At 42.5% G+C, this 72,089-nt stretch overlaps 1 protein-coding gene across 2 annotated transcripts; it reads left to right on the top strand.

Moving 5' to 3' along the window:
* Positions 1-34,007: 34,007 nt before the first annotated feature.
* Positions 34,008-57,728, top strand: smfn (small fragment nuclease). 2 transcript variants are annotated; one of them, XR_014614301.1, is made up of 8 exons: positions 34,008-34,414; positions 35,204-35,287; positions 35,496-35,573; positions 43,731-43,842; positions 44,422-44,530; positions 45,591-45,644; positions 57,047-57,226; positions 57,284-57,728. XR_014614301.1 is itself a non-coding variant. In XM_084178062.1 (7 exons), exons 1-7 carry the CDS (start codon positions 34,109-34,111, stop codon positions 57,171-57,173), a joined length of 870 nt encoding a protein of 289 aa, XP_084034188.1. In that variant the 5' UTR covers positions 34,008-34,108; the 3' UTR covers positions 57,174-57,728. The 2 variants fall into 2 exon arrangements, 1 of the variants encoding a protein (XP_084034188.1); XM_084178062.1 differs by having other exon boundaries at positions 57,047-57,728.
* The last annotated feature ends 14,361 nt before the right edge of the window (positions 57,729-72,089 follow it).

Raw genomic sequence — 72,089 nt, 5'->3', positions numbered from 1 at the left:
GTCTAGCATCCCGCTTGGGGCTAACAACTCCTCTCCTCTGGTGTCTAGCATCCCCCTCGGGGCTAACAACTCATCTCCTCTGGTGTCTAGCATCCCCCTCGGGGCTAACAACTCATCTCCTCTGGTGTCTCAGGGTTAACGGCCCGTCTCCTCTGGTGTCTCGGGGCTAACGGCTCGTCTCCTCTGGTGTCTCGGGGCTAACGGCTCGTCTCCTCTGGTGTCTAACATTCCCCTTTGGGGCTAACGGCTCGTATCCTCTGGTGTCTCGGAGCTAATGGCTTGTCTGATCTGATATCTAGCATCCCTCTCTGTTGGTGAAGTGTTGACTTCATCACTAGTTACTTAAAAAACGTTTTCCCTCTCTCTCTCTCTTGCACTCCTTTTCTCTCTCTCTCCGGGACTGTAGATTCTCAGCTCGAGGCGAGCAGCGTGTTGTTTCCATGGGGACGGGAGACTCCTGCTGGCGTGAGCTAATAGGCATGCTTCCTTCCTTTCTTCCTTCCTTCTCCCTGGAATGTTGTACAGAGCTACAGGCCATGTCCGAATACCCATACTTGCATCCTAAATAGTAAGCAGTTGAGTATGTGCATTTCTTTTTGTTTTATAGTATGTAAAATGGGGGTGCGCTCTACAAAAATGAAAGAATGGCGGGGAAGAAGCAAGATTGCGCATTCAAATATGGCAGTATGGATGGGTAGTACATGTATGATGATATTTGTTGCTTACTGCATATGTTTGTACATTTACATTTTAGTCATTTAGCAGACGCTCTTATCCAGAGCGACTTACAGTTATTGAATATTTTGTATTTATACTGGCCCCCCGTGGGAAACAAACCCACAACCCTGGCGTTGCAAACGACATGCTCTATCAACTGAGCTACATCCCTGCCGGCCATTCCCTCCCCTACCCTGGACGACGCTGGGCCAATTGTGCGCCGCCCATGAGTCTCCCGGTCGCGGCCGGCTGCGACAGAGCCTGGATTCGAACCAGGATCTCTAGTGGCACAGTTAGCACTGCGATGCAGTGCCTTAGACCACTGCGCCACTTATATTTGTACTAAACAGTACGTGTGTGTGTGTGTGTGTGTGTGTGTGTGTGTGTGTGTGTGTGTGTGTGTGTGTGTGTGTGTGTGTGTGTGTGTGTGTGTGTGTGTGTGTGTGTGTGTGTGTGTGTGTGTGTGTGTGTGTGTGTGTGTGTGTGTGTGTGTGTGTGTGTGTGTGTGTGTGTGTGTGTGTGTGTGTGTGTGTGTGTGTGTGTGTGTGTGTGTGTGTGTGTGTGTGTGTGTGTGTGTGTGTGTGTGTGTGTGTGTGTGTGTGTGTGTGTGTGTGTGTGTGTGTGTGTGTGTGTGTGTGTGTGTGTGTGTGTGTGTGTGTGTGTGTGTGTGTGTGTGTGTGTGTGTCAGGGTTTCCGTTAGCCGTTAATAGCTGGCTTTTGGCCGTTAGCATTTTTTTTTTTTACAACAATACATTTCTATCCCATTGCTAAATAATTATTTTTAACCTATTCATTTATGGAAATACCATTTGATGGAAATACATTTGACTGGTCATGCTTATAGGTCTGTGGGTTAATCTGCATAATTTAGTGGAATTAAATTGGCACTTGTGTATATTCTTTATGTATCTTATTTATCACACGCACACATCATAGGGCCTACAGATATAAAGCCTTTGACCGTAAAATCTGTCAGAGAGTGCTTTTATAAGCCCAATCACTGTGCAACAATTCTATATGCAATCCTGTGTTAAAAATAGCTATTTATTTTTCATCATTCAAATGCATAGGCAACAGAAGGCAGGCTTCATCAGCGCATTATACACCACTTTGCAATGAGCTGGAGGCTCATTTGAAAACATATAGCTACTTAATTGTTTGAAACCTGAACGTTTTACAACATACTATGAGGCATGTTTTACCTTGCTTCAAAGTACCTTATCCGGAGGCAATTATTTTATAAAGACTTCCACATACCATTGGCCTGGGTAGGCCGTCATTGTAAATAAGAATTTGTTCTTAACTGACTTGCCTAGTTAAATAAAGGTTAAATAAAAAAATGGATTACATTTTTTTTTAAACCAGTAGCCTATTTGTCTCATGTTCTGTTGGTGTTCAACTTTCTTTCATTGTCTGGTAGCCAAACACACATTCATGGTAGTCTACTGCCTTGTTCACATTGCTGCTCTAATAATGTTCAGAAATAATAGTTTATCAACATTTTAAGCTAAACATTCTGATCTGTTGCATCAGATTAATTGATTTTTAACATTTGTTTATATAGCCTAGGCCTACTGGTTGTATGAATTTTGGATCTATCGTCCCACAACTGTCCCAGAGTCTGTTTGGGCTATTTCTTTCGCGACAAGCTAGGTCAACTTTTCTACTATGGGCATGGTAGATTGACATAAGTAAATTTGATTAAATTGCTAAAATTAGATAGCCTAATTGGCCTACTGTCTATACAGAAACAAATTATATCATTCAAAATAGTCTACTAAAGCATGATTTGGCCACAGACAATCATTAGCTTCCCCTAACCTTAAAAAAATAATAAATTGTGGATTGTTTTAAATTGCATTGTCTACAATCAGAATACATTTGGGCAGCACACACAGCAAATACCAAATAGATGATTGTTGAGTTGCGACTGTCAGTGAAAAGTAGAGGCCCAGCCAGGCATATCACAATATTTCTAAATTAAATCGCGGGAAAACAGTTTGGAAATCAAATGGCTATTGCTGTAAAGAAAAGACTCTAATATGTATTTTAGTTATCAAAATTCTCAACTGAATTGAGCAAACAACAGTAAGCCTATAGCCTATCTTATTAGCACCAGAAGAGAGCATCGACCATATCCCCGGTGAGTGCGCACTGCGCACATTCACTCTATCATTGTTGGGTCAGTGCCACTTAAAAGTTTGTTTTTGGACAATAATTTCCTCCTCCAGTTAAGATGGACATCATATTTTATTCGTGGACAGTTATTCTAACATCTTGAAAGTGCGCGGAAAGGACACACGTCATTGCATCCTTGACTTGCATGTTCTGTTAAGATTCATTACCATAATCTAAATGTGATTTCTGTCATTCTGAGCACCGTGGTTGGATGCCCTAATCAGGTTACGCACACAATGCATATGGGTCCGGTAAATTTCTCAAATGTGGGGTAAATTAAAATGCTGCCAGTCAAATGTCTTACAGGGGGCCCCCATTGATTTTGTTATAAAGTTTGATTCACTCAGATAGTGTATGAACACGGCATACGCTGTGGCAAAATGTATTGCAGGAATTGCTGAAAATGTTTCTAAATTGAGTATGAGAGAATACAACAACAACAAATTACATTGAAGTGATGTCACAGTATATTTGAATGTTTTACCAAGAAATGACCAATAATAGATGCTAATATGACCAATAGGTTCTAGAACAGGGCTCACCAACCATGTTCCTGGAAATCTAGCCTCCTGTAGGTTTTCACTCCAACCCCAGTTGTAACTAACCTGATTCATCTTATCAACCAGCTAAGTATTAGAATCAAATGGGCTAGATTAGGGTTGGAGTGAAAATCTACAGGACAGTAGCTCTCTAGGAACAGGGTTGGAAAGCCCTGTGATAATGTAATGGTGTTGTTTATGGTTAACATGTAATAGAACATATTTACTAGCATGCTTTTATAAAATTTTGCCAGTACTCATGCATATAGTTCAACTTTACCCAACTTTGCACAGAGACACTGAGGAGCCAGACCCAACATGAAACCCTGGGTAGAGGGGGTCTTTGAATGTGGTGTGGAATGTGTGAAGGTGGGTCAGTGTGTCAGACGAGATGCTGTAGAAGGACAGAGCACCAGCCGGCCAGTCCAGATACACTCCTACTCTGTTGGGGCAGGTATGGTAGTGTTCTCATTATTGTGCCAGGCAGAGAAACCTTTCCCATAGCAGTCCAGAATCCAGGAGTGTGTGTATCCAAGCTATGTCCAAGTTCACTGTCATCACCAGGTATACTATCATGATCTTCCATCCTGCAGATTCCTTTATATGTCACTCCTATCTCAGCCACAATCTCATGCAGCTTTGTTTACAAGTTCAAACACTGGAATGTGAGATGTAATCTACACCTCGATTAGGATGATTTAAAAAATCCTCATTATTTAGTTTAATGATTTTTTCATTTTGAGCGTAATTATTTTCATATAGCCTACACTTTCTGAACTTTCTGGAGTGGCCTAGCCAGTCTCCAGACCTGAACCCAATAGAAAATATTTGGAGGGAGCTGAAAGTCCGTATTGCCCAGCGACAGCCCCGAAACCTGAAGGATCTGGAGAAGGTCTGTATGGAGGAGTGGGCCAAAATCCCTGCTGCAGTGTGTGCAAACCTGATCAAGACCTACAGGAAACGTATGATCTCTGTAATTGCAAACAAAGGTTTCTGTACCAAATATTAAGTTCTGCTTTTCTGATGTATCAAATACTTATGTCATGCAATAAAACGCAAATTAATTACTTTAAAATCATACAATGTGATTTTCTGGATTTTTGTTTTAGATTCCGTCTCTCACAGTTGAAGTGTACCTATGATAAAAATTACAGACCTCTACATGCTTTGTAAGTAGGAAAACCTTCAAAATCGGCAGTGTATCAAATACTTGTTCTCCCCACTGTATACTTATTATGGACACAGCATGTCTTACACTAGTTATCTTGTTGTTATTAGTTGTTGTTATTAGTCCCATCCTTCAGCTCCATTCAACACCTCCCATCTATCTCTTAATACCATCCATATTGGATTTCTATTTGCCATATATTTTTCAACTGTACTGTGATGTTTTACAAAAGTTCTGAACCTTTCTATTCTCTATGTTTCTTCAGTTTGTGAATTGAAAATAAACATCTTTACTAAAAGTATTATTATATTATTGATCGATTGACTATGACTTTTCAGATCACGCAGTAGTGCTATCTGCAGGGTCAGCTCCATGCAAATATTGCAATCCTTCAGCCATTCCTGGACCTGTGTCCAGAAACAAGCTACAAATAGACAGTACCAAAACAAATGATCTAATGATTCTGTCTCTTCACAGCCAAATCTGCAGAGCTGGGAAGATTGTATCCCCCATACAAATAACATTCTATTGGTAGCAAGAATTGTATATAATAATTTAAATTGAACAATTCTAAGTTTTGAATCCGGCGTCGTTTTGCGTATCAGTTCATAAACACTATGCAATGGAATCAGTACGTCAAAAATCTCTTCCCAACTATTTTGCAATCTATATGGGACGGCTGTCAATCTTTTGGTCCTTAAATGAAACTAGTACACTTTTTTATTTATCACAATTTTCTTTAACCAATTATGTTCTTTAATGCAAGGCCGACAGACAAGTTCCTTACTTTTTCCTCCTTCCACTTTCCTCTTCCATTTTTGTGGTAAGGCTACAATTATTTGGTTGTAATTTTGGGTAGAGCAGACATTTCCATATGTTTTTGTTAGCTGCATGTGCGACTGAAAATGAGTGGTTGTAATCTGAATAAAGGGAAAAAGGCCATTCTTGAACATTGGGTGAGACAATATTACTAATTTGCTTGAGAACCAGTTCGGATTTAAGTGTAACTTTTGTATGACTGAAGCTTTTAGTGATAGGTCTAATGCTTTAATATTTAATAATTTCTGTCCTCCGAATTCATATTCATTATACAAATAGGCCTGTTTAATTTTGTCTGGCTTGCCGTTCCAAATAAAATTGAATATTTTTTTCTCATATAATTAAAAAAAACTGTTCGCTAGGCGTAGGCAAGACCATAAGCAAATAGGTAAACTGGGATAATACTAAAGAGTTAATCAGTGTGATTTTTCCACAAATTGACAGGTATTTACCTTTCCATGGTAGCAAGATCTTATGTATTTTTGCTAACTTTCTATAAAAATGTTTTGGAGTGAGATCATTTATTTCCTTTGGGATATGTATTCCGAGTATATCCACATCACCATCAGACCATTTTAATGGTAAACTACATGGTAATGTAAAAATTGTATTTTTTAGTGATCCAATACGTAATATAGTACATTTATCATATAATTTGGTTGTAATCCAGAGAAGTTAGAATATGTATCTAGATCCTCTATGAGGCTGTGGAGGGATTCAAGTTGTGGATTTAAAAGAAACATGAATCATCAGCATACAATGACACCTTTGTTTTTAAGCCCTGGATTTCTAATCCCTTGATATTATTGTTGGATCTGATTTTAATAGCTAACATCTCGATGGCAATAATAAATAGATATGCCGATAGTGGACAATCTTGTTTCACTCCTCTTGACAGTTGAAAACTTTCTGAGAAATAGCCATTATTTACTATTTTACACCTAGGGTTACTATACATGATTTTAACCCAATTTATAAGAGATTGTCCGAAATTTAAATGCTCCAGGCATTTATATATAAACCCCAGTCGTACTTTCTCAAATGCCTTTTTGAAGTCTACTATGAATAGTAGGCCTGGTTTCCCAGATTCTTCATAGTGTTCTATTGTTTCCAGTACTTGCCCTATATTATCTCCAATGTATCGCCCATATAAAAAACCTGTCTGATTAGAATGAATAATGTCCGACAATACCTTTTTAATTCTATGCGCTATACATTTTGCTAGAATTTTCGCATCACAACACTGAAGTGTAAGGGGCTGCCAATTTTTTAAATGTACTGGATCTTTATATTTTTCACTTGTATCCTATTTCAGTAATAATGAAATCAGGCCTTCTTCTTGAGTGTCTGATAATCTACCATGTACATAGGAGTGGTTAAAACATGCTAATAACGGTCCTCTGAGTGTATCAAAAAAGGTTTGGTATACCTCGACTGGTATGCCATCCAACCCTGGAGTTTTCTCGGACTTAAAGTCTTTCATTGCATCCAGAAGTTCCTCCTCTGTAATTTCACCTTCACATGACTCTTTCTGTATGGCTGTTAATTTTACATTATCAATAGAAAAACATCTCTTCAATTTGCTTCAGTTAGAGGAGATGGAGGCGACTGAAACGAAAACAAATGCTTAAAGTACTTTGTTTCCTCCTTCAAAATATCATTTGGTGAATCATGGGTGACTCCATCATTTGTAACCAGTTTCAATAAATAATTTTTTGGTAGCATTCCTATGTTGAAGATTAAAAAATAATTTGGTGCATTTTTCCCCATATTCCATCCAGTTTGCTTTATTGTTATAATATATTACACTTGATCTTTCTTGAATAAGTTTCTCCATTTCTTTTTGTTTTTCCTCTAATTTATTCTGAGCATCTATGTTACAGTTTTTATTGCTATCTATCTGTTTTGTTAGACCTTCTATTTCCTTTGTTAGTGTGGACTCTTTTGACCTAAATTGCTTTTGTTTTCGAGATGAGTACTGAATTGCTTGGCCTCTAAAGGCACATTTAAAGGTGTCCCATACAATAAGGGGATTTGCTGTACCTATGTTATGTCGGAAAAAAATCAGTTATAAATTCCTCTCTCCTAGTTAAAAACAAGTTATCATCCAATAGGCTTTGATTAAATTTCCAATATCCTCGCCCACGTGGAAATTCAGTAAGAGTAATATATATGCCAATTATGTGATGTTCCGACCGCATTCTGTCCCTTATCAACACTTTTAAAACTTTTAGTGCCAACGAGAATGACATAAGAAAGTAGTCAAGACGACTAGCTTGATTGAGTCTTCGCCATATTTAAGCCTCCATATATCTACTAGTTCTAATGTATCCATGACATTCACGATTTCCTTAAGAGCATGAGGGTGATTGTTTGTAGTGTGATTTCCTTTACGGTCCATTGAGCTATTTAAAATGGTATTATAATCTCCCACCATAATAATAAAGTCTTGAATTGCTTGCAAAGTTGTTCATTTATTATATATATTTTCAAAGAAGTGGATCATCATTATTTGGTCTGTAAAGGTTAATGAGACATATTTGTTTATGGTCCAATAACATATTTCAAATAATCCATCTAACTTGCGTATCTGTTTGGACAATTTGCACATTTGGATCGAAATTACTGTTAATTAATATCATCACCCCTTTTGAGTTTCTTAGCCCATGGGAGAAGTATATTTCGCCCCCCCCCCCATTCCTTTTTCCACGCAACTTCATCTAGAATTGTTGAATGGGTTTCCTGTAAACAATAGATATTATATTCCTTCTCTTTGAGCCATGTAAATATTGTTCTTCTTTTGTTATTATCTGCTAAGCCATTACAATTATAACTGGCTATACTTATTTCACCACATACCATAAAGAGATACAAGTTTCAAATATATTTGTCATTATATATGTTTGTAAATGTACCATAGTGATTGAGTGTCCATATAGCTATACCATGATATTTGCAATGTTACTAAATAACCCTCCAATTGTTCTCCACTAATTCCCCTGCTAAAACCCCTCCCCATCCCAAGTTGGGCCGTCATCCCAGTGATCAGCATACCACCCCTGTCCCCCCGGATCCCTATGCCCCCGAGGGGCGGTAGGCGAAGTCAGGCGCAGGACACAGAGCTAATCAAAAGGCGTACTTTACTCATAGGTAAAAGAATGAACAACAACCGCCACGCAGGGAGGGAACAAACCTGCACACTAACGACAACCAAAACATGAACAAACACGCACAACACACAGTGTGAGACAGAGGGTTAAATAGGGAAGACATAACTACATAATGGGAAACAGGTGTGACCAATTAAGACAAAACAAGTCGAACATAGATACATGGATCGGTAGCAGCTAGTACTCCGGTGACGACGAATGCCGAAGCCTACCCGAGCAAGGAGGAGGGGCAGCCTCGGCTGAATCCGTGACAGTACCCACCCCCCCCCCTTGACCCGACCCCGGCCTCGGGGACGGCCAGGAGGACGCGGAGCAGGGCGGGTCGGAGGACTCTGGTGGAAATCCCTCAACATGGAGGGATCGAGGATGTCCCTCCTAGGGACCCAGCACCGTTCCTCCGGACCGTACCCCTCCCACTCCACGAGATACTGCAGGCCCCCCACCCGACGCCTCGAATCCAAGATGGAACGGACTGAGTACGCCGGAGCCCCCTCGATGTCCAGTGGGGGAGGAGGAACCTCCCGTACCTCAGACTCCTGGAGTGGACCAGCTACTACCGGCCTGAGGAGAGACACATGGAACGAGGGGTTAATACGGTAATTAATAGGAAGTTGTAACCTATAACAAACCTCGTTCAATTTCCTCAGGACTTTAAATGGCCCCACAAACCGCCGACCCAGCTTCTGGCAGGGCAGGCGAAGGGGCAGGTTTCGGGTCGAGAGCCAGACCCGGTCCCCCGGTGCATACACCGGGGCCTCACTGCGGTGGCGATCGCCGCTCGCCCTTTGTCGCCTGATTTCCCGCTGCAGGTGTACTTGAGCAGCATTCCAGGTCTCTTCCGAGCGCCGAAACCACTCATCCACCGCAGGAGCCTCGATCTGGCTCTGATGCCAAGGTGCCAGGACCGTCTGATAACCTAACACACACTGGAAAGGCGTAAGGTTAGTAGAGGAGTGGCGGAGTGAGTTTTGGGCTATCTCTGCCCAGGGGATATAACCTGACCACTCCCCCTGCTGGTCCTGGCAATAGGACCTCAGAAACCTACCCACATCCTGGTTAACTCTCTCCACCTGCCCATTACTCTCGGGGTGAAAACCTGAGGTAAGGTTAATCGAGACCCCCAGACGTTCCATGAACGCCCTCCAGACCCTTGAGGTGAACTGGGGACGCCGATCCGACACAATATCCTCAGGTACCCCGTAGTGCCGGAAGACGTGTGTAAACAGGGCCTCAGCAGTTTGTAGGGCTGTAGGGAGACCTGGCATAGGAATGAGACGGCAGGACTTGGAGAACCGATCCACAACGACCAGGATCGTGGTGTTCCCTTGTGAGGGGGGAAGGTCCGTCACAAAATCCACCGATAGGTGGGACCACGGCCGTTGTGGAACGGGTAGGGGTTGTAATTTCCCTCTGGGCAGGTGTCTAGGTGCCTTATATTGGGCGCACACCGAGCAGGAGGAAACATAAACTCTCACATCCTTGGCTAAAGTGGGCCACCAGTACTTCCCACTAAGACAGTGCACTGTCCGACCGATGCCAGGATGACCAGAGGAGGGTGACGTGTGAGCCCAATAGATCAATCGATCACGAACCTCGAGCGGCACATACATCCGACCCTCTGGACACTGGGGGGGAGTGGGCTCGGTACGTAATGCCCACGTCAACCTCCCACACCCCCGGTGCCACCAGACACAACGCTGGGAGTATGAGAGTGGGCTCAATGGACCTCTCCTCTGTGTCTTACAGTCGGGACAGGGCGTCTGCCTTAGCGTTCTGGGAACCTGGTCTGTAAGTGAGAGTAAACACAAAATGAGTGAAGAACATGGCCCACCTTGCCTGACAAGGGTTCAGCCTCCTCGCCGCCCGGATGTACTCCAGATTACGATGGTCAGTCAAAATGAGAAAAGGGTGTTTAGCCCCCTCAAGCCAATGCCTCCACACTTTCAGAGCTTGAACCACAGCTAACAGCTCCCGGTCCCCCACATCATAATTGCGCTCCGCCGGACTGAGCTTCTTAGAAAAGAAAGCACAGGGGCGGAGTTTTGGTGGCGTACCCGAGCGCTGAGACAGTACAGCTCCAATCCCAGCCTCGGACGCATCCACCTTAACCTGGAATGCCAAGGAAGGATCCGGATGAGCCAGCACCGGAGCCGAAGTAAACAGGTCCTTCAGATGCCCAAAAGCCCTGTCCGCCTCAGCTGACCACTGTAGACGCACCGGTCCTCCCTTTAGCAAGGAGGTAATGGGAGCCGCTACCTGACCAAAGCCCCGGATAAACCTCCGGTAGTAATTGGCAAAACCCAAGAATCGCTGCACCTCCTTCACCGTGGATGGAGTCGGCCAATTACGCACGGTCAAAATGCGGTCAATCTCCATCTCCACATCTGACGCGGACAGGCGGTGCCCTAGAAAGGAGATGGACTCTTGGAAGAACAGACATTTCTCCGCCTTCACATACAGGTCATGCTCCAACAGTCTACCAAGCACCTGACGCACCAAGGACACATGCTCGGCCCGTGTAGCGGAGTATATGAGAATGTCATCAATATACACCACTACACCCTGTCCATGCAGGTCCCTGAAAATCTCATCAACAAAAGATTGGAAGACTGAAGGCGCATTCATCAAAGCGTATGGCATGACGAGGTACTCATAGTGCCCCGAGGTGGTACTAAATGCAGTCTTCCACTCATCTCCCTCCCGGATACGCACCAGGTTGTACGCGCTCCTGAGATCCAATTTCGTGAAGAAGCGCGCCCCGTGCAATGACTCCGTCATACTCGCAATCAGAGGTAATGGATAGCTGTATTTTACAGTGATCTGACTTAGACCACGGTAGTCAATGCACGGGCGTAAGCCACCATCCTTCTTCTTCACAAAAAATAAACTTGATAACACAGGGGAAGTGGACGGCCGAATGTATCCTTGTCTCAGAGATTCAGTGACATATGTTTCCATAGCCGCCGTCTCTTCCTGTGACAGAGGATACACGTGACTCCAGAGAAGCGCAGCGCCTACCTGGAGGTTTATCGCACAATCCCCCTGTCGATGGGGTGGTAATTGAGTCGCCTTCTTTTTACAGTTGGCATTTTCAGGCGGAATGTGCATGGTGGGAACCTGGTTTGGACTTTCCACCGTAGTTGCCCCTACGGAAACACCTACACACCTCCCCAAGCACTGACTTGACCATCCCTTGAGAGCCCTCTGTTGCCATGAAATAGTGGGGTCATGAGAAGTTAACCAGGGAAGCCCCAACACCATTGGAAACGCAGGAGAATCAATCAGATATAGACTAATTATTTCCTCATGCCCCTCCTTCGTCTTCATCCAGAGTGGCGCTGTGACCTCCCTAATCAGACCTGACCCTAAAGGGCGACTATCTAGGGCATGTATAGGGAAGGGCACATCGACTGGCACAATAGGAATCCCTAACCTACGGGTAAACTGACGATCAATAAAGTTCCCAGCTGCGCCTGAATCTACTAGCGCCTTATGCTGGGAATGAGAAGAAAACTCGGGAAATACAACATTAATACACATATGCGAAACAGGGAGCTCTGGGTGAGTTGGGTGCCTACTCACCTGAAACGGTTCACCAGTGCCCTGCCTACTGCCTCGACTCCTTGAAGGCCCTCCCCAGCACCGACCAGCAGTGTGTCCTCTGCGGCCCCAGTTGGTGCAGGGGACGGCCCCTCTACCGGTCTCCCTCATAGCAGCACCTCCGAGCTCCATAGGGGAAGGGTCGGAGATGCTGGGGGATGGAATGGACGGCCCCTGATCCGGATGTCTGCGGGTGGCCAACAGATTATCCAGTCGAATTGACATATCCACCAGTTGGTCCAGTTTTAGGTTGGTGTCCCTGCAGGCCAATTCCCGACGAACGTCCTCCCTTAAGCTGCAACGGTAGTGGTTGATGAGGGCCCTCTCATTCCATCCTGCGCTAGCAGCCAGAGTCCGAAAGTCCAGTGCAAATTCCTGCGCACTACTCTTCCCCTGTCTGAGGTGGAATAGACGCTCACCCACCGCTCTCCCCTCTGGTGGATGATCAAATACCGCCCTAAAGCGGCGGGTAAACTCTGCATAGCTTACAGTTGCAGCGTCTATTCCCCCCCACTCGGCGTTGGCCCACTCCAGCGCTTTACCGGACAGACAGGAGATGAGGGCGGACACGCTCTCGTATCCCGAGGGAGCCGGGTGGATGGTTGCCAGGTAGAGCTCTACCTGGAGCAGAAAACCCTGACACCCGGCAGCTGTACCGTCATAAGCCCTCGGGAGCGAGAACCGAATCCCACTGGACCCAGAGGGTGAAGCGATGGACATCGGTGTAGGTGGTGGTGTAATCGGAGGAGGTATAGGGATACCTCCTCTCTCCCATCGCTCCATAGTATTCACTACTCGTTCCATAGCGGTGCCGAGAGCCTGGATCATGGCCGCTTGTTGTTGGACGCGTTCCTCCATCGATCCGGCTGGCATAGCTGTACCTGCTGACTCCATGTAGATGGTGCTTGTTTCTGTCAAGGCGTCAGTGTAATGCGGTAGGCGAAGTCAGGCGCAGGACACAGAGCTAATCAAAAGGCGTACTTTACTCGTAGGTAAAAGAATGAACAACAACCTCCACGCAGGGAGGGAACAAACTCGCACACTAACGACAACCAAAACATTAACAAACGCGCACAACACACAGTGTGAGACAGAGGGTTAAATAGGGAAGACATAACTACATAATGGGAAACAGGTGTGACCAATTAAGACAAAACAAGTCGAACATAGAGACATGGATCGGTAGCAGCTAGTACTCCGGTGACGACGAACGCCGAAGCATGCCCGAGCAAGGAGGAGGGGCAGCCTCGGCTGAATCCGTGACAAGGACCCATCCATCGAAAACATCACATAGTGCCACCCACAAAACAGAAGCAGGTCAACCGCCAAAAGCATTTCCAATGCTCTCATCTCAATATATTTATATAGCTATTTAAAAAATATATATTCAAATATCTTGCATATCTTATTTTCCATCATTATCAATTAATGTGCGTAATAATGTTGGCATTCATGTGTAGGATTTTAACCTATAACCCGAATTGCCATTGTATTACATTACATTTTTAACAAGCAACTACCACTTCAGCAAACAACCACTGTGATCCAACCCACACCCCCATTAATATTGAGTTGGTCCCCCCTTTGCTGCTGAAACAGCCTCCTTTCTTCTGGGAAGGCTTTCCACTAGATGTTGAAACATTGCTGCGGGGATTTGCTTCCATTCAGCCACAACAGCATTAGTGAGGTCGGGCACTGATGTTGGGCGATTAAGCCTGGCTCGCAGTCGGCGTTCCAATTCATCCCAAAGGTGTTCGATGGGGTTGAGGTCAGGGCTCTGTGCAGGCCAGTCAAATTCTACCACACCGATCTCGACAAACCATTTCTGTACGGACCTCGCTTTGTGCACAGGGGCATCGTCTTGTTGAAACAGGAAAGGGCCTTCCCCAAACTGTTGCCACAAAGTTGGAAGCACAGAATCGTCTAGAATGTCATTGTATGCTGTAGCGTTAAATATTTCCCTTCATTGGAACTAACGGGCCTAGACCGAACCATGAAAAACAGCCCCAGAACATTATTCCTCCTCCACCAAACTCTACAGTTGGCACTATGCATTCGAGCAGGCAGCGTTCTCCTGGCATCCACCAAACCCAGATTAGTCCGTCGGACTGCCAGATGATGAAGTGTGATTCATCACTCCAGAGAACGCGTTTCCACTGCTCCAGAGTCCAATGGCGGCAAACTTTTCCTGCCGACGCTTGGCATTGCTCATGGTGATCTTAGGCTTGTGTGCTGCTGCTCGGCCATGGAAACCCATTTCATGAAGCTCCCGATTAACAGTTCTTGTGCTGACGTTGCTTCCAGAGGCAGTTTGGAACTCGGTAGTGAGTGTTGCAACCGAGGACATACGATTTTTCGCACTACGCGCTTCAGTACTCAGCAGTCCCGTTCTGTGAGCATGTGTGGCCTACAGTACCACTTTGCGGCTGAGTCGTTGTTGCTCCTAGACTTTTCCACTTAACAATAACAGCACTTACAGTTGACGGGGACAGCTCTACAGGGCAGAAATTTGATGAACTGACTTGTTGGAAAGGGGCATCCTATGACGGTGCCATGTTGAAAGTCACTGAGCTCTTCAGTAAGGCCATTCTTCTGCCAATGCTTGTCTATTTAAAAAAAAAAAAAAAAGTCATTTAGCAGACGCACTTATCCAGAGCGACTTTTTATACTGGCCCCCCATGGGAATCGAACCCACAACCCTGGCGTTGCAAGCGCCATGCTCTGCCAACTGAGCTACACGGGGCCCCCATGGAGATGGAGACGGGGTCTATGGAGATAGCATGGCTGTGTGCTCGATTCTATACACCTGTCAGCAACAGGTGTGGCTGAAATAGCTGAATCGCATAGCATCAAACTCATCACCTTGCACTTTCACCACCCTGTGAAGCTCATCATAATTTATTTAATCAGTAGCCTAATAAACTGCATGCTTTTCAGTCGTAGTTGGAGGACAACACAACATGTTATCGCGTGACTCCAAGTTTATTTAGATATGATGGTTATTATAACAATATTTGCGCATAAAGCGTTTCCACTGACATTTCTCACATAATTAATTTTACAGGGACAAAAAGATCCCACCTTGTCTGCGTATTTTGTTTTGTCGACATTTGGAAAGTTTACCGAAAAAATTTATGTTTCATCAAGCCTGTCATTACATTCTTTATTCAAAATGTACTTTACGCGCATAAAAAGGTTTGATGGAAACCAGGTTAGTGATGCTTTTACAAACAGTTGGATAAGCAAATCATTTGTAAAACCATGATGTGATGTATGACAACATTGGATGTTGCATGCAATTTCAATGTTGTTTGAGTGGCTTTGTGTATCAGCAAATTAGCAAGGTAACTTTGGTCAACTCTGAGTTCAACTCACTTGTGTGTGTTAAAACATAGTAGTGTTAAAATACGTATTACATTACACATTGAATGACAGAATGCATTTCAAACTTCACGCATAGCGATATTTTTTGGTGGAAAAAACTAGGTGATTGTGCATTGATAGCACACCAAAGACAGCATTAACAATACATAATAAACGTTCCAACAGCCTATTTCACGCCATTGCTTGCTGAATTTGCAAGATAATGTGACACTGACTTGCCCATGGCAGACCTGTGTGGCAATGGATTTCCACTAATGCACTGCAGGTACTTTGAGACTGTTGAGAGGACTACATGTTAGCTCTAGGAGTACAGGTTCGCCCTAGCAACAGTTTCCTTTTAGTTACAGTTAAAGCCAGCTCACCAGCACCAAACAATCACACATATCAATGTTAGTATGTTTTGAGAGATGAGAAACTGGGCATAGATACTCCTGTAATTCCAAGGCTTCATTTTTGCTCTGGGCCACTCATGGCCCCTCATGGCCATTGTGGAGAAATTTTCATTGTTGTTGTCATATTCTTCATACAACAATGTTACAACTATGACAATTTCTTCCTCTAGTAATTATAGCAGTAGTATTGTCAGAAGACTTGAATGGCAAGTGGTAGACGCGATTATTTTTCACAATTTCACCCATCAGTGCTTTTCCAGGGACTTGAGTTATTACTTTTTAGCAGCCCCCTGGGCAGTGATCTGTGTAAATTGAAAGCATGCTCTCACACTGAAAATATACAGTGTATTCGGAAAACATTCAGACCCCTTGAATTCAGACCCCCTTTTCCACTTTTTGTTAAGTTACAGCCTTATTCTAAAATTAATTAAATTGTTTTTTCCCCCTCATCAATCTACACACAATACTCCATAATGACAATGCAAAAACATCAAATAAAAAAAACGGAAATATCACATTTACCTAAGTATTCAGACCCTTTACTCAGTACTTAATTGAAGCACCTTTGGCAATGATTACAGCCTAGAATCTTCTTGGGTATGATGCTACAAGCTTGGCACACCTGTATTTAGGTAGTTTCTCCCATTCTTCTCTGCAGATCCTCTCAAGCTCTGTCAGGTTGGATGGGGAGCGTCGCTGCACAGCTATTCTCAGGTCTCTCCAGAGATGTTCAATCAAGTTCAAGTCAGGGCTCTGGCTGGGCCACTCAAGGACATTCAGAGACTTGTCCCAAAGCCACTCCTGCGTTGGCTTGGCTGTGTGCTTAGGGTTGTTGTACTGTTGGAAGGTGAACCTTCGCCCCAGTCTGAGGTCCTGAGCGCTCTGGAGCAGGTTTTCATGAAGGATCTCTCTGTACTTTGCTCCGTTCATCTTTCCCTTGATCTTGACTAATCTCCCAGTCTTTGCAGCTGAAAAAACGTCCCCACAGCATGATGCTGCTACCACCATGCTTCATCGTAAGATGGTGCCAGTTTTCCTTCAGACGTGATGCTTGGCATTCAGGCCAAAGAATTCAATATTGGTTTCATCAGACCACAGAATCTTGTTTCTCATGGTCTGAGAGTCCTTTAGGTGCCGTTTGGTAAACTCCAAGCGGGCTGTCATGTGCCTTTTACTGAGGAGTGGCTTCCATCTGGCCACTCTACCACAAAGGCCTGATTGGTGGAGTGCTGCAGAGATGGTTGTCCTTCTGGAAGGTTCTCCCATCTCCACAGAGGAACTCTGGAGCTCTGTCAGAGTGACCTCCCTGACCAAGGCCCTTCTCCACTGATTGCACAGTTTGGCCTGGCGGCTGCTCTAGGAAGAGTCTTGGTGGTTCCAAACTTCTTCCATTTAAGAATGGTGGAGGCCACTGTGTTCTTAGGGACCTTCAATGCTTTTTGGTACCCTTCCCCAGATCTGTGCCCCGACACAATCCTGTCTCTGAGCTCTTTCACTTAGCTAGCGAACGCAGCTAGCTAGTTTAGGCTACTCAAACACTGGAACAGAGAGGGATGCTATGTTAGCTAGCTGGCAATGGCTATCCAACACTGGAACTCTTCCAAGTCAAGCTAAGCTTTTGGTTTTTATTAATTTATTGCCACCGGGGCCCACCACTGTAACCGCTAAACTGCTTTCTGACTGTACACTGTACTGCATGATTGTAGCGAGTTGACATGACAACGATGTAGGCTGTGTGTAGCAGTTAGCAGTCACGATATGAAGGTTTGGCTTGGAAATATTTTTTCGCCTGGTCACAGACAGCTGATGTGTTGTGCACTGAAGTCCACAAGTGAAGGGAAATGCTGAGAGGAGGAGAGCACATCGATAGTTGCGAGAAGGAATTATATATACAATGAGCAAAGTCATCATGCTATTTTTATGTGGCTGTTATGGTGTAGCCGTTAGCTACAATTGCAACACAGTTTCTCTGTGTAGCCCTGGGCCTGTTATTAGGTAGTTACTTTAGCTAGCTTCCACCTCAGATAGTCAAGTACTGTAATACATTTAGTTGACAGTTTTGTTTTTGGAATGTTTTGTTAGCTCCACCTTATTTAGCTAGACTGAAGTTGACATAGTTCATGTTTGCTGAAAAATAAATGTCCCTGTATTTGCTGTGTGTGTGTGTGTGTGTGTGTGTGTGTGTGTGTGTGTGTGTGTGTGTGTGTGTGTGTGTGTGTGTGTGTGTGTGTTGACATACAGTTGAAGTCGGAAGTTTACATACACCTTGGCCAAATAATTTTTTGGTCCCAAGCTGTTTAAAGGCACAGTCAACTTAGTGTATGTAAACTTCTGACCCACTGGAATTGTGATACAGTGAATTATAAGTGAAATAATCTGTCTGTAAACAATTGTTGGAAAAATTACTTGTGTCATACACAAAGTAGATGTCCTAACTGACTTGCCAAAACTATAGTTTGTTAACAAGAAATTTGTTGAGTGGTTGAAAAACGAGTTTTAATGACTCCAACCTAAGTGTGTGTAAACTTCCAACTTCAACTGTGTGCCCTCTGTTCCCCATTGTCCTTGTCGATTATTGTCCAATGTCCGTTGGTCTCATGAGTACCTGTGCTCTGTTGTATCGGCTTTCGTGCTACGTGTTACTGTACATTTTATTACAGTTTACATACTGTGTAATTGTGCACTTGTTATTACGGATCTCGTCCCGTGTATTATTTAGAGGTTTACACCTTGCTCTTTTGTTTGGGTTACATCCCTGTGTTATATATATATATATAGGTGTTTGTTTTGGGCTTTGTCCCCGTCGTTTTTCATGATGTACCTTATGTTGGGTAGAGAAATAAAACCCCTATTACATATTCCTGCACCTGTCTTCTATCAGTATACAACGTGACAGTACGACAGTTGAACTAAGTTCATGAGGCATTTATAAGTTAGATTCTTCAAGAATCAATGGTTACATATCATTAATTTATAAGTTCAAAAATTGATGTAGCAACTGCTGATTGCCCCTTTAAGGTATGCTACTGTTTGTCTATTGATCTTGCAATCACAAGTCTTTCATTTGAATCCTCTTCTTGTTTCATTGGAACTTGTAAAGACACCTTAATAACCCTGTAATTGACTATGTATTTTGTAATCCTGTTTCTATGATCTGTTTCCACTACCATGTACCCAGTTCGCTTTGGATAAAGGTGTCAGCTAAATGGCATATATTATAATAATAATATAATAATAATAATAATATAATAATAATAATAATAATAATATAATAATAATAATAATATGCCATTTAGCAGACGCTTTTATCCAAAGCGACTTACAGTCATGCGTGCATACATTTTTTTGTGTATGGGTGGTCCCGGGGATCGAACCCACTACCTTGGCGTTACAAGCGCCGTGCTCTACCAGCTGAGCTACAGAGGACCACGATTTATACCACGATTTAATTATAAAATTATCCTTTGACTCTAGCTGTCCAGTGTAGTTACCATTCCTTTCCAATAGATGGAAGCCAAAGCTAGTTGAAGTCACTACTCTAGCAACAGGCACTCGGGGTTAGTGCGTGTTGAAAGTAGCTTTATCTTCAAAGGAAGTTTATCTGGATACGCTTGAACCTGTTGTTATAGTGGATAAGCTAACTAATACTATTTTTACATAAGGCGCAGGTATTAGGCCTATGTCTTGAAAAAAATTACAAAATGCTAGATTTACTAAATGAACTGGTTTTATTCAAACTCAAACCCTATGTAAATGTCACTTGTTTCTGGGTATAGAAGAAACAACACATGCAGGGATGACACGCCGTACACCTCGTCCAATTCTCCCTTGTGCCCATATGGTGAACTTACGAAAAGCTGCCAGCCTGTGTGCTCTGCAAACAAAATCATAAGAAAAGTTAGTCTGATACCGAAACTAAATCACAATGCATGTATAATGAGCACGCCCCATTATTGGTTAGAATGAGATTTCATGAATCATGATGCTGTCTGCGATTCGAACTCCGGTCGTCGAATCAAAAGGTGACCATGTTACCATCTCGCCAAACAGAGCTTGTGATAAACATTGTTATAGGTTACTGATATATACAGTATATTGAGCACCTACCCACTACTGATGTTAACTTTAAACAATTTATAATCAAGCAAAATTTCAGCAATTATTTAACTAGCATACCGGCTGCTGACTGGTCGAGTAACCTTTTCTGCCAGGAAGTCCATAAGGATTACTGACACGCCCAATACATCGCCGTCCAGACAGACTGACAGGAACCTCTGACTGGATGTAATACAGCCACCATCCGCTGGGATTTTGTGCTGTATCAACACCATCTCTCTACAACACACACACTCATACTCTAGCCATTATCTGGCAGCATTCGCACTCACACCAGTTTGTGTCACCGCTACGCCGACCCTCTAGCTGAGGTGTATCATGCAGCATATCTGTGTTACGAGAACAAACTCTTTGATCTGGGGCAACAATCGGCTCAGACATGAACGGCTTCAGTAGGTTTATTGGCTCCCTAACTAACGTTATTTCATTCTCTGTTATAAACTTATTCTCAGATTCGGAGCTACTCTTGGTAAATTCAGCCATTTTGGGGAGTTTCAAACTTTTCTCTCCTGCCAGTGACGCAACAATGCCAATATGGCGATTTACAGTTACAGTTAGCTGGCATTCTAAATCCTAGTGTTTCCATTCCCCTTTAAATGGCACCGACCGCCACTGATGCACACACACACACACACACACACACACACACAGACAGAGAGAGAGACAGAGAGCATCCCTGCAGTTCTAATTTAATGGACCAGGTTTCCTAGGATCTATGAGGATCTGCACCTGTAAAGTGTCTTTAGGATGAGACACTTCCACCCCATTGCTCTTTGTGATGTGCGTGACAAATGCTGAACAGAGCAGATCACAAAACCAAAGCATATCAAATGCACCATATAACACTGGCATCATTAGCAAACCTCCAAGGCATGTCTGATTGGTTCACATCTCGTTTCGTCGTCCCTTTTCCTCTGATTTCACGCTTCGTCTTACTTACGGCAAATTATCGTAACAGCAAAGGCAATTTTCTGTTGTCAGGGTCAAAAGAGCATAGGAAGAGAACGGTGTGTCTTGACAAAATGCAGCATAAGAAAAAATGACTTTCATGCCGAGTCATATCAAGCGTTCTTTTTCTAGCTTCTTCAGTCATGGAGTCAATCATGGAGTGAGTTGGAGAGGAAGATAAACTGATTGTTATATAAATGCTTTCCAATATGCTTTCAAAACAGCTGTCTTATTCTTCACTTGTCTAAATCTATGCTAAAGCTAAACCAGAATTTGCATGAATTAACCTGTTAAACTCTGATCCCCTCTGGTGAAATTTTCTAAGCTACGCATAATATTGTATACTACCCTCAAGTAAATTTCGATTTCAAAACTATAAGTCTTACAAACACAGTCCCCCCAATAGTGCCCATGTTCGGGAATAAGAGATTTGAAAGTCTTAAGATGAAATATGTCACCAATTACTGTTCCAAGAGGAATTATATAAAAAATGATCAGCTCTTTTACCTAATGGTGGCACTGTAAACATGCGCAAATTCCCATTGGAACACGCCCATTTTAAAAGTGCAGGGCTTGTGCAACGTGCCATACCTTTATTTGTTATACATATGAGGAGAAAGCTTAAGTCCCAATCTATCCATTGATGTAAATATATCCTCTGTCTGATTCCCGGTTCGTCCACTAGAAAGCAGTAGGAGATCACATGACGTCTCTTGGAAACTTGAAATCAGTTGTGTCTGGTTTGGGTTGTGAGTCACAGTGCCAAAATGGTTGAATGGATTTTCAAGCCTGACATCTTAAAATGACCTTAGCAATCAGGGCTTTCAAGTTATGAAACATATACGACAAAGACAGGTGAAGAAACTTCAAACTTGGAAAATTCCAATTCACTTTTCCTATTGTAAAAGATGAGGTAGCTAAACAGCGCATGTGGAGGATGCATCCAAGGTCATGTGGATGGAGAAGGAAATGCATTGCTTTACAATGACCATCAGGATGTACCCTTTCAATGCATACTAAATGTTTGCACTTTTGGTGACTTGACCAACATTGCATACTCTTATGACGTTGCCAGCAGTAAGATTTGAGTTCGATTTTCAAAAGAACAAGGCCTGTAGCTTTCAAATGATATGACTATTTTCTGATGACTTTCTTTTGGGGGGGGGGGTACCCCCGAAACTCACTGGGCCCTGTACAGGGTCCAAAACAACAGCTCAGAGTTTAAATGGTATTAATGCATTACTTTATTCCTCAGTACTACCCTGTAGTTTTCCTGACCACGTGACTTGACCAAGAAAAACCCAGGGCCCTAGTCGTAGGAAAAACTCAGAAAACCTGTCATCGGATATTTCACACAATGAGAATATGTTGTATGGATATCTAACATAACAGTATATGGTTGAATAATATACGTATTTCCAAAACATGACAGTCTTATACTGGTTTGATGGATTACCAGTGGGGTGATGATGTGCAGACGTGGATACTGGTAAAGGAATTCGACACTCAAAACTATATTTTAGTATTTTGTCAATTAGTCCACTGTAAATATAAACCCCAAAAAGTGTGCATCTCAGCAGTCAACTTTTCAAGATAAAGCACTTTCAATAGAGCATAAACTTGCCCTGACGCATCATATGATGCAAAAAGCATCATCTTGTAGTATTCAGAAAAAGGGGAAAATACTATTATGGTTCAATAAAGTACCTACCAAAGGGACACTGCAATACAGTACCTATACAAAAAAATCTACAGATCTTCCAACCATTTCTACACTTACAGCAATATGAAACATTAGCAATGCTCTTGCACCATCCAAAGGCTCAGGTTGGAACTATCCTTGAGAACAAATACACTACTCCTGTGACCAATACAAAATATGTGGTCATATTGTTATAGTAGATAGGCCTATACATTTCTGGCTACTGGGTATTCTGAGGGGAATGAACCAGCTAGTGTGTTTGTACCTCAGACAAGATCTCCAGCCGAATCTAAATTAACTAGGTCATGCAGAAAAACAGATCATGAGTAGGGCCTTTAATGAGTGCCTTGCATCTGTACGGTGTCCATATTAGGACAGCCTCAGCAGGACACCTTACAACTGTGCAGTCACTGAAGCAGCCTTCGTGGCACCTGTACATTAACTGACCATTTAATGAGGGTACTAATCATTTAGGACCCCACTGACTATACTAATTCAGATGCCAGTTGATCTTTCTTGTCAAATTATTGAACTTTATTCCCCAAGCGTCCGTGTGAAATAAACCCACAACAAAAGATAGCAGAGAAGAAGAAAATGTCCTAACGCAGCACACAGCAGTGAGAAAACACTTACATCTACTAATTCACACAGTTGTTCGCATCATTATTATTCATAGTAAACGTCAAGCTATTATTAAATACATTAAATATCTTATGTTATAAGTATGTCAACATGCATTAACATCGATATGAACGTGGCCGCTCCAATTCTATTCTTGCCCAACGGATGCACATGGCAACCTCAAATAATGTCAATACTAATATCCACAGGGTTTAGAGACTATTTTCCCCATAAAGTGCTTGGGTTACTCTTAGTTTCATCTTTTTACTTTTTACTATGAGAGAGAAAAGGAGAGTGAGAGAGAGAGAGCGGGAGAGTGAGAGAGAGAGAGAGAGAGAGAGAGAGAGAGAGAGCGCAGAACACACACAGGCATTGTGTGTTCCCCATGGTGGTTAAAGGAGTGAGCAACTGCCCCCTGGTGGTCCTAGACAGTAATACGAGAACAGGGCTCATATTCATAAAGCATTACATATGAGTGCTGATTTAGGATCAGTTTTGCCTTTTAGGTCACAATGAATAAGGTTACATCCTAGATCAGTTCTTCTATTCTGAGATGCTGGCTAAATACGACCCCAGGTATAATCTACAGTAGTAGCAGTGGTGGGATACAGAAGGGGACAGGTATCAGATGGATAGCTCCTGCTGCTACTTCTGCCGCTGGTGTTGCTATTTAGAGTTCTCTCCACGCTTTATTAGACAGCAGCAGTGGCGACCCGTCATTCAGGGTCTGCCCCACCTGTTTTGAGCCCCACCTGTTGCCTGTTTTGCATGTTATTTTGGCATTAATACATGTCACATATCAGTTTTCAAACAATGTAAAAAAAAAAAAAAGTTAATTAAGCCACATACAAACATGGTCTCTTTTTTGCTTTCTTTAGTAAGGCAGCTCCAAAATGCCGGTGTTTGAGCCTAGCTCATTGCTTTCGGTGGTGGCGGGGCATCCAGCAGAAAATACAGAGCGTAGGTGTTGGTAATCTTCTCTAGTTGAGCTGTGATTGGCTCAGTGTTCTGTCACTCATGGGGACACTACGTCACCGCAGAATCTACAGGGAGAGCTAGGCAGTTCAAGCCCTCTTGGGTGCTGTCATAGATTTACATTAGAAGTGCTCATCCAAGGTGGCTCAAGGTCATTGGCCACAGATAAAATTATGTCAAATCACATTATATCTACCGTAGCTTTGATTGGACTGATCATGTCAACATCAGTCATCATCATGAATCACGTCAACAATCTACTGGCAAATCCTTTTCAATCCTTGTTATATGAAGATAAATGATAGATAAAACATATTGATGCTCATCGGCAATTGGACATAAACATTACACAACAAGTTGGAAATCGCAAATTCAACAATGAATGGTTTGGAAGGAATCAGTGACTAACTTCAAGCGTTGCAAAGCAATCACTATTTTGCTTCCCCTGCCTGCTATTCGGGGGAGAAAGTGTGTGGTCCAAGTCTGGGTTTAAGGGTCTCTTTTCCAAGCTTAAAATGATAAACATTCACACGCAACACCATGGACCAGAAAAGGTTGAAAACATTGGCCATGCTGTCAATCCAGCATGACTTCTGCCACGTTCAAAACAACTGGAGACTCGGAACTAGGAAATCTCAGACTTCAGTGAGTTCAAGACAACTGGGAACTCTGAAAAAACTAGCTCCAACCAGGGAAAATACGTTTTGAACGGTCATCCAACTCGGAATTCCAAGTCGGGAACTCTGGCCTCTTTCTAGAGCTCCGACCTGAAGATCACTGACGTCATGATTCAACCTTGTTTTTTTCAGAGTTCCCACTTGTCTTGAACGCACCATACATTCAGAGAATGCCAGACTTTGATGACAAAGTTTCATGACAAAATTTGCATAAATGATGTAATATGCCAGTGAGATATGTATACTGTAGCTAAGAAAGTAATACTAAGTGTATGTTGTGTAGTAAGCTGTTAGTAGCCCATGTGCCTCACCCTAATAATTTGGTCCTTTTCCCCCTCGTAACTTACCCTATTGTTCTGACTTGGTGGTGCACATGTAGCCTGTAGCCTGTTTTAGAGAGATGTCATCATCAAATATTGTAAGAGTTTTCATTGTCTGCTTATATGGCCCCTTTATTTATCCTACGGTTCTGACTTGTTGTACAGGGAGAATACTGTAAGAACAGCCCATGTTCTGAATTCTGTCGCTGTACATTTAAAAAGTGCTGAACAAATAGTTATATTGACTACGTCCATCTTAGCTCGCTCATTAATGTTTAATCAAATTTACGGATTGCCTCTTATCCGCTCATTGTTCCCTTATGCCATAGTTTGTACATCTCAATTGTCAGTAGAAACCACATTTGTTTAAGCAAGTCAGCCATATCGGCTGTTTTTTTTTAAAGGCAGTAAATGAGGCTGAATGAACTGTTTCGCTACCAGACGAGGCTCCGCTGATAGCCAGGTGAAGCCGTGGTAAGGATTCACTCCATGGTGCTGAAAAGAAAGCTCTGCTGTTGGGACAGCTTTATGTAGGCCCTAACAGTTTGTGGGCACCGTTTGTCACCGTTATACTGCAATTAATGTATTGTTTAGTGTTGTGTTGTGTTGTGTTGTGTAGTGGCTTTGCTGGCATGCATAAAAAAAATATATGTTAGTTTTCCCACCAAGATTTACATGCTAAAATTGCCACTGGACAGCAGCAATCAAAAGTAAGGGAAAGCGAACACACACTTGGCTCCTTATTGAGTGGGCCACCCAAGGGGGCCTAGTTACCCTCTCTGCCTCACGTGGGAATGCGGGCTTTTTATCTTGGAAATGTGTGTACCGGTAAGAGGTGACTCGTGTCTGTTAAATCCCTTATCTGTCCTACAACTCCGCCTGGACTGTAAAAAAAACAGACTGGTTTATGCTCTGAAATGCTTGTTTTTAAAGCTGGAGAGAGATGCTATTAACGTCTGATTAAGAGCACCAAGTCCATTGCTAGTTTCTTGTGCGTTTCCCAAGGCAGAGCTATGTTGCAATGGATTTCCACTAATACACTGCAGCACTGGTGTAACGCAGTTTCTCTAGGCCCTCGCAAGGTTGGCGTTCGCCTAACATTTCACGAAGCTATACGGTGTCACAATGCTGCCATTTTTAGACTGCTGACTGATTTGACAGTGCAATAATGTTATTACTTTTTCAGTAATTAAAGTAGGAAATTCAAACATTGTCAATTAAATTTTCGTTACAACAGAATACTAATAAGCTACCAATAGATTTTTTTTATATACAGCTGTCCTGTATAGGACCTGAACCTGTATGACATGAGCTGTCCTCGTGCTCTCTCCCAGCTTGGATAGAAAGTTGTTATGTGTAAAACCAGCCTATTAATGCCAAATAATACAGTCAGTCCACCCTTAAAACACTAGCTTACTACAGATTGTTTCATTATGTAGTATGCTATCTATACCTACAGTATATACTGTCTTTAGTTACGATTTAAAGTGGGGAAAAAAAGTATTTAGTCAGCCACCAATTGTGCAAGTTCTCTCACTTAAAAAGATGAGAGGCCTGTAATTTTCATCATAGGTACACGTCAACTATGACAGACAAAATGAGAAAAAAAATCCAGAAAATCACATTGTAGGATTTTTTATGAATTTATTTGCAAATTATGGTGGAAAATAAGTATTTGGTCAATAACAAAAGTTTCTCAATACTTTGTTATATACCCTTTGTTGGCAATGACACAGGTCAAACGTTTTCTGTAAGTCTTCACAAGGTTTTCACACACTGTTGCTGGTATTTTGGCCCATTCCTCCATGCAGATCTCCTCTAGAGCAGTGATGTTTTGGGGCTGTCGCTGGGCAACACAGACTTTCAACTCCCTCCAAAGATTTTCTATGGGGTTGAGATCTGGAGACTGGCTAGGCCACTCCAGGACCTTGAAATGCTTCTTATGAAGCCACTCCTTCGTTGCCCGGGCGGTGTGTTTGGGATCATTGTCATGCTGAAAGACCCAGCCACGTTTCATCTTCAATGCCCTTGCTGATGGAAGGAGGTTTTCATTCAAAATCTCACGATACATGGCCCCATTCATTCTTTCCTTTACACAGATCAGTCGTCCTGGTCCCTTTGCAAAAAAACAGCCCCAAAGCATGATGTTTCCACCCCCATGCTTCACAGTAGGTATGGTGTTCTTTGGATGCAACTCAGGATTCTTTGTCCTCCAAACACTACGAGTTGAGTTTTTACCAAAAAGTTATATTTTGGTTTCATCTGAACATATGACATTCTCCCAATCCTCTTCTGGATCATCCAAATGCACTCTAGCAAACTTCAGACGGGCCTGGACATGTACTGGCTTAAGCAGGGGGACACGTCTGGCACTGCAGGATTTGAGTCCCTGGCGGCGTAGTGTGTTACTGATGGTAGGCTTTGTTACTTTGGTCCCAGCTCTCTGCAGGTCATTCACTAGGTCCCCCCGTGTGGTTCTGGGATTTTTGCTCACCGTTCTTGTGATCATTTTGACCCCACGGGGTGAGATCTTGCGTGGAGCCCCAGATCGAGGGAGATTATCAGTGGTCTTGTATGTCTTCCATTTCCTAATAATTGCTCCCACAGTTGATTTCTTCAAACCAAGCTGCTTACCTATTGCAGATTCAGTCTTCCCAGCCTGGTGCAGGTCTACAATTTTGTTTCTGGTGTCCTTTGACAGCTCTTTGGTCTTGGCCATAGTGGAGTTTGGAGTGTGACTGTTTGAGGTTGTGGACAGGTGTCTTTTATACTGATAACAAGTTCAAACAGGTGCCATTAATACAGGTAACGAGTGGAGGACAGAGGAGCCTATTAAAGAAGAAGTTACAGGTCTGTGTGAGCCAGAAATCTTGCTTGTTTGTAGGTGACCAAATACTTATTTTCCACCATAATTTGCATATAAATTCATAAAAAATCCTACAATGTGATTTTCTGGAGAAAAAAATCTCAATTTGTCTGTCATAGTTGACGTGTACCTATGATGAAAATTACAGGCCTCTCTCATCTTTTTAAGTGGGAGAACTTGCACAATTGGTGGCTGACTAAATACTATTTTCCCCCACTGTAGGTGATACTTCTAAACTTTTTAATAAACATTACACATCAAATAGCCTAACAATGAGGAAAAAAGTAATCGGCTTGAGGATAAATTCAGCCACTATTTATTGTTGAATTCAGCGGGTTTTATCTGGCTAATAGACAGATAGCTGCAGTATTCAAGGTCAATTAAATTCGGCCTAAATCAAATTAAATCCGACTTGAGAGACTCTCCTGAAGTCCTCATTTTGTGTGTGCAAATGTTTTTACCACTGCCTGTAGGTCCAGGTTGCAGGCCCAACTGTTTTCGATACTAAGTATTGCCAACCCAGACAGTCTTTCCTGAGACATTCATTGTGCATTATATGTCCATTGTGCTGCACACAATTTAAACTTAGTCTTGAATTATGCATGCTAAGATATACTAGAGATAAGGGACTGTTGATATTGCAACCACACAACTCAAACGCCGGTTCACCAGTATGTAAATTGATATACGCCGGTATGTGCCTCATGTTTGGTATGCTAGAGAGGACCAGTGATCTGAGTCAATTGAAAGCATGATCTCACACTGAGAAGATAGTGTTGCCTGACGACTATAGTGAGATACACAGGTCCTCTAGCATACCCAACATGAGGCACATACCTGTGTATATCAAGGTACTGCATGTACAGATACACACAGGGGTGGCATTGTCTGCCTCTAATTGCAGTAGAGAGAGAGAGAGAGAGAGAGAGAGAGAGAGAGAGAGAGAGAGAGAGAGAGAGAGAGAGAGAGAGAGAGAGAGAGAGAGAGAGAGAGAGAGAGAGAGAGCTCCAAGGCTTGTCTGATTGGTTCACCTCTCATTTCGTCGTTCCTGGTTTTCTTCTTCCTCCGATTTCAGGCTTTGTCTTACTCATGCCAAATGATCATAACAGCAAAGCCAATGTTCTGTTGTCAGGGTCAAAAGTGCATAGGAAGAGAACAGTGTGTCTTGAAAAAATGCAGCACAATAAAATGACTTTCATGCCGAGTCATAATAAAATGCTCCTTTTCTAGCTTCTTCAGTCATGGAGTCAATCATGGAGTGAGTTGGAGAGGAAGATAAACTGATTGTTATATAAATGCTTTCCAATATGCTTTCAAAACAGCTGTCTCATTCTTCACTTGTCTAAATCTATGCTAAAGCTAAACCAGAATTTGCATTAAAGCGTCACTTCATTCCTCAGTACTACCCTGAGGTTTTCCTGACCACGTGACTTGACCAGGAAAAACCCAGGGCCCTAGTCGTAGGAAAAACTCAGAAAACCTGTCACACAATGAGAATATGTTGTATGGATATCTAACATAACAGTATATGGTTGAATAATATGCGTATTTCCAACACATGACGGTTTTATACTGGTTTGATGGATTACCAGTGGGGTGATGGTGTGCAGACATGGATACTGTTAAAGGAATTCGACACTCAAAACTATATTTTAGTATTTTGTCTATTAGTGCACTGTAAATATAAACCAAAAAAAGTGTACATCTCAGCAGTCAACTTTCCAGATAAAGCACTTTCAGTAGAGCATAATCTTGTAGTATTCAGAAAAAGGGAAAAATACTATTATGGTTCAATAAAGTACCTACCAAAAGGGACACTGCAATACAATAATTATACCAAATAAAAAACAGATCTTCCAACCATTTCTACACTTACAGCAATATGAAACATTAGCAATGCTCTTGCACCATCCAAAGGCTCAGGTTGGAACTATCCTTGAGAAAAATTGACAGCTATGACCAAGCTCAAGGGTGAAGTTTCTCCTAGGTACAGATCTAGGATCAGCTTCCCCTCACCCAATCCTAACCTTTACCATTTGTGGGGAAAATGCAAAGCTGACCTAAGATCAGAGATAGGGGCAACTTACTCCTACTCCTGTGACCAATACAGAATATTTGGCCATATCGTTACAGTACATAGGCCTATACATTTCTGGCTACTGGGTATTCTGAGGGGAAATAACCAGCAACCAGCTAGTGCATTCATAACGCAGACAAGATCTCCAGCCAAATCAAAATCAACTATGGATGCAGAAAAAAATATAATATCCAAGTCTGAGTAGGGCCTTCAATGCCATGCAAATGTACGGTGTCCATATTAGGACAGCCTGTCTCAGCAAGACACCCTATAACCATGCAGTCACTGAAGCAGCCTTTAACACCTACAGTATACAGCCTTGCATGTTAAATGACCTCTGTATTATTCAGAAGTCATCTTGAACCCATTTTGTAGGACATTTATGCTACACAGGGCCATCACTTTAACTCAACCTGTGCTTTCACGTGCCATCGCACACATCGTGCTCCAAAGAAGTGAAAGCAAAATGGCTGACATCAGAAACCCATCATTCTCCAAAGAAGTGAACGCAATGGCTGTCTATCTGTTGCATTAGTGTTGCATCACATTGCTGTGATGACAACACTTAGGTTTGTCCCAAATGGCATGCTTTTCCGTATATAGTGCACTTCTTTTGACCACACCACCTTCTGTTTGGTGCCTAATGAATATGGGTCATATTCATTAGTGCTCACCATAGAGAAATGTTTTGCAACGGAAAACAAAAGAGTGTTTCTTATTGGACAAGTTCTGGTATACTCCCTCCCCGTTTTAGTCTGTTTTCTTCCATTTGGTGCCTAGTGAATAAGACCCAGATGTCCCTGGCCTTTCACACCGTTCACACGCCTGGGGCAGCTGGTGCAATTTCCTGTCTTGCTGATGTCACAACCCATGTCCCATGGTCGCCTGGTCGAGCAGAAGAACATTGAATCTGTCACACAAGGCCAGTATCACTTCAGACATAGACTGGAAGTGGCCCCCGAGTTCAACTGGTGTAAAGTTTATATGCGTCCCAAATGGCACCCTATTCCCTATGTCCTATGGAACTTGGTCAAAAGTAGTGCACTAAATAGGAAATAGGGTGCCATTTCAGAGGCAGACGTTGACTCATACATCATTATGTGCCCTAGAGTTCATTCACAGCGGTGAAGAAGTCAACTGCTTCTCTTCAGTCTGAATGCAAATATTCCTATGGCAGTTTCTTCAACGACAGCACTGTACATCAGGATCTGGTGTTTGTTTTTCTATGTTTTAGAATGTGAGAAACAGTGGGAATTTGATTGTGTGAGCCCCGCTGTGGATTAAACTTTGAAGAGTGTCTGCAGAAACTGCTTGTTGTTATGTACTTGGCTAATACTGCTGTTTAGCCATCCAGCAAATTGGCTCAAACCTGTCGGCGGCTGCAGTAAGCTGTTTTGTATGATGGCCTGACAGGCGCTCCTGTTTATCTGCACTACACTTGGTTTTAGATACAATTTTAATTATATAAAATCTCAATATATTTTCATAAAACCCTTTTTGGATGTTGGGTACCAAAATAGGTGACACACTTCCTCAAGGCAACCATCATGTATTTTTCATCTTGGCAAGAAAATGTAGTGTTGTGCCCATAACAATGCAAATACATATTGAGCAATTAATGTCATTTTCTTAAATCACATTCAACTCAGTGTAGGAAAAACCATACCTAACACAACAATATAAATTAATTTCACATTTACAGTGTTCCCTCTTTTGTTACAAACTATTTCCCCTTGTGCATATTGATTGCTTGTAATTACTTGTTTTTCTTGCACAATATTGTCATGTTCTTTAGTTTTGAATGGGAGTGGTGGGTAGTGGGAGAAAGGGGGTGTCATGTCAAAATCTGTGGCACAATAAGAAGCTGATAAGATGGCTGTTTATTACAACTTCTACACAACACGTTGAGCAGCACCCACCTCTCCCAAACCATGCCATTGCTTCGATATACAACCTTTCAGTACATACAATAGTTAATGACATGCCTTGTAAATACACGTTTAGTTGATAATTTAAATCGGTGCAGTTGTTGGACATGAAAATACTTTTTAAATCTAAGAAGTAGGCAATGACCGTGCGGAGTTACCGACAACTTCAATGGTCTGTTATGAGACAAATGTTGTTGTCCCAACAGACTTGCATGATGAGGGTGGGAGATTGTGACAGCCGGTTAAATGGCGTCCCTAGACAAGGCTAGAACCAGATGTATGTCAGGTGAAGTGCAGTACTATCATAAGGAGAGTTATACTTGGAATACGGAGGAGGAATGGAGGGAAAAAGAGAGGCAGAGGAGGTCTAAGAGAGAGAGGGAGGGAGAGGGTGAACTTGAGTCAGTTAAAAATGGCGGAAAAAAGGGAGATGGTTTGTTAAAGAAGAATGGTAGAAAGTGTAAGCAGAGTGAGTTGAAGACAGGAGGAGAAATGGAAATGAATGAGGGCAAAGTATCGGAGGTGGTAACTGTGGTGAAGTTCTCGGAGCCCGAGGTTTGCACGAGGGTCAGGATAAAGATGAGTCTGTGACAGTAGGAGTGAAGTTTTTGGAAAAAGTGGACCCTTGCCTTTTGGCAGTTCCATTTGTGGTTTCAGGGTGGGTGAAAACAGTTAGGTGCTGTGGAATCGGTGAGGGTAACCAGAAGTGGTCTGGTGATAATTGTTTGTGTTTCTGCTGGTCAGAGGGAGCAGGCGCTCCGTGTTAAACGAAAGGGGGCAAGAGATGTGAATTGTTTTGCTCTCAAGAAAAGGGCGCCATTGAAAGGCGTGATTACTGGGGTAGTGGTAAATGTGAAAGCTGACCAACTGAAAGGGAAGATTCCCGGTGTTTGTGATGCTCGTCGTTTGGCGCGACGCCAACAGGGTGGTGTGAGTGGAGAAACAGAAGAGTCACTGTCTGTTCTTTTGAGTTTTGATGTTGAGTCTTTGCCCGACAAAGTGATGTTAGGATATATAAATTATCCGGTACGAGCTTTTGTGCCGAATACATGACGTTGTTACAGGTGTCAAGCTTATGGGCATGTGGCAGCAGTGTGTAGGAAGGAGGTTCCTAGGTGTGAGAAGTGTGCAGAAGGGCATGAGACAAAGGAATGTGTAGCATTGGGGGAAGTAGTAGTATGTGTTAATTGTAGGGGTGCCCATGGGGCTGGTGATCCGAAATGTCCGGTGCGAGAGAGGCAGGTTGAGGTTTCCAGGGTTAGAGTAGTGCTGAAGTTGTCATATGCTCAGGCAGTGAAGAAAGTGGTGGAAGATGGGTCAAGGGGGAGGGATCCTGAGAGGAATGGTGTGAGTACCAGATCTGTACCAGTACAGAGGGATAAACCAACAAGTGATATATGTTTCAGTAAGATTGGATTTTTGGCATTTATAGCAATGGTTATCAACTGTACTGCAGGGATGGAACGTAAGTCGCAGAAAATAGAGGTTGTGGTGGCAGCTGCAGAGAGGTATTTGGGTGTACGAGACTTGACATCAGAAGAATTACAGGGTGTGTTAAGTGGTGGTGTCCCATCCTTTCAGGCTGTTGGCCTGAAGTAGGAATAAATAGATTTAAATAGTGGAGTATGGTGGTTATTATTATCATTATTATTATTATTATTATATTTTGTTTTTGTGAGTGTAGGGTATTTGTTGTATTTTTTTATTTTTTAAAGCAAAGTTTAAGGGAGTTATACTCCAGTCTAGTAGGTGACGGTAATGCAACATTTATTGGTGGATAAACCTCATCGAAGAAGAAGAAGAAGAAGAAGAAGAAGAAGAAGAAAGCATGCTCGGCAACACATTCCATGCATGCTTGAAATATTGCTGACGCATTGGTTTACGACAGTTTAGATCGGAAGTGGATCCATTATGCCGGTGTTCTTGTGCACGCGAACATCAGCGTGGACTTTCAGCTCGAAACTTCTTTGCAAGTTTGCGAATTTCCCTACTCTTCGCCCAAGCAGCAGTCAAAGATTTTCAGCCTGTCGAAATTTATTTTTGCAGTCAAGCACAAGTCGGAACTGCGCTTATATTTCTGTGCAGAGGAAAGGCCTAGCGTCGAGACGGACCGGGCTGAATATTTCTGTACATAATATCTCCACATACCGCAAGAAAATGTCATCTTCGCGGTCAGACCCTGGCATGAGGCAGAGGATGGTGTGGGTGGACTTGGAGGTAACGTTAACGTGCCTTGCTAGCTAGAAGCTAGCAATTGCAACTGGTTTGTCCATTACTGGTAGTTAGCTAACTACCGTAAGTTCTAGCCTACTTAACAGCTAGCCTGTAAAGGCTGGCTATCTATTCACATGCTAGCTGTTCAGATAGAACTTGGCCTGAAAGTACTAGTGACAACTGTAATGTCGAGGTTCTTTGCTGCTAACAACTTTTGATAGGTAACGTATCCATAGCTGGCTAGCTAGCGTTAGTTGAATTAACACCATGGTGTTCGTTTTTTAACTAGTCCACATGAAATGTCTGCTTCTCTCAGATAATCATTTTCTCAGAGGTCATAGAGTTATTGTATTTATTAGCTAGCTTCCAAATTACTACATCTGTCATACATGCGTTTTGCTACTAATCCATCACTCCCACTGCAGTGCGCTGTCAACCTAGTCATCCATTTTGTGTCAGTGCAATGTAATGATGGTTTTCTAAGGCTGAGATTCAAATGCTGTAGCTGTATCTAACTAACTAAACATACCTGACATTTTAAGTGTAATGATTAACGTTAGTATCTGGCATTTTAATTTTAAATGACTCATGATTAACATGCATGTTATTTATAGTAAGCAAGACAAAAAACCTGTATTTTTTGTCAAAAGGCCAGAGCAGAATGATGGTGCATTTTTGATGATGTAGTTGTTTACTATAACATAGCTTTTTGAATGGGAATGTCTTCTCTATGCATAGTAGCTAAAGTAGGCCTACACCATTTTCTCTTATCATGTACATTCAATTTTTCAGATGACAGGACTGGACATCGAGAAGGACCAGATCATTGAAATGGCGTGCATCATAACAGATTCAGAATTAAATGTTTTAGCTGAGGTAATTCGCATTTTGGTTGCCACCCAAATTCCTATTGCCTACATAATGCTCTACATTTGACCAGAGCTCTATTGGCCCGGGTCAAAAGTAGTGCACTACACAGGGAATAGGGTGCCATTTGGGATGTAGAACTGTCATTCAATTTGTTGCATTTTCTTCCCCTGTACATTATGTGAAGAATTACATGAAAGGTGTCTTATGTTGATAGGGTCCCAATTTGATAATCAACACAACCGACGAACTGCTGGACGGGATGGACGACTGGTGTAAAGAACATCATGGCAATGTAAGCTATGACTTGTGGAATGTTGTCTACGTCCCGATTCTCCACCCTTTTCCTGAAATGTGAACTTGGACAATCCCCATCATGGATTTAAAAGCATTGATGTAATCATTGGCATGAGGGATTTAACACCATTGTAAAAATCCATGTGAGAAAGTTTGCAAGTGAATGGAGAAGGATGGAGAATTGGGACTCTTGCCTGTCACCTTGTTGCAAGTTGTCTCAGACTGAAATGGTCAGATGCATTTTGCCTAATGAACAAGATGCTGCACAAGCACAAATAAGTATCCTAATTCAAAAGTCATCAGTTTAATTACTCAGTACATAAACTAAGGAAGCTGAACAGTTAATACATTCATATTGTACATAAATGATGTTCCATTAAAGTCTTTACTCAGTGATATACTTAAAGTGACATTATCTTAGTGCCAGTAGGTCTACAACCACAATACCTGTACTAGCTGCTCCTCATAAAAACAGTATCGTACCTCGTATTATAGCAGGGCTCCCCAACCCTGTTCCTGGAGAGCTACCCTCCTGTAGGTTATAGCTCCAACCACAGTTGTATCTAACCTGGTTCAGATGATCAACCAGCTAATTATTAGAAACCGGTGTGCTAGATTAGGGTCGGAGTGTGAACCTACAGGACAGTAGCTCTCCAGGAACAGGGTTGGAGAGCCCTGTGTTATTATAGACGCAACGATAGTCACGTCTAGATAGGCATTGGTTGAAGCTCATTGTTCAATTCAAATCCCCCTACCATCATATCTAATCCAATATGACACCAATCTCAATGAAAATTAGCAAATCAACTTGATTGGAGGTACAGAACATACTCCCCACCTTGTCATAAGCTGTCCATCCGTTACCGAGAACCATATACCAGATTTTTTAACAGGGTTGTTAGCAATTGAGTTTTAAGAGTATTTCTTGCGGCTACCTATCTCAAATTCTAGACGCCGGATTAAAATGAGACTAGCATCCATAAAGTGACTATTGGATTTTAAAAATGTCAGATTGACTAACTTTGTAGGTGCAACAGTTTAAAAAATATATATAATTATCACTCTCACATGCACATTTCCATCCATTAACCCCCTAAAGTCGATGTCTGTTCCCCCACGGAAATCTAATTAGCATTTTTTTTTTATCCCATAAAAGTCTGTCAGTTTAAACTATATGTTTTTTTTGTTGTTGCATTGGATGCGTCTCAATCCACCACATCCGCCTATGTCGCACTTCCGCGTCTGCGGTGAAAGGTGGCAGAACAGTGTTTGTCAGACCATAAAATTGTCTGTGACGTCCGAATGGTGGTCTCCGTTTTGCTCTAGGATGCTCACAGAACTCGTCGGAAGGTCCCCCAGTACCGGTTGAAAAAATGAATGGGAGGATACAGTACATACGGAAAGTATTCAGACCCCTGGACTTTTTCCACATTTTGTAACGTTACAACCTTATTCTAAAATGGATTGTTGTTTTTCCCTCATCAATCTATACACTACCCCATAATGACAAAGCAAAAACAGGTTTTTATAAATTTTAGCAAATGTATTAAAAAAACTAAACTGAAATCACATTTACATTAGTATTCAGACCCTTTACTCGGTACTTTGTTGAAGCACCTTTGGGAGCGATTACAGCCTCAAGTCTTCTTGGGTATGATGCTACAAGCTTGGCACACCTGTATTTGGGGAGTTTCTCCCATTCTTCTCTGCAGATCCTCTCAAGCTCTGTCAGGTTGGATGGGGAGCGTCGCTGCACAGCTATTTTCAGGTCTCTCCAGAGATGTTCGAGCAGGTTCAAGTCCGGGCTCTGGCTGGGCCACTCGAGCGTTCAGAGACTTGTCCCGAAGCCACTCCTGCAGTGGCTTGGCTGTATGCTTAGGGTCGTTGTCCTGTTGGAAGGTGAACCGTCGCCCCCAGTCTGAAGTCCTGAGCACTCTGGAGCAGGTTTTCATCAAGGATCTCTCTGTACTTTGCTCCGTTCATCTTTCCCTCGATCCTGACTAGTCTCCCAGTCCCTGCCACTGAAAAACATCCCCACAGCATGATGCTGCCACCAACATGCTTCACCGTAGGGATGGTGCCAGGTTTCCTCCAAACGTGATGCTTGGCATTCAGGCCAAAGTGTTCAATCTTTGTTTCAGCAGACCAGAGAATCTTGTTTCTCATGGTCTGAGAGTCCTTTAGATGCCTTTTGGCAAAGTCATTCATGTCTTTTAAGGACAGTCAAGCATTTTAGTTATACAACGAAATAACAAAGGGAGCCTTGAATTATTAAACAATGAATAAACCGCAACATGTCGGCTAAAGTGATTGAATTCACTAATGCATTTGACTGTTTTTAATATTGGCTATACTAGAGACTTTAAAACCTTATTTTGTTAGAACAGACTATATGGGATTGATTATAATTTGTTTGTATATTATTGTATTTGTTGTGCTGTTTATACTGTTAGAAATGTAGCTTAATTAAATTGATTAATATTATGGTAATTTTATTCCAAGAAAAACGAAAATGCATTTTACAGTAGCCTATGTAGGCCTCAGGGTTTCCGTTAGGAAAATATGGCGCTGTACAACGTGACCGGTTGGGAGTAGGCCTAGGTTACTAAGCGACTGCGAGTGAAGAGCAAAATAATCCTACCATTTCCAAATCAAATTTCATTGGTCACATACACATATTTAGCAGATGTTATTACGGGTGTAGCGAAATGCTTGTGTTCCTCGCTCCAACAGTGTAGTAGTATCTAACAATTCACAACAATACACATAAATCTAAAAGTAAAAGAATGGAATTAAGAAATATATAAATATTGGGACGAGCAATGTCTTGAGTGGCATTGACTAAAATACAGTAGAGTACAGTATACATATGAAATGAGTAAACATTATTAAAGTGACTAGTATTCCATTAAAAGTGACCAGTGATTCAAAGTCTATGTACATAGGGCAGCAGTCTCTAAGGTGCAGTGTTGAGTAACTGGGTGGTATCCGGCTATTTAAAAGTCTGATGGCCCTGAGATAGAAGCTGTTTTTCAGTCTCTCGGTCCCAGCTTTGATGCACCTGTACTGACCTCACCTTCTGGATGATAGCGGGGAGAACAGGCCGTGGCTCGGGTGGTTGATGATCTTTTTGGCCTTCTTGTGACATCGGGTGCTGTAGGTGTCCTAGAGTGCACGCAGTGTGCCACCGGTGATGCGTTCGGCAGACCGCTCAACCCTCTGCGCTTTGAAGCTTTTCACCTTCTCTATTGCGGTTCCGTCGATGTGAATAGGGGTGTGCTCTCTCTGTTGTCTCCTGAAGTCCACGATCAGCTCCTTCGTTTTGTTGCGGGAGAGGTTATTTTCCTGGCACCACTCCGCCAGGGCCCTCCCTGTAGACTGTCTCATCATTGTTGGTAATCGGGCCTACTACTGTTGTGTCGTCTGCAAACTTGATGATTGAGTTGGAGGCGTGCGTGGCCACGCAGTCATTGGTGAACAGGGATTACAGGATGGGGCTGAGCACGCATCCTTGTGGGGCCCCTGTGTTGAGGATCAGCGTAGTGGAGGTGTTTCCTACCCCAGTCCAGGCCCCAGTTGCACAGGGCGGGGTTCAGACCCAGTGCCCCTAGCTTAATGATGAGCTTGGACGGTACTATGTTGTTGATGGCTGAGCTATAGTCAATGGACATCATTCTTACATAGGTATTCCTCTTTTCCAGATGGGATAGGGCAGTGTGCAGTGCAATGGCGATTGCATCATCTGTTGATCTATTGGGATGGTATGCAAATTGAAGTGGGTGTAAGGTGGAGGTGATATGATCCTTAACTAGCCTCTCAAAGCACATCATGATGACAGAAGTGAGCGCTACGGGCTTTCTTGGGTACATGAACAATGGTGGACATCTTGAAGCAAGTGGGGACAGCAGACTGGGATAGGGAGAGATTTAATATGTCCGTAAACACTCCAGCCAGCTGGTCTGCGCATGCTCTGAGGATGCGGCTAGGGATACCGTCTGGACCGGTAGCCTTGTGAGGGTTAACACGCTTAAATGTCTTATTCACGTCGGCAACGGAGAACGAGAGCCCGCAGTCCTTGGAAGCGGACCGCGTCGGTGGCACTGTGTTATCCTCAAAGTGGGCGAAGAAGGTGTTTAGCTTGTCCGGGAGCAAGACGTCAGTGTCCGCGACGTGGCTGGTTTTCCCTTTGTAATCCAAGATTGTCTGTAGACCCTGCCACATACATCTCGTGTCTGAGCTGTTGAATTGCGACTCCACTTTGTCTCTCTACTGACGTTTTGCCTGTTTGATTGATTGCCTTACGGAGGGAATCGACCAATTTGAATTCGACCATATTCCCAGTCGCCTTGCCATGGTTAAATGCAGTGGATCGCGCTTTGAGTTTTGCGCGAATGCTGCCATCTATCCACAGTTTTTGGTTTGGGTAGGTTTTAATAGTCACAGTGGGAACAACATCCCCTATACACTTCCTGATGAACTCAGTCACAGAGGAAACCCAGAACATATCCCAGTCCACGTGATCAAAACAATCTTGAAGCATGGATTCTGATTGGTCAGACCAGCGTTGAATAGACCTTAGCACGGGTACTTCCTGTTTGAGTTTCTGCCTATAGGAAGGGAGAAGCAAAATGGAGTCGTGGTCAGATTTGCCGAAAGGAGGGCGGGGAGGGCCTTATAACCATCCCGGAAGGGAGAGTAACAATGGTTGAGAGTTTTTGTAGCGTGAGTATTACAGGCAATGTGTTGATAGAACTTTGGTAGCGTTTTCCTCAAATTTGCTTTGTTAAAATCCCCAGCTACAATAAATGCATCCTCAATATATGTGGTTTCCAATTTGCACAAAGTCCAGTGTAGTTCCTTGAGGGCCGTCGTGGTATCGGTTTGAGGGGGAATAAACACGGCTGTGACTATAACCGAAGATAATTCTTGTGGGAAGTAATACGGTCGACATTTGATTGTGAGATATTCTAGGTTGGGTGAACAAAAGGACTATCTTCCTCACCCTAATTGTAGGCTAACCAATACCGAAACGGAGATTCAGTGGAAATAAAAATTTGATTGATTTATCAAGACCAGTTCCCATGCTTGTCTTACACCACCTAGTCATTCAAGGGTTTTTCTTTATTTGTACTATTTTCTACATAGTAGAATAATAGTGAAGACATCAAAACTATGAAATAACACATATGGAATCATGTAGTAACCAAAAAAGTGTTAAACAAATCAAAATATATTTTATATTTGATATTCTTCAAATACCCACCCTTTGCCTTGATGACAGTCTAGTTTTCCTCCATTTCCGCTCGGCTGCCCGGAGCCCTCTTCTGTGAGCTCACAATGAGTCGTCAAGCAACGGAGCAGGAGGGGAGGACCGAGCCGGCCGGGAGGATAGGGGACATAGAGAGTCAAAAGATGCAGAAAGGGAGGAGAGTAGGGTTGACGAGGCAGAATCAGGATATCGGAGGGAGAAGGATTTAGCAGAGGGAAGAGATGATAGGATGGAAGAGGAGAAAGTAGCGGGAGAGAGAGAGCGAAGGTTGCGACGGCACATTTCCATCTGAGTAGGGGCAGAGTGAATAGTGTTGGAGGAGAGCGAGAGAAAAGGATACAAAGTAGTGGTCGGAGACTTGCAGTGAGATTATTAGAAGAACAGCATCTAGTAAAGATGAGGTCAAGCGTATTGCCTGCCTTGTGAGTAGGGGGGGACGGTGAGAGGGTGAGGTCAAAAGAGGAAAGGAGTGGAAAGGAGGAGGCAGAGAGAAATGAGTCAAAGGCAGACGTAGGGAGGTTAAAGTCACCCAGAACTGTGAGGGGTGAGCCATTCTCAGGAAAGGAACTTATCAAGGCGTCAAGCTCATTGATGACCTCTCCAAGGGAACCTGGAGGGCGATAAATGACAAGGATGTTAAGCTTGAATGGTCTAGTGACTGTGACAGCATGGAATTAAAATGAGGAGATAGACAGATGGGTCAGGGGAAAAAGAGAGAATGTCCACTTGGGAGAGATGAGGATTCCTGTGCCACTGCCGCGCTGACCAGATGCTCTCGGGGTATGCGAGAACACATGGTCAGACGAGGAAAGAGCAGTAGGAGTAGCAGTGTTTTCTGTGGTAATCCATGTTTCCGTCAGCGCCAAGAAGTCGAGGGACTGGAGGGTAGCATAGGCTGAGATGAACTCTGCCTTGTTGGCCGCAGAACGGCAGTTCCAGAGGCTGCCTGAGACCTGGAACTCCACGTGGGTCGTGCGCGCAGGGACCACCAGATTAGTGGCAGCAGCCACGTGGTGTGAAGCGTTTGTGTGGCCTGTGCAGAGAGGAGAGAACAGGGATAGACAGACACATAGTTGACAGGCTACTGAAAAAGGCTACAGAAATGCAAATGAGATCGGAATGAAATGAACTAAACATCTGGGAAAGCGAGAGAGCGGTTCAATGTTTTCTAGGAATAGACTCTAACTTAGTTTATTCAGCTAGCTAACGTGGTACAGTATTCTTCCGTGAAAACCATCCAGGGCACCGAATCCTATGACACCATAGCTATCTAGCATGCCAGCCTCCAATAACACGGTTTAGCACCAATACTTGGTTACAACAAACCACCAGTGTGTTAACACGCCAAACAGATCATTCGTGTCCGTGTCTAACGTTGTGTAAAGTTTTGGGTTAGTTTTGACAGTTTGAGTGAGTACTTCGTCAACTTATTCAGCCAGTTAGTTAGCTAGAATAGTTAGCATACTAGCTAGCCATTGCTCTCTGCCAACGAACCAACCCCTCCTCCCACGGCATGAAACACAGAGAGAGCCAAGCTAACGTTAACTAGTCACCCATGTCCCGAATTCCCATGAACAACCCCTACCCCCCCTACCTTGTCACAACACAACTGATTGGCTCAAACGCATTAAGAAGGAAATAAATTCCACAAATTAACTTTTAACAAGGCACACCTGTTAATTGAAATGCATTCCAGGTGACTACCTCATGAAGCTGGTTGAGAGAATGCCAAGAGTGTGCAAAGCTGTCATCAAGGCAAAGGGTGGCTATTTGAAGAATCTCAAATATAATAATAATATGCCATTTAGCAGACGCTTTTATCCAAAGCGACTTACAGTCATGCGTGCATAATTTTTTTTGTGTATGGGTGGTAATATAAAATATATTAGATTTGTTTAACACTTTTTTTGGTTACTACGTGATTCCATGTGTTATTTCATAGTTTTGATGTCTTCACTATTATTCTACAATGTAGAAAATAGGACAAATAAAGAAAAACACTTGAATGAGTAGGTGTGTCCAAACTTTTGACTGGTACTGTATATATATCGCTCTCTCATTTGGCTGTATGTATTTTTAGATATTGGCCTATTGTAAATGTGTATTGTTGCTTCCATATTTTATTGCAAAACTAAATACAAGAAGAATAACTTTAAGCTACATATTATTTCGACAGAGGTAATGAACTGTCCATTGATCAGCACAGCAGTTGATAAAACAGGACCATGTTTGAAACAAGTGGTTCTGAGCTTATGTCAATATAACACTGGTAAGAGAACAATTACAGAAATTAGGAATGCAGACCGGCGCTCTCTGAGCTGATTTGTCCAGCACACCACCACCTGTTATGTTGGGTACCTACTGACCAAAAACAGGATGTTTTATGTTATGACATGTATTGCTACAAGTAAGGTTTAAATAAATACAGGCATGCACCACATTACTACAAGAAAAAACAGCTCAATCAAGCCTGATGGTCTTGTAAGTGTAAAAGCAAAGCTTGCTTTCATTTAATAAAAAATGCATGAAAAGGTAGCATAATGGGATAATGTCTGACTGGTGTGTGAAGAATCCAATACTTTGCCTTGTATGTGGTACCAATCACTATTGTGGAAGCACCTCTAAGAGTATGAATTAGGCTATTTGAGAAGGTTTACATCCTAAACAAAATGCCTACACATTGTTTGAAGTACTATACCAACAAAGCTACTGTAGTAGGTGAAAGCTGTGTGCTGGAAAACCTTGGTAGAGCATGGGTGGAATAGGTATTGTGGTGCCCATGTGAATTTCCTTAATTTGTCAGCTTCAGACAAATGCCTATTCTCACTTAAAACAGTTTTTGGGTTTTAATGGTGTATACTTAACCCTGTGCATGCTGTTTCCCAGTCTGGGTTGACACAGGCAGTGAGGGACAGTAAGATCTCGCTGCAGCAGGCTGAGTACGAGTTTCTCTCTTTCATCAGACAGCACACCCCACCGGGCCACTGTCCCCTTGCAGGTGAGTGGCCCTCTTTCTTCACTGGACTATAAACATAGAGAATACCGTCATTAATGCACCATCACACCTGGGTCGTATTCAGTAGAAAACGCTCTGAAAATTGGACTTGGGCTCCCGAGTGGCGCAGTGGTCTAAGGCACTGCATCGCAGTGCTAGCTGTGCCACTAGAGATCCTGGTTCGAATCCAGTATGAAAAAATAAAAAAGATAATGTAAGTCGCTCTGGATAAGAGCGTCTGCTAAATGACTGTAAATGTAAAATGGGGAGTTTCCCTGAGTGCCAGATCTGTTTGGGCTATCATGCCAACTCAAACATGTTTGACTTGACAATGAGCAATGGAGTTGGCAGGAGCACAAACAGATCTGGGACCAGGCTAGGTGTTACAACCTGTTCTCCGTTGCAAGACGTTTTGGTACCACCATGTTTAGCCCGTTTTTAACACTGTTACCATTTATTTTGTCTGTTTGCAAAATTCTGCTTATCCTTTGCCATTCAATGCTATGTCACTGAGGAAGCATCATTACATAGCATTTTCGCACATCCAAAACTGAATGCCTGGTGCTTTCTTTTTCCCTACAGGGAACTCGGTGCATGCTGACAAGAAGTTCCTGGACAAGTACATGCCCCAGTTCATGCGCCACCTCCATTACAGGATCATCGACGTGAGCACGATCAAGGAGCTCTGCAGGTGTGTGTGTGTGTCGATAAGGCATAAGTAATTCACCTGTTTACCCAAGTGAGTCAGTCAGTCAGTATGTCACCGAGAGAGGGGTCAGTCCAATGTGTCTCTGACTCAGTCAACTCCGATAGATGGATAGGGAACCGGCGCAGGGCTGTTGTAGGTGTCTGGCTGTCGGTAGATCATGGCACTTCCAAGGGCTGTGGGTTCGATTCCCACTGGAGCCACCCATACATAAAGTGTATGCATGCATGACTGTAAGTTGCTTTGGATAAAAGCTTCTGCTAAATAGCATATACGGTCAATTATTATTTTAGTTGTGTGTGTGTGTGATGTTGTCTAGCCGAAGTGATGCAACTAACGGGCCAAGTACCCCTCTAGCCCTAATCGGACAGCTGAGAACTTTCTCACCCTCTATTTACCCACCTACGAAATGCATGTTCCCACGGTTTTGAAACGCAATTTGTAACCAAATGCTGTATCATGTCCAGGTGTGATGGTATCTGTCAGTTAGGATTAACATTTGACTATTTTCCACATTTCTCTCAGCCAGGATCTTAATCTGGTGTGCCCAGAGACACAATGATGTGGGATAAGGCTGGAAGTTGGAACAGGGAATTACAGGCCCACAAAGTACTGTGTGGAGCTTTGTTAGCCTATTTTAGCACACTTAAAGGAGTAGTTCACTATTTTTACAACTTGATGTTAGAAGGTTCCTCACCCTGAAAGTAGTCTATTGGCCAGGATAAACTATCATCCATGGTTCAGATTTATTTTAAACAGCCATTACAAACTTCAGTTAACTTTAGCCACCACCTTTAAGTAACATCAAACCATATGTGGAGGAGACTTAAGTTAGCCTAGCAATGCCTAAAGTTAGCTGAAGTTTGTAATGGCCGTTTTAAAGAGAACTGAACCATGGACTACAGTTTCTCCCTGCCCATAGACTACTTTCAGGGTGAGAATATATCAAACAACAGTGTCTTCAAACAGACAAATATGGCTGCTATGTGATGTCATTTCTGAGAAGGAGCTAAGTGTAATTTGTGTATGTGTCCCGCTACTCAAGACGGTGGTTTCCAGAAGAATACAAGCTCACACCACAGAAGAAAGCGTCTCACAGGCAAGTCTGACATGAGTGTTTGAAGAGTCAAGCTCAAAGTACCATGGTCATGTTAGAAATGTCTGGCCTTTGACAGATGCCTATGGGCTGTGCCATGTTATATGTAAAGTGAACAGTCCAGTAAGGGCATTGGATCAAGTAGATATAGATGTATAGAAGTGTTAGTGTTGTGCAAAGCTGTAGTTGAGTGGTAACACTCCCCTCACATGTATGAATCTCCCCAATGGAGATTGGGGTTCAATACCCATGCCTACCCTTTCCACTGTTTTTCCCACATGCCTGTATCCCCCTCTTTTTTCATAACTGTTAATATGCTTGAATACAGTTCCTTCAGAAAGTATTCACACCCCTGGACTCTTTCCACATTTTGTTGTATTACAGCCTGAATTTAAAATGGATTAAATTGAGATGTTTTGTCACTGGCCTACACACAATACCCCATAATGTCAAAGTGGAATTCTGTTTTTGGATTTTTTAAACAAATTAATTACAAATGAAAAGCTGAAATGTCTTGAGTCAATAAGTATTCAACTACTTTTTTATGGCAAGCCTAAATAAGTTCAGGAGTAAACATTTGCTTAACAAGGTACATAATAAGTTGTATGGACTCACTTTGTGTGCAATAATAGTGTTTAACATTATTTTTTAATGACTACCTCATCTCTGTACCCCACACATACAATTATCTGTAAGGTCCTTCAGTCGAGCAGTGAAGGGAGGTTTTCCAATGCATCGCAATGAAGGACACCTTTTGGTAGATGGGTAAAACATTTAAAACAGCAGCCATTGAATATCCCTTTGAGCATGTTGAAGTTATGAATTATACTTTGGGTGGTGTATCAATACACCCAGTCACTATAAAGATACAGGCATCCTTCCTAATGGAGAGGAAGGAAATTGAGGCTTGATTAACATGAGGCTAATTGTGACTTAAAAACAGTTAGACTTTAATAACTGTGATAAGAAACTGAGGATGGATCAACAACAATGTAGTTACTCCACACTAGTAACCTAAATGACAGAGTGAAAAGAAGGAAGCCTATACAAATTAAAAAATATTCCAGAACATGCATCCTGTTTGCAATAAGGCACTAAAGTAAAACTGCAAAAAATTCACCATTCAGCAGGACAGTAACCTAAAACACGACGACATTGAATGTTCTTGAGTGGCCTAGTTAAAGTTGACTTAAATCAGCTTGAAAATCTAAGATAAGACTTGAAAATGGCTGTCTAGAAATTATCAACAACCAACTTAATAGAGCTTGAAGAATTTTCACCATTACGAATAACATGCAAATATTTTACAATCCAGATGTGGAAAGCTTTTAGAGAATTATTCAAGAGACTCAGATGTAATCGCTGCCAAAGGGGATTCTAACGTGTATTGACTCAGGAGTGTGAATACTTATGTAAATTAGATTTCTGTATTTCATTTTCTAATTAGCAACAATTTCTGAAAACATGTTTTCACTTTGTGATTATGGGGTATTGTATGAATACTTTCTGAAGGCACTATATATGTATCAAATCAAATGTATTGGTCACATACACATGGTTAGCAGATGTTATTGCGAGTGTAGCGAAATGCTTGTGCTTCTAGTTCCGACAGTACAGTAATATCTAGCAAGTAATATCTAACAGTTCCACAACAAAAACCTAATACACACAAATCTACATAAAGGAATGGAATAAGAATATATAAATAAATTATATATATATATATATATATAGTATAGAATACAGTATATACACTACCGTTCAAAAGTTTGGGGTCACTTAGAAATGTCCTTGTTTTCGAAAGAAAAGCAATTTTTTGTCCATTAAAATAACATCAAATTGAGGTCCTCAACAGGCAGCTTCATTAAATAGTACCCCCAAAACACCAGTCTCAACGTCGACAGTGAAGAGGCGACTCCGGGATGCTGACCTTCTAGGCAGAGTTGCAAAGAAAAAGCCATATCTCAGACTGGCCATCTTAATCTGTTTTCTTTTTATTGGCCAGTCTGAGATATAGCTTTTTCTTTGCAACTCTTCCTAGAAGGTCAGCATCCCGGAGTCGCCTCTTCACTGTTGACGTTGAGACTGGGGTTTTGCAGGTACTATTTAATGAAGCTGCCAGTTGAGGACCTGTGAGGTGCCGGTTTCTCAAACTAGACACTCTAATGTATTTGTCCTCTTGCTCAGTTGTGCACCGGGGCCTCCCATTCCTCTTTCTATTCTGGTTAGAGCCAGTTTGCGCTGTTCTGTGAAGGGAGTAGTACACAGCGTTGTACGAGATCTTCAGTTTCTTTGCAATTTCTCGCATGGAATAGCCTTCATTTCTCAGAACAAGAATAGACTGACGAGTTTCAGAAGAAAGTTATTTGTTTCTGGCCATTTTGGGCCTGTAATCGAACCCACAACTGCTGATACTCCAGATACTCAACTAGTCTCAAGAAGGCCAGTTTTATTGCTTCTTTAATCAGCACAACAGTTTTCAGCTGTGCAAACATAATTGCAAAAGGGTTTTCTAATGATCAATTAGCCTAAGTGATAAACTTGGATTAGCAAACACAACGTGCCATTGGAACACAGGATTGATGGTTGCTGATAATGGGCCTCTGTACGCCTATGTAGATATTCCATAAAAAATCTGCCATTTTCAGCTACAATAGCCATTTACAACATTAACTATGTCTACACTGTATTTCTGATCAATTTGATGTTATTTTAATGGACAGAATTTGCTTTTCTTTCGAAAACAAGGACATTTCTAAGTGACCACAAACTTTTGAACGGTAGTATGTGTGTGTGTGTGTGTATATATGTGTATATGTGTGTGTGTGTGTGTATGTGTATATATATATATATATATATATATATGTGTATGTATATATATATATATATATATATATATATATATATATATATATATATATATATGTATATATATATGTGTATGTATGTATGTGTGTATATATACGTATGTGTAAGTATACAGTGAGGGAAAAAAGTATTTGATCCCCTGCTGATTTTGTACGTTTGCCCACTGACAAAGAAATGATCAGTCTATAATTTTTATGGTAGGTTTATTTGAACAGTGAGAGACAGAATAAGAACAACAAAAAATCCAGAAAAACGCATGTCAAAAATGTTATAAATTGATTTGCATTTTAATGAGGGAAATAAGTATTTGACCCCTCTGCAAAACATGACTTAGTACTTGGTGGCAAAACCCTTGTTGGCAATCACAGAGGTCAGACGTTTCTTGTAGTTGGCCACCAGGTTTGCACACATCTCAGGAGGGATTTTGTCCCACTCCTCTTTGCAGATCTTCTCCAAGTCATTAAGGTTTCGAGCCTGACGTTTGGCAACTCGAACCTTCAGCTCCCTCCACAGATTTTCTATGGGATTAAGGTCTGGAGACTGGCTAGGCCACTCCAGGACCTTAATGTGCTTCTTCTTGAGCCACTCCTTTGTTGCCTTGGCCGTGTGTTTTGGGTCATTGTCATGCTGGAATACCCATCCACGACCCATTTTCAATGCCCTGGCTGAGGGAAGGAGGTTCTCACCCAAGATTTGACGGTACATGGCGCCGTCCATCATCCCTTTGATGCGGTGAAGTTGTCCTGTCCCCTTAGCAGAAAAACACCCCTAAAGCATAATGTTTCCACCTCCATGTTTGACGGTGGTGATGATGTTTTTGGGGTCATAGGCAGCATTCCTCCTCCTCCAAACACGGCGAGTTGAGTTGATGCTAAAGAGCTCGATTTTGGTCTCATCTGACCACAACACTTTCACCCAGTTCTCCTCTGAATCATTTAGATGTTCATTGGCCAACTTCAGACGGGCCTGTATATGTGCTTTCTTGAGCAGGGGGACCTTGCGGGCGCTGCAGGATTTCAGTCCTTCACGGCATAGTGTGTTACCAATTGTTTTCTTGGTGACTATGGTCCCAGCTACCTTGATCATTGACAAGATCCTCCTGTGTAGTTCTGGGCTGATCCCTCACCGTTCTCATGATCATTGCAACTTTACGAGGTGAGATCCTGCATGGAGGGAGGGAGATTGACAGTTCTTTTGTGTTTCCTCCATTTGCGAATAATCGCACCAACTGTTGTCACCTTCTCACCAAGCTGCTTGGCGATGGTCTTGTAGCCCATTCCAGCCTTGTGTAGGTCTACAATCTTGTCCCTAACATCCTGGGAGAGCTCTTTGGTCTTGGCCATGGTGGAGAGTTTGGAATCTGATTGATTGATTGCTTCTGTGGACAGGTGTCTTTTATACAGGTAACAAGCTGAGATTAGGAGCACTCCCTTTAAGAGTGTGCTCCTAATCTCAGCTCGTTACCTGTATAAAAGACACCTGGGAGCCAGAAATCTTTCTGATTGAGAGGGGGTCAAATACTTATTTCTCTCATTAAAATGCAAATCAATTTATAACATTTTTGACATGCGTTTTTCTGGATTTTTTTGTTGCGTTTGAGCCAATCAGTTGTGTTGTGAGAAAGTGTGTGGGGTGGGGGGGGGGGGGGGGGGGGTATACAGAAGATAGCCCTATTTGGTAAAAGACCAAGTCATATTATGGCAAGAACAGCTAAAATAATCAGAGAAACGACAGTCCACCATTACTTTAAGACATGAAGGTCAGTCAATCCGGAAAATATGAAGAACATTGAACATTTCTTGAAGTGCAGTCACAAAAACCATCAAGCGCTATGATGAAACTGGCTCTCATGAGGACCGCCACAGGAATGGAAGACCCAGAGTTACCTCTGCTGCAGAGGATAAGTTCATTAGAGTTACCAGCCTCAGAAATTGCAGCCCAAATAAGTCCTTCACAGAGTTCAAGTAACAGACACAACACAACTTTCTTGAGTTAGGCTCTGGGATGTAACAACCGTTGAGCATCTGAGCTTATGGTTGATTGTGGAGGAAAGAGGTTTAGTGTGTTAGTGTGTGTGTCTGTGTATCCCACATCTGTTGCAAGGGTGTAAGGATGTTAGGGAGAATGTAGGATGAACCACAATAATTGTTTGCTAAAATATTAATTGCTTGACAAAAATGTAATGTAATACAATGGCAATCCTGGTTATAGGGAACAATCCTTCGCTTGAACTGCCAACATTATTACGCATATTAATTGATAATGATGGAAATTAAGATATGCAAGATATTTGAATAGATATATATTTTTAATATATACAGTGGGGGAAAAAAAGTATTTAGTCAGCCACCAATTGTGCAAGTTCTCCCACTTAAAAAGATGAGGCCTGTAATTTTCATCATAGGTACACGTCAACTATGACAGACAAATTGAGGGAAAAAAATCTAGAAAATCACATTGTAGGATTTTTTATGAATTTATTTGCAAATTATGGTGGAAAATAAGTATTTGGTCACCTACAAACAAGCAAGATTTCTGGCTCTCACAGACCTGTAACTTCTTCTTTAAGAGGCTCCTCTGTCCTCCACTCGTTACCTGTATTAATGGCACCTGTTTGAACTTGTTATCAGTATAAAAGACACCTGTCCACAACCTCAAACAGTCACACTCCAAACTCCACTATGGCCAAGACCAAAGAGCTGTCAAAGGACACCAGAAACAAAATTGTAGACCTGCACCAGGCTGGGAATATAATAAATAAATAAATAAATAATTAGTCATTTAGCAGACGCTCTTATCCAGAGCGACTTACAGGAGCAATTAGGGTTAAGTGCCTTGCTCAAGGGCACATCGACAGATTTTTCACCTAGTCGGTTCGGGGATTAGAACCAGCGACCTTTCGGTTACTGGCACAACGCTCTTAACCACTAAGCTACCTGCCGCCCTGGGAAGACTGAATCTGCAATAGGTAAGCAGCTTGGTTTGAAGAAATCAACTGTGGGAGCAATTATTAGGAAATGGAAGACATACAAGACCACTGATAATCTCCCTCGATCTGGGGCTCCACGCAAGATCTCACCCCGTGGGGTCAAAATGATCACAAGAACGGTGAGCAAAAATCCCAGAACCACACGGGGGGACCTAGTGAATGACCTGCAGAGAGCTGGGGCCAAAGTAACAAAGCCTACCATCAGTAACACACTACGCCGCCAGGCACTCAAATCCTGCAGTGCCAGACGTGTCCCCCTGCTTAAGCCAGTACATGTCTAGGCCCGTCTGAAGTTTGCTAGAGTGCATTTGGATGATCCAGAAGAGGATTGGGAGAATGTCATATGGTCAGATGAAACCAAAATAGAACTTTTTGATAAAAACTCAACTCGTTGTGTTTGGAGGACAAAGAATGCTGAGTTGCATCCAAAGAACACCATACCTACTGTGAAGCATGGGGGTGGAAACATCATGCTTTGGGGCTGTTTTTCTGCAAAGGGACCAGGACGACTGATCCGTGTAAAGGAAAGAATGAATGGGGCCATGTATCGTGAGATTTTGAGTGAAATCCTCCTTCCATCAGCAAGGGCATTGAAGATGAAACGTGGCTGGGTCTTTCAGCATGACAATGATCCCAAACACACCGCCCGGGCAACGAAGGAGTGGCTTCGTAAGAATCTCAACCCCATAGAAAATCTTTGGAGGGAGTTGAAAGTCCGTGTTGCCCAGCGACAGCCCCAAAACATCACTGCTCTAGAGGAGATCTGCATGGAGGAATGGGCCAAAATACCAGCAACAGTGTGTGAAAACCTTGTGAAGACTTACAGAAAACGTTTGACCTGTGTCATTGCCAACAAAGGGTATATAACAACATATTGAGAAACTTTTGTTATTGACCAAATACTTATTTTCCACCATAATCTGCAAATAAATTCATAAAAAATCCTACAATGTGATTTTCTGGAGAAAGAAAATCTCATTTTGTCTGTCATAGTTAACGTGTACCTATGATGAAAATTACAGGCCTCTCTCATCTTTTTAAGTGGGAGAACTTGCACAATTGGTGGCTGACTAAATACTTTTTTCCCCCACTGTATCCCAAATGAAATAAATGATCTCACTCCAGTAAATTTTAATAGAAAGTTAGCAAGGTAAATACCAGTGTATTTGTGGAAAAACACCCTGATTTAACTCTTTAGTATTATCCCAGTTTACCTATTTTCTTATGGTCTTGCCTACGCCTAGCGAACAGTTTTTTTAAATGATATGCGGAAAAACATATTCCATATTATTTGGAGCGGCAAGCCAGACAAAATTAATATAAAGAATATGAATTTGTGGGACATCAATTATTAAATATTAAAGCAGTAGACCTATCACTAAAAGCTTCATTAATACAAAAGTTATACATAAATCCGAACTGGTTCTCGAGCAAATTAGTAAGATTGTCTCACCCCATGTTCAAGAATGGCCTTTTTCCCTTTATTCAGATTACAACCTCTCACTTTCAGTTATTTGAAAAGGAAATAATCTCCCAAATATCACTATTTCTAAAACAAGCCATAGAAAGTTGGTTGCAATTTCAATTGAATCCTCCAGAAACGACAGAACAAATAATGCAACAAATATTGTGGTTAAACTCAAATATACTAATTGATAAACCATTATTTTTTGAATAAATAGTGTTGATGAACTGATACGCAAAACGACGTCGGATTCAAAACTTAGAATTGTTCAATTTAAATGACTGTGCATGACAGAAGTAATTTTTCCAACAATTGTTTACAGACAGATTATTTCGCTTAATTCACTGTATCACAATTCCAGTGGGTCAGAAGTTTACATACACTAAGTTGACTGTGCCTTTAAACTGCTTGGAAAATTCCAGAAAATGATGTCATGGTTTTAGAAGCTTCTGATAGGCTAATTGACATCATTTGAGTCAATTAGAGGTTTACCTGTTGATGTATTTCAAGGCCTACCGTCAAACTCAGTGCCTCTTTGCTTGACATCATGGGAAAATCAAAAGAAATCAGCCAAGACCTCAGAAAAATAATTGTAGACGTCCACAAGTCTGGTTCATCCTTGGGAGCAATTTCCAAATGCCTGAAGGTACCACGTTCATCTGTACAAACAATAGTACGCAGGTATAAACACCATGGGACCACACAGCCGTCATACCGCTCAGGAAGGAGACTCGTTCTGTCTCCTAGAGATTAATGTACTTTGGTGCGAAAAGTGCAAATAAATCCCAGAACAACAGCAAAGGACCTTGTGAAGATGCTGGAGGAAACAGGTACAAAAGTATCTATATCCACAGTAAAACGAGTCCTATATCGACATAACCTGAAAGGCCTCTCAGCAAGGAAGAAGAAACTGCTCCAAAACCGCCATAAAAAAGCCAGACTACGGTTTGCAACTGCACATGGGGACAAAGATCGTACTTTTTGGAGAAATGTCCTCTGGTCTGATGAAACAAAAATAGAACTGTTTGGCCATAATGACCATCGTTATGTTTGGAGGAGAAAGGGGGTCCTTGCAAACCAAAGAACACCATCTCAACCGTGAAGCACGGGGGTGGCAGCATCATGCTGTGGGGGTGCTTTGCTGCAGGAGGGACTGGTGCAATTCACAAAATAGATGGCATATTGAGGAAGGAAAATTATGTGGATATATTGAAGCAACATCTATAGAGATATTTTATGTATCATTAAGGCAAATGTAGGGAGATGCCAAAGGTAAAATATAATAAACATGTTTGATATTTTATAATCCAGATGCATGCTTAAATAAGGAATATAGCCATGCAGTTGTAACTGTGCTTTAATGTATGTGTATTCTTTTTTAAGAAAGGGCCTGAGCCATGCAACCAATAGAATGAGAGGCTTCATATACAAAAGTATTCATGACCTTTTGGAGTGGACCTTGTGTGACAGCTGGACGTTGAAAGAGAAGGGTGGTGCAGAACTAAAATAAGTTAGGAATTTGCCATAAGGGGGTAACTGTATATGCTATGTAAGCATGTTTGTGCATTTGTGTGTGTATAAAAGGGAGCTCTAAGCCAAAGAGAGACAGTTGCTCCATGGAGCAAGCTCGGCTTTGTTATTTGATAATAAAGTCACATTTTTGGATTCACAAGCTCCAGTTTCTTGAGAGATATTTTTGAGTTGACTACTTTTTAGTCAAATATTTCTACGACACATCTCAAGACATCAGTCAGGAAGTTAAAGCTTGGTCGCAAATGGGTCTTCCAAATGGACAATGACCCCAAGCATACTTCCAAAGTTGTGGCAAAATGGCTTAAGGACAACAAAGTCAAGGTATTGGAGTGGCCATCACAAAGCCCTGACCTCAATCCTATAGAACATTTGTGGGCAGAACTGAAAAAGCGTGTGAGAGCAAGGAGACCTACAAACCTGACTCAGTTACACCAGCTCTGTCAGGAGGAATGGGCCAAAATTCACCCAACTTATTGTGGGAAGCTTGTGGAAGGCTACCCGTATTGTTTGACCCAAGTTAAACAATTTAAAGGCAATGCTACCAAATCCTAATTGAGTGTATGTAAACTTCTGACCCACTGGGAATGTAATGAAAGAAATAAAAGCTGAAATAAATAATTCTCTCTACTATTATTCTGACATTTCACTTTCTTAAATTATAGTTGTGATCCTAACTGACATAAGACAGGGAATTTGTACTAGGATTAAATGTCAGGAATTGTGAAAAATTGAGTTTAAATGTGTTTGGCTAAGGTGTATATAAACTTCCGACTTCAACTGTAGATATTCCATAAAAAATCAGCCGTTTCCAGCTACAATAGCCATTTACAACATTAACAATGTCTACACTGTATTTCTGATTAATTTGATGTTATTGTAATGGACAAAAATGCTTTTCTTTCGAAAAACAAAGACATTTCTAAGTGACCCCAAACTTTTTAACGGTAGTGTATGTAAAAAACATATGGGGGATTGGAAGTGATGCAGACAATTACATTGATGGAAGTTACAATCTATCTGCAATATTAACGCCCCCCCCCCCCCCCCCCAAAAAAAAGACACAACTATACATCACCTGTTCAGAGGTGACTGCGTGAATCAGGCCTTCATTGTCGAATATCTTCAAAGAAACCACTACTAAAGGACACCAATAAGAAGAAACTCGAGCAATGGACTTTAGACCGGTGGAAATCTGTCCTTTGGTCTTGAGTCCAAATTGGAGATTTTTTGTTCCAAACCGCTGTGTCTTTGTGAGACGTATTGTAGGTGCCGTGTACCATATATGTGTTATTTCATTGTTTTGATGTCTTCACTATTATTCTTGAATGAGTAGGTGTGTCCAAACTTTTGACTGGTACTGTGCACATATATACACACACACACACACTACCGTTTAAAAGTTTGGGGTCTCTTAGAAATGTCCTTGTTTTGGAAAGAAAAGCAAAAAAAAAGAAATACAGTGTAGATGGCTATTGTTGCTGGAAAAAAATCCCCACAGCATGATGCTGCCACCACCATGCTTCACCGTAGGGATGGTGCCAGGTTTCCTCCAGATGAGACGGTTGGCATTCAGGAGAATCTTGTTTCTCATGGTCTGAGTCCTTTAGGTGCCTTTTTGGGAAACTCCAAGTGGGCTGTCATGTGCCTTTTTACTGAGTGGCGGCTTCCGTCTGGCCACTCTACCATAAAGGCCTGATTGGTGGAGTGCTGCAGAGATGGTTGTCCTTCTGGATGTTTCTCCCATCTCCATAGAGGAACTCTGGAGCTCTCTGTGACCATCGGGTTCTTGGCCACCTCCCTGACCAAGGCCTTTCTCCCCCGATAGCGCGGTTTGGCCGGGTGGCCAGCTCTAGGAAGAGTCTTGGTGGTTCCAAGCTTCTTCCATTTAAGAATGATGGAGGCCACTGTGTTTTTGGGGACCTTCAATGCTGCAGACATTCTTTGGTACCCTTCCCCAGATCTGTGCCTCGACACAATCCTGTCTCGGAGTTCTACAGACAATTCCTTCGACCTCATGGCTTGGTTTTTGCTCTGAAATTCACTGTCAACTGTGGGATCTTATATAGACAGGTGTGTGCCTTTCCAAATCATGTCCAATCAATTGAATTTACCACATGTGGACTCCAATCAAGTTGTATAAACATCTCAATAATGATCAATGGAAACAGGATGCACCTGAGCTCAATTTCGAGTTTAATAGCAAATGGTCTGAATACTTATGTAAAATAAGGTATTTCTGTTTTTATTTGTAATAAGTTTGTTTTCGCTTTGTCATTATGGGGTATTGTGTGTAGATTGAGGAAAAAAATGTATGTAATCCATTTTAGAATATTGCTGTAACGTAACAAAATGTGGAAAAAGTAAATGGGTCTTTTAATACTTTCCGAATGCACTGTATGTATATACTGTATGTATATATCTGTGTACATACAGTATAGCATTAGAAGTCATGGAGAATATAACCAAAGTAGAACCGCTGAAAACGATTATATAGATTGTGCATGAGTTAAAATGCCATCTTGTAATCTTCTTTTCATTTTCCCTTTCTAGAGCACTTGATGACATTCAGGAGAGCATCAAGGAACTGCACTTCTACAGAGCACACGTTTTCAAATCGCAAACAGAGGAAAAGAAGCACAAGATATTGCAAAATGGCGACAGCAACAAAAGTGTGTGATGGGGTTCCGAGATGGGAGTTGAGGTTAAGAGATGGAGTAAGAGGTATTGACTGTGTCCCAAATGGCACCCTAGATCCTTGTCAAAAGTAGTGCACTACATCAGGAAAAGGGTGCCATTTGTGCGCAACCAAGGTTTTAGGATAGAAAAATAAGTAACATTTGCACAGCTGAATTTGAATCTTTAATCTCCCAGTGTGTCGTCCGCCAAGAAAACTGTGATCATAGTTTTTTGATTCACACCTGTCTTTCCTCAATCAGTCTTTAGTTCCTATTTTCATTCGGCTGCAAAACCTGCTTGGTTTCCAGGTTCAAATGTTCAACGTGGACATTTCCTTATTTGGAAAAAGGCTACTTTGCACTTGTTTTTGTCGTTGTATAGCCATGCAAAAAAAAGAAGCTTTTTGGGGGGATTTTACCCATTTGCCGTTTTGTCAATCTAAAATGAGTCCTTTTCAGTTCTGTTGGCAATATTATCTGGGATTGACTTATCATTTTCATATAATTGTATTATCAGATTATACCAGAAACATTAAACTCAATTTTCTTTCAGATAACCATCTTGTGCAAATTCCTGGCATGTTTAAATTGAATGTACTGATTCTAACACTAGATGGCAGTTTATACTTGTATAAGGGATACCAATATTATTAGATACAAAAATAGACAGTGTGCTGTCTATCCACTTAGTCACCGTCTCAAACTATGCCAGTTGGTGTAGGGTGAAGTTTCCTCTAGACGTTGATTTTGGGTCATTTTCTCCACTTATGATTGTTAGAATTGGGGGCGGGAAGCTAATCCTAGATCTGTAAATAGCGGAAATGTCACCCTGGTGACTGGAAGAAATGCTTAGACTGACCACAAAACACACAACTGATGGTTAACCTAAACTGAGCCCCTGAGATGACAACGGGGTCTCATTTAGAAGGGTGCAATGTATAACAATGCAAATAGAAATGCCATGAATAGAGTTGAACCGATTCCTTACTCTACATGTCAGAGCAGAGCCATTCATTCTTTACACAATGTATTTCTATCTGAATGTGGCCCTTGTTTTAGTTAGGTCATCTCGGTTCAAATGAAGAGCAAAGTGTTGTCTACTACTCTATTCATATCTTGAGGTCTTCAAAGGTCATTTGATCTTCATGCAATTGTTGAAGGTGGGTCGGTGTGTTTGTCAAATACTAGTTTGATACAGTGTTTCCATGCTCTTTACTTTATGAAAAACAACGCATCAACAACTATCATCGAGCGAATGGCCTTGGCCAGTAACCCACTTGTGCATAGGATCAGAGTGATGGCATATATGATTGTCCACTCCCAACTAACTCCACTGTTATTTTCTGCACGTGTCTCAAAGAGCTTTATTAGGGTTAACATAACACTGTGCTTTATTAAGGATTAAGATAACACGGTCTGCTGTAAGGCAAGACTTACAGCACTATGTACAGAGATGTGACACTTCTTAAGCTACACCATAGGCTACACACCAACCAACTCTTAACATCAAGCTGCTTCCTCTTAGGACCAGATAATTATTCAGGAACCATTAGCGGGCATATTAAAAGTATTTTCATCATAGTTATATTTGAAACAGAACTTGTCTTGAACAAATTCTGTGTGATTTTGAAGTGTAGCCAAATGCATTTCCCAATGGCCTGCATGTCTGTGTGTGTGCTCGTGTTGGGTGTGCTTTGCTAAGTGCAGTGTGTCTTATTTAGTGTTCCTCTATCCTTACCTCCCTCCTTCTCTGGGCCCACCGGCCAGGTGGACAACTCCAGGATTTTTTACACCCCCTGCCTGACCTCCGCGACAGGTCATCTCTGGGGGAGCGATGGAGCGGAGAATCTGGACCAAGCATGTGAAATCACGCCTGATTTAAACCCGCTGTAAGACCTTGGGAGAATCGTTTTTTAAAACACTAGGGCCATGACCCAAATCTGTCTAGCCTACTACTTACTAAAACTACACATCTAATTTGATTTGTCACATGCTTCTTAAACAATCGGTGTAGACTAACAGTGAAATCCCTACTTCCCGAGAATGTAGAGAGAAAAATATAGAACAAATAACACAAGGAATAAATGATGTGTACAGTGCGGCAGGTAGGCTAGCGTTTAAGAGGGTTGGGCCAGTAACCGAAAGGTTGCTGGTTTGAATCCCTGAGCCAAGTAGGTAAAATCTGTCTGTGCCCTTGAGCAAGGCACTTAACCTAATTGCTCTGCATAAAAGCGTCTGCTAAATGACTAAAATGTACATTTAAAATGTGTTCAGTGTACTGTACTTACAGTACTACATACAATTTAACCTACTGTTTAGAAAGAACATGTGTTAAGGACCCAATATCAACCTACTACTCATCCATACTGAGAAGGCGTCATCTAATGTGCAATCGCTCTTGTTCCTTGCAATTCGTTCAGTTTTGTAGAGCCCTATTCTGATTATCAGCTGTTGTCAAACGTGAGTGTTAATCTTTTTTTAATCTTCAATAGTGTGCCGCGAATTCTGCTAGATGAAAAGCAGAAATGAGGATGACATCCTGGCATTTAAAGCATAGTACATTTTTGACATTTCACACTATAAAACGTTCTATTTTTGCATAGCCAAAAAGCCTACTATTTAGAATGCATGTACAGTGAGGGAAAAAAGGATTTGATCCCCTGCTGATTTTGTACGTTTGCCCAAAGAAATGATCAGTCTATAATTTTAATGGTAGGTTTATTTGAACAGTGAGAGACAGAATTACAACAAAATAATCCAGAAAAATGCATGTCAAAAATGTTATAAATTGATTCGCATTTTAATGAGGGAAATAAGTATTTGACCCCCTCTCAATCAGAAAGATTTCTGGCTCCCAGGTGTCTTTTATACAGGTAACGAGCTGAGATTAGGAGCACACTCTTAAAGGGAGTGCTCCTAATCTCAGCTTGTTACCTGTATAAAAGACACCTGTCCACAGAAGCAATCAATCAATCAGATTCCAAACTCTCCACCATCGCCAAGACCAAAGAGCTCTCCAAGGATGTCAGGGACAAGATTTTAGACCTACACAAGGCTGGAATGGGCTACAAGACCATCGCCAAGCAGCTTGGTGAGAAGGTGACAACAGTTGGTGCGATTATTCGCAAATGGAAGAAACACAAAATAACTGTCAATCTCCCTCGGCCTGGGGATCCATGCAGGATCTCACCTCATGGAGTTGCAATGATCATGAGAACGGTGAGGAATCAGCCCAGAACTACACGGGAGGATCTTGTCAATGATCTCAAGGCAGCTGGGACCATAGTCACCAAGAAAACAATTGGTAACACACTATGCCGTGAAGGACTGAAATCCTGCAGCGCCCGCAAGGTCCCCCTGCTCAAGAAAGCACATATACAGGCCCGTCTGAAGTTTGCCAATGAACATCTGAATGATTCAGAGGAGAACTGGGTGAAAGTGTTGTGGTCAGATGAGACCAAAATCGAGCTCTTTGGCATCAACTCAACTCGCCGTGTTTGGAGGAGGAGGAATGCTGCCTATGATCCCAAGAACACCATCCCCACCGTCAAACATGGAGGTGGAAACATTATGCTTTGGGGGTGTTTTTCTGCTAAGGGGACAGGACAACTTCACCGCATCAAAGGGACGATGGACGGGGCCATGTACCGTCAAATCTTGGGTGAGAACCTCCTTCCCTCAGCCAGGGCATTGCAAATGGGTCGTGGATGGGTATTCCAGCATGACAATGACCCAAAACACATGGCCAAGGCAACAAAGGAGTGGCTCAAGAAGAAGCACTTTAAGGTCCTGGAGTGGCCTAGCCAGTCTCCAGACCTTAATCCCATAGAAAATCTGTGGAGGGAGCTGAAGGTTCGAGTTGCCAAACGTCAGGCTCGAAACCTTAATGACTTGGAGAAGATCTGCAAAGAGGAGTGGGACAAAATCCCTCCTGAGATGTGTGCAAACCTGGTGGCCAACTACAAGAAACGTCTGACCTCTGTGATTGCCAACAAGGGTTTTGCCACCAAGTACTAAGTCATGTTTTGCAGAGGGGTCAAATACTTATTTCCCTCATTAAAATGCAAATCAATTTATAACATTTTTGACATGCGTTTTTCTGGATTGTTTTGTTGTTATTCTGTCTCTCACTGTTCAAATAAACCTACCATTAAAATTATAGATTGATCATGTCTTTGTCAGTGGGCAAATGTACAAAATCAGCAGGGGATCAAATACTTTTTTCCCTCACTGTATGGGTATTCTGACATGGCCATGTTTTGAGAAGGAGACGAGGAATGATGTGAGGGTTACCTTGCCAGGCCTCATCAAAGTATCTGGCTGCCCCAATAACCCTAACCCCATTTTGAGTCAAGTGTCCTCCTTGTTCCTGTACAGACGCTTCTAATATGGGACAGAGACAGACAAACAATCAGCAGAGGAACACTGCATCCCAAAGGCACCCTATTCCCTTTATAGTGGGAATGCACTCATTTTAACCAGGGCACTATGACTGGAATAGGGTGCCACTACAGTAAGCGTGTCCTGCAGGTATACTGGTGCAGACCAGTGGGAGGTTGGGTTGGTTGGAGGCATAATATAGACTTAATACTGGGGGGACTGATTATGTGAGTCTGTAGCATTGAATAATCCTTACTTGATTTCACACAGCCTGTCTGTTTGACAATCAGCAGAAGCCTAAGGGAGTGTGCTTTTGAGGGAGGGAGAGTGTGTGCCAGTGAGTGTGTATTGAGTGAGTGTGTCTGTGTTTCTCTTGTGTCTACCAGTGTGAGTGTGGGTTTACAGTGTGTGCGTGCACTCTTGAGTGTGTGTGTATTCCTGAGTAAGTGTGTGTCTTGCCACTTCAGCGCTTATTCACCCCCTCACTTCCTTCTCTCACCCGTCCGTGCCCCCGGAGAGGTAACACCTGTGCGCTCTTTTCCTCAAGTACAAATCGATGGAGGGGCAAACTCACGGCCCTGGAGGAAATGCGGTGTGAGTGTGCGAGGCGTCAGCTCTGTGAGATTCAAACTAATCTGACGGCAGGTCAGAGAGAGCAGGAGAAAAATAAGAAACATCTGACCTCAGAGAGAAGATGTCGTCTTTGAATAGATGAAGGCTGCGTCCGGAATAGCATCCTTTACAGTGCACTAATTTTGACCAGATCCCAAAGGGCTCTAGTCAAAAATAGTGCACCACTATTTATGCAAAAATGTGGACACCCCTTCAAATTAGTGGATTCGGCTGTTTCAGCCACACCCGTTGCTGACAGGTGTATAAAATTGAGCACACCGTCATGCAATCTCCATAGACAAACATTGGCAGTAGAATGTCCTTACTGAAGAGCTCAGTGACTTTTAACACGGCACCGTCATAGGATGCCACCTTTCCAACAAGTCAGTTCGTCAAATGTCTGCCCTGCTAGAGCTGCCCTGGTCAACTGTAAGTATTGTTATTGTGAAGTGGAAATGTCTAGGAGCAACAACGGCTCAGCCGCGAAGTGGTAGTCTATACAAGCTCACTGAACGGGACTGCCGAGTGCTGAAGAGCATAGCGCGTAAAAATCGTCTGTCCTCGGTTGCAACACTCACTATCGAGTTCCAAACTGAATCTGGAAGCAATGTCAGCACAACAACTGTTCGTCGGGAGCTTCATGAAATCGGTTTCCATGGCCGAGCAGCCGCACACAAGCCTAAGATCACCATGTGCAATGCCAAGTGTGGGCTGGAGTGGTGTAAAGCTCGCCGCCATTGGACTCTGGAGCATATTTATGTAAATTAGATATTTCTGTATTTCATTTTCAATTCATTTGCAAACATTTCTAAAAACATGTTTTTAATTTGTCATTATGGGGCATTGTGTGTGAGATAAAACATTTTTTAAACAAATAATCCATTTTGAATTCCGGCTGTAACACAACAAAATGTGGAATAAGTCAAGAGGTATGAATACTTTCTGAAGGCACTGTAGCACCACCTTACCCTATGAATAGGCTAGGTGGAAGTTTCACCATGTTGCTTCTACCAATCAAATCCTCTGATCTTCAAGTGCGTAGGCCTTAGTGGTCGATTTGGGATTGTTAAATCGGCACATCTGAGGCACATTCAAAACCCACATCAGTCTTATAGATAAACCCCGAACACCCTCTATGGCACACGACTTAGGTCCCTCTCTAAGTGCTCTTCTGTGCGTACTTCGCCTCCACAGCAACCATACAGCGACTCCTACTCTGCACTAGCAGCCTACGCTCCAATGCCACTGATTGTCCTCAGAGCCCCATCAGAAGGGCTGTTTGATTACTCAGATTAAGAGGGGTGATTAGGGGGATGATGGGGACACGTTATAGGGAATCAGGCAACTTCCCATATGCCCCTGACTGCGTCTCGCGTCCCAAATGGCACCCTATCCCCTATGTAGTGCAATACTTTTGAACAGGGTCCATAGGGGTCCCCATAGGGCTCTGGTCAAAAGTAGTGCCCTACATATGGAATAGGGTACCATTTGGGACACAAACTGCCTGCCTGCCTGCCTGGAAGGAGGCAGTGTTCATGGCGTCAGCAGCTTTCTCATGCTCAGCAAAATCTGTGTTCCCCTCGCTTGCTCACTCTGTGTGACCGCCCAGGGAGAATTAACGATCCACTGGCACCGGTATGGCACGAGGCCTCCCGGGGTGATGACGCAGATGTCATTGCTGAGATGTGATTTTTGCACTGATTAATTAAGGAATGCTATTTCATTACATCTGCGGTAATTGATATAGATTACTAGTCTTTTCCCTCAGATTTTTCCCCTATGTTGTCTTAATCTCATCCCTGCATTGGGCTTCCAACATATGCTGACTGCAATGGGCAAATCCAACCATGAATGTTATCGGCATATTTTTTTTAGGTTTTGGTCTTGAGTGACCGTGAATATTTCTGATGGTGAGCAGGCAGGAACCACATGAATAATGTTAATATACTTTGGCCTAAACAGTTACGTTTGGCCATGTAAACCTTTGGGGCGTTGTTACTGTAGTTCTGTCAGTGGTCATTAGGTTATTGGTCACCTCCCTGACCAAGGTCCTTCTTGCCCGGTTGATCAGTTTGCCTTCAGAAAGTATTCATACCCCTTATTCCACATTTTGTTGCGTTACAGCCTGAATTCAAAATTGATTTTAAAAAAACATTCTCACCCATCTACACACAATACCCCATCATGACAAAGTGAAAACATGTTTTTAGAAATTTATTGAAAATTAAATGCAGAAATATCTCATTTACATAAGTATTCACACCCCTGAGTCAATACTTTGTAGAAGCACCTTTGGCGGCGATTACAGCTTTGAGCCGTCTTGAGTATGTATGTATGTATGTATTGCACTCTGAAGCAGGTTCTCATCAATAATAATATAATAATATGCCATTTAGCAGACGCTTTTATCCAAAGCGACTTACAGTCATGCGTGCATACATTTTTGTGTATGGGTGGTCCCGGGGATCGAATCCACTACCTTGGTGTTACAAGCGCCGTGCTCTTCCAGCTGAGCTACAGAGGACCACGGATTTGCCCGTATTTGGCTCCATTCATTGTTCCCTCTATCCTTACTAGTTTCCCAGTCCCTGCCGCTGATAAGCATCCCCATAGAATGATGCTGCCACCACCATGCTTCACGGTAGGGGTGGTGTTAGACTGGTGATGAGCTGTGCCTGGTTTTCTCCAGACATAGTGCTTTGTATTCAGGCCAAATAGTTACATTTTTGTCTCATCAGACCACAGAATATTTTGCCTTATGCTCTGAGTCTTTCACATGCCCATGTCATCCAAGGAACTCTGTAGTTCTGTCGGAGTGGTCATTGGGTTCTTGGTCACCTCCCTGACCAATGTCCTTATTGCCCGGTTGCTCAGATTGATCGGAAAGCCAGCTCTAGGAAGGGTAGTTTAATATTTTTTTATTTTTTCCAATGATGGAGACCGCTGTGCTCTTGGAAACTTTCAACACTCTATAAATAGTTATATACCCTTCCCCAGATATATACCTCATCACAATTCTATCTTGGATATCTACGGACAGTTCCTTGGACTTCACAGTATAGTTTCTGCTCTGACATGCACTGTCAACTGTGGAACCTTATATAGACAAATATGTTTATTTCTAAATAATGTCCAAACAGTTGAATTTGCCACAGGTGGACTCCAAGTTGTGGTGACATCTCAAGGATGATGAAAGGAAATTGGATCCACCTGAGCACATTTTGGAGTGTCATACCAAAGGGGTGTGAATACTGATGTTGTGAGCTGAAATAAAAGATCCCATACATTTTCCGTACGAACAAAACGCTTATTTCTCTCAAATTTTGCGCACAAATTTGTTTACATCCCTGTTAGTGAGCATTTCTTCTTTGCCAAGATAATCCATCCACCTGACAAGTGTGGCATATCAAGAAGCTGATTAAACAGCATGATCATTACACAGGTGCACCTTGTGCTGGGGACAATAAAATGTGCAAGTTTTGTCACACCACAATGCCACAGATGTCTCAAGTTTTAAGGGGCATACAACAAGAAATAAGACCAAAAAAAACAGAAAACTTTAGAGTGCATAACTATTCACCCCCCCCCCAAAGTCAATACTTTGTTGAGCCACCTTTTGCAGCAATTACAGCTGCAAGTCTCTTGGGGTATGTCTCTATAAGCTTGGCACATCTAGCCACTGATATTTTTGCCCATTCTTCAAGGCAAAACTGCTCCAGCTCCTTCAAGTTGGATGGGTTCCGCTGGTGTACAGCAATCTTTAAATCATACCACAGATTCTCAATTGGATTGAGGTCTGGGCATTGACTAGGCCATTCCAAGACATTTACATGTTTTCCCTTAAACCACTCAAGTGTTGCTTTAGCAGTATGCTTAGGTTCATTGTCCTGCTGGAAGGTGAACCTCCATCCCAGTCTCAAATCTCTGGAAGACTGAAACAGGTTTCCCTCAAGAGTTTCCTTCAATTCTGACCAGTTTCCCAGTCCCTGCCAATGAAAAACATCCCCACAGCATGATGATAAATTATTGCATTCTATCCATGCTGGCTTTCGTGGGCTACATGAGACATGAAACAGCTACACTACATGACCAAAAGCATGCCCGTCGAACATCTCATTCCAAAATCATGGGCATTAATATGGAGTTGGTCCCCCCTTTGCTGCTATAACAGCCTCCACTCTTCTGGGAAGGCTTTCCATTAGATGTTAGAACAAACAGATCACCGACCATTTCGAATCCCACCGTACCTTCTCTGCTATGCAATCTGGTTTCCGAGCTGGTCATGGGTGCACCTCAGCCACGCTCAAGGTCCTAAACGATATTATAACCGTGATCGATAAAAGACAGTACTGTGCAACCGTCTTCATCGACCTGGCCAAGGCTTTCGACTCTGTCAATCACCGCATTCTTATTGGCAGACGAAATAGCCTTGGTTTCTCAAATGACTGCCTTGCCTGGTTCACCAACTACTTCTCAGATAGAGTTCAATGTGTCAAATCGGAGGGCCTGTTGTCTGGACCTCTGGCAGTCTCTATGGTGGTGCCACAGGGTTCAATTCTCGGGCCGACTCTATTCTCTGTGTATATCAATGATGTCGCTCTTGCAGCTGGTGACTCTCAGATCCACCTCTACGCAGACAACACCATTTTGTATACATCTGGCCCTTCATTGGACACTGTGTTAACAAACCTCCAAACGAGCTTCAATGCCATACAACACTCCTTCCGTAGCCTCCAACTGCTCTTAAACGCTAGTAAAACTAAATGCATGCTCTTCAATCGAACGCTGCTTGCACCCGCCCGCCCGACTAGAATCACTACTCTCGGCGGGTCTGACTTAGAATATGTGGACAACTACATATACCTAGGTGTCTGGTTAGACCGTAAACTCTCCTTCCAGACTCACATTAAGCATCTCCAATCCAAAGTTAAATCTAGAATCGGCTTCCTATTTCGCAACAAAGCCTCCTTCACTCATGCTACCAAACATGCCCTCGTAAAACTTACTATCCTACTGATCCTTGACTTCGGCGATGTCATTTACAAAATAGCCTCCAACACTCTACTCAGGAAATTGGATGTAGTCTTTCACAGTGCCATCCGTTTTGTCACCAAAGCCCCATATACTACCCACCATTGTGACCTGTACACTCTCGTTGGCTGGCCCTCACTACATATTCGTCGCCAAACCCACTGTCTCCAGGTCATCTATAAATCACTGCTAGGCAAATCCCCGCCTTATCTTAGCTCATTGGTCACCATAGCAACACCCACCCGTAGTATGCGCTCCAGCAGGTATATCTCACTGGTCATCCCCAAAGCCAACACCTCCTTTGGCCGCCATTCCTTCCAGTTCTCTGCTGCCAATGACTGGAACGAACTGCAAAATTCTCTGAAGCTGGAGACTCTTATCTCCCTCACTAACTTTAAGTATCAGTTGTCAGAGTACACAGCCCATCTGAAATTAGCCCACTCAACTACCTCATCCCCATATTGTTATTTATTTTGCTCATTTGCACCCCAGTATCTCTATTTGCACATCATCTTCTGCACATCTATCACTCCAGTGTTAATACTAAATTGTAATTATTTTGCACTATGGCCTATTTATTGCCTCCATATCTTACTACATTTGCACACACTGTATATAGATTTTCTATTGTGTTTTTAACTGTACGTTTTGTTTATCCCATATGTAACTCTGTGTTGTTGTTTTTATCGCACTGCTTTGCTTTATCTTGGCCAGGTCGCAGTTGTAAATAAGAACTTGTTCTCAACTGGCTTACCTGGTTAAATAAAAAAATTACTGCGGGGACTTGCTTCCATTCAAGAGCATTAGTGAGGTCGGCACTGATGTTGCGCGATTAGGCCTGGCTCGCAGTCGGCATTCCAATTCCAAGGTGTTCGATGGGGTTGAGATCAGGGCTCTGTGCAGGCCAGTCAAATTCTTCCACACCGATCTCAGCAAACCATTTCTGTATGGACCTCACTTCGTACAAGGGAGCATTGTCATGCTGAAACAGGAAAGGGCCTTCCCCAAAACTGACGTTGCTTCCAGAGGCAGTTTGGAACTCGATAGTTAGTATTGCCACCGAGGACAGACGATTTTTACGAACTACGCGCTACAGCACTCAGCGGTCCCGTTCTATAAGCTTGTGTCCTACCACTTCGCGGCTGAGCCGTTGTTGCTCCTAGACGTTTCCACTTCACAATAACAGCACTTACAGTTGACCGGGGAAGCTCTAGCAGGGCAGACATTTTATGAACTGACTTGTTGGAAAGGTGGCATTCTATGACGGTGCCATGTTGAAAGTCACTGAGCTCTTCAGTAAGGCCATTCTTCTGCCAATGTTTGTCTATAGAGATTGCATGGCGGTGTGCTCGATTTTATACACCTGTCAGCAACGGGTGTGGCTGAAATAGTCGAATCCACTAATTTGAAGGGGTGTCCGCATACCTTTGTATATATAGTGTAGGTGGGAGGGCATACAGGCTGTCGACAATGTATTAATGCGCAATTTGCCTAAATGGGTAATGCAAACACTTCAACCATTTCAATGTTATTCGACACTGTGAGTGTTTGCAAAAAACTTTTTTTTTTTAGGGATGACGTCATTACATCCAGCTGTTTTTATCAACACAAGATAATTAAATGGAAACATACCGTAGCAGGCAACTATCGCATCTATTTTCTTTGCAAACTTTCTAAATGGAAGCATAGCTTGTGTGTCATAAATGTCTACATTTAACAAGCAAGGCTCAACTGACGGAGCTGTCATGAATTTCAGGCTGCTGCGAACCTAAGTTCAGCCAGACATATTGGACAGTTTTCCATGTAAATGGAGATGTGAAAGACGGGAAGCTTGAGGCTTACACACGTATCTAGAAGACTCCTGTCTACAGTTTGTTTGATCAAACACCTGCATGTAGTAATTCCCCATCACGTTGAAAATGAGACTGACTTCAGATTTCAGCTAGGGAAAGCACTGTCAGGTCGCCCTGGACAGGAACATAGGCTGTGGCTCAAATGGCACCCTATTCCCTATATAGTGCACTACTTTTGACCAGTGACCATATGGCTCTGGTCAAAAGTAGTTCGCTATGTAGGGAATAGGGTGCCATTTGGGACGCACACCCTCTCACACATCCTGTCCAGAGCACCTTCAACAGTCATCCTGTCAACCAACCGGGGAGGGGTTGTCAGCTTGTCAATCACCTGTCTGACCTGTCAGTTAAGGGACAGACCTGGGAACTCAGCTCTTTTCAAGGCAGAGCAGCAACATGTACCACAACCAGACATGGCGGACCAGACAGCACTGGGCACAGCAACAAGATAGGCTGGCAAATGTCTGGTCCAGTGGTAGGACTGCCAAGTGCCGACTCCTGCCCCTTTGGACATGTCTTCAAAACCCGCCCTGCAACATTCTGTCTCTCCCCATATGTTTCCCCATTTCATTCTATACCTAAACAACAAAGAAAAGATACAAAAGGATAGTGCATGTTCGCTATCCTTTAAAAAGAACGGGAAAAGATAGGCCGGCAGGAAAGTAGTGTTTTCTTTCAGAGTGGTTAGGGCATAGGAAGGATGCATTTTAGTATCCAAACATGACCCCTATTAGGTTTGATAGGGGCCCTGATTGAATACTCCTAAAATTCATCCTTGTCTTTCTGTCTTCCTTGAAGTAATCACTGATCAAACATGATTGGATGGTGAGAGCAAGTGTTCCCCTGCGGTGATTCCACCAATCATGTCATGCTCAGTGATTATCTCAAGGAAGGGATGTATTTACAGAGAATTCGAACACTTCACGAACTGAGTCTTTGGGTTTCCAATCATTCTGCTTCTTTGTACTTATGTTTGTTGTGTTGATTATTTTGAATGTGTGCTTACTTACACAACTTCCCACTCATGATATAGCACCGTAGCACTTTATCGAAAGGTCTCCTGCCATGGCATTGTCAAAATACAGATTTGACATTAATACATGACATAGCATGATATGCTGTTTACAGCTGTGACCATTTTCATGATGACATGGTGAAACTGTTGCCTCATCATTGCATGTTTTGTCAGATGTTTTGTAATTGAAAGTTATGGCATTGTTATGAAGTTATTATTAAGTCACATCCCATTTATTGGTTGTATTTCCATTGCCATTCCTTTAAAGGTATTCATTCTGTGTACATTTACATTACATTTTAGTCATTTAGCAGACGCTCTTATCCAGAGCGACTTACAGTTAGTGAGTGCGTACATTATTTTTTATTTTTTCATACTGGCCCCCCGTGGGAATCGAACCCACAACCTTGGCGTTGCAAACGCCATGCTCTACCAACTGAGCTACATCCCTGCCGGCCATTCCCTTCCCTACCCTGGACGACGCTGGGCCAATTGTGCGTACATTTCCACTGTGGATACAATCTCTTGAGGTTTAGCACAAACAACAGACCCTTTTCTCTTTTCTTTTAGAACAGGAAGTGTTCGGGTGACTGAATCTTTACGCGTTGTTACTCTGACTTTTTGTTTGGTATTTGTCTGCTTTCATCTTTGTTTTGTTGTTTTGGGCTCTCATCGTGTGCCACCATCTTGGTGTTTTATCCTTGCTGAGGAGCGGGTACCACTGTTTTATTTATCTATTGTAACTAAGCGCACTTATACAGTGTCCATATTACGACAGCCTCAGTCTCTGCAAGACTTCTCTGCTGATACGGTCACATAATGGGCAACAGATTTACCTTACAATTTACAAGCAAAGATACAACATCAGCTGTGGGGGTCCCTCCCGTAGAAATGCATATAGATTTAATAGGATCTCTCTGGTCCCTCCTACCCAAACCCACCTCATAAACACGGTTGTACAATTGAGAACCTCACTCTCCCTGTCTGCTCAAAGAGGAAATACAGTGTACTGAGAACTAGTGGGTGGAGTGAGTGGTGTTTCAGACCCTCGCATACATAACCTACACTGAAACCATCAAGAGTAAATTTACATCTGGCCTGACCTTGCCCTCCCTCCCGGCCACGTATTTTCTCCCTTGAACAGTAGGCTAAATTAAAAGACGACGGGCCTGGGGAAAAAATGCACATCAGGTCTTCAGCAAATGAAGGATGTGAATTAATCCACTTCATTATGCAAACACTTGGAATGAAGTATTGATCAATCGGACTCTGGGGGACGGAGGAATTACGCTGGAAATAAATAATAGGGCGGCTGAGAAAAATGGCTCTCGATAAAGATACATTCCAGTGGTGTGGATTCATGGATACCAAGGGAAGCCAAGCTTCCCCCCAAAATTGACCAAAAACTAACAAAAAACAATATATTTCGTCTCTGTGTTTTCATAATTTTCCTTCAATTCGCAAGAGGCTGGATGTATCTCACCGGAGAAAGCGTCCGAGCAAGCGAAACAGCGCCCCTCTGTCTCTGTATGTGTAGGCCATCTATCTGATGCGGTCTGGTTATAAAGAGTATGATATTGTTGCTGCCCATAGCGTTCAATGCAAGGGAAGCCAGCAAGTATTTGGCCTCCCTTGATTAAAAAAAAGTATAAAATAATAGCCAATCAGCATTGAGCTAAACTGAGTGAGCTCAACTGTGAATGGTCCTGGCGCACCAAAAAAAAGTGTCAAGGGAAGCCAGTTTGGATTTGGCTTCACTCCTATCACATCGCATCAAGAGAAATAAGTAATTGACAGAAACAACTTGAATTGTTGCATCTCCTTGTGTTGTCCTCCTAGGCTAGCGAGCAAACATTTGAGCTAGGTAGCCTAGGACAGGAAAAACTAAAAGTGTGTACTGTATGACAGAGTCAAAGACCGTTTTGTCAACATGAAAGAGAGAAGGATGACATTGGCATTTCTCTACAAGTAGAGTGAGTCAACATGTTTTTCTACTTGCACAAATGCACGCACACACACAAATCGGA

This window comes from Coregonus lavaretus (assembly GCF_964263955.1).
Source record: "Coregonus lavaretus genome assembly, chromosome: 15".
Taxonomy (NCBI): Eukaryota; Metazoa; Chordata; class Actinopteri; order Salmoniformes; family Salmonidae; genus Coregonus; species Coregonus lavaretus.
The sequence above is the reverse complement of the archived record's forward strand: the minus strand, read 5'-3'. Positions and strand labels throughout refer to the sequence as shown.

Excerpts from the sequence above, each read along its gene's own strand:
- smfn (XM_084178062.1), top strand. The coding sequence starts at position 34,109 with ATGCCGGTGTTCTTGTGCACGCGAACATCAGCGTGGACTTTCAGCTCG. Across the intron at positions 35,288-35,495 it reads AATTAAATGTTTTAGCTGAG|GGTCCCAATTTGATAATCAA; the intron begins GTAATTCGCATT and ends TTATGTTGATAG. Across the intron at positions 35,574-43,730 it reads GTAAAGAACATCATGGCAAT|TCTGGGTTGACACAGGCAGT; the intron begins GTAAGCTATGAC and ends GCTGTTTCCCAG.